At 40.0% G+C, this 72,089-nt stretch overlaps 3 protein-coding genes and 1 long non-coding RNA gene across 8 annotated transcripts; 2 read left to right on the plus strand and 2 right to left on the minus strand.

The window, feature by feature from the left end:
* The first annotated feature begins 10,368 nt into the window (after window positions 1–10,368).
* On the plus strand, window positions 10,369–17,903 carry LOC131245140 (endoglucanase 6-like). The gene is made up of 9 exons (XM_058244391.1): window positions 10,369–10,800; window positions 11,251–11,463; window positions 12,410–12,610; window positions 14,401–14,490; window positions 14,599–14,763; window positions 14,933–15,217; window positions 15,673–16,021; window positions 16,150–16,224; window positions 17,166–17,903. The coding sequence occupies exons 1-9, from the start codon at window positions 10,606–10,608 to the stop codon at window positions 17,462–17,464; spliced, it is 1,872 nt and encodes a 623-aa protein (XP_058100374.1). The 5' UTR covers window positions 10,369–10,605; the 3' UTR covers window positions 17,465–17,903.
* LOC131245141 (small ribosomal subunit protein mL104 (rPPR9)) lies at window positions 16,638–35,376 on the minus strand. Of its 3 annotated transcripts, none has more exons than XR_009170794.1 (3): window positions 33,433–35,376; window positions 23,506–23,576; window positions 16,638–16,837 (listed from the first exon to the last, which is right to left on the minus strand). XR_009170794.1 is itself a non-coding variant. In XM_058244392.1 (2 exons), the coding sequence occupies exon 1, from the start codon at window positions 35,009–35,011 to the stop codon at window positions 33,482–33,484; it is 1,530 nt and encodes a 509-aa protein (XP_058100375.1). In that variant the 5' UTR covers window positions 35,012–35,376; the 3' UTR covers window positions 23,358–23,576; window positions 33,433–33,481. The 3 variants fall into 3 exon arrangements, 1 of the variants encoding a protein (XP_058100375.1); XR_009170795.1 differs by lacking the exon at window positions 16,638–16,837 and adding an exon at window positions 17,717–18,014; XM_058244392.1 differs by lacking the exon at window positions 16,638–16,837 and having other exon boundaries at window positions 23,358–23,576.
* Window positions 35,377–51,561: 16,185 nt separating this feature from the next.
* LOC131245142 (protein phosphatase 2C 51-like) lies at window positions 51,562–59,128 on the plus strand. 3 transcript variants are annotated; one of them, XM_058244394.1, is made up of 3 exons: window positions 51,562–52,457; window positions 56,159–56,264; window positions 58,622–59,128. In XM_058244394.1, the coding sequence occupies exons 1-3, from the start codon at window positions 51,636–51,638 to the stop codon at window positions 58,951–58,953; spliced, it is 1,260 nt and encodes a 419-aa protein (XP_058100377.1). In that variant the 5' UTR covers window positions 51,562–51,635; the 3' UTR covers window positions 58,954–59,128. The 3 variants fall into 3 exon arrangements, with proteins under 3 accessions (XP_058100377.1, XP_058100379.1, XP_058100378.1); XM_058244396.1 differs by lacking the exon at window positions 58,622–59,128 and adding an exon at window positions 57,149–57,363; XM_058244395.1 differs by having other exon boundaries at window positions 51,564–52,457; window positions 58,631–59,128.
* A 6,896-nt stretch (window positions 59,129–66,024) lies between these two features.
* Window positions 66,025–67,126, minus strand: LOC131247185 (uncharacterized). The gene is made up of 3 exons (XR_009171561.1): window positions 66,488–67,126; window positions 66,217–66,333; window positions 66,025–66,115 (listed from the first exon to the last, which is right to left on the minus strand). It is a non-coding gene; the product is annotated as an uncharacterized LOC131247185 (long non-coding RNA).
* Between the last annotated feature and the right edge of the window lie 4,963 nt (window positions 67,127–72,089).

Genomic DNA, 72,089 nt, shown 5'->3' on the forward strand with positions numbered 1-72,089 from the left:
CACCCGCCGTTGAAACCTTACTGGACCAGATAAGTTTTTGATGCGGCTGATAGCTTATTTATCCTTTCATTGTCCGGTTGCATATATATAAACATTATATTAAGTGTACTTGGGTTTTAGATTTACTCTTTTTTTTTTTATATAGATTTTCAGACATGAGCTGAAAAAAAATGATGAAATGCAATGGACCCATTGATCTTTAGGTCAAAAGGTAAATTCTCATCCCCATAAACCTATGACACCATTCAGACCGTCTTGGCCATTGAGTTAATTAACTTTTTCTAATGTGAATCCGACCCAACGAATAATTGGTTAGGTATTGTGCCAGAGCTATGACTCTGCTCTGCTCAGGTCTTTTGGGACCCTTTTGGTGGGTGTTTGTTTTTTTCATTTACACATAATTATTAATAAATAGATAATGATTATTTACCCTTTAATTACGACATTGGTTATGAGGTTGACATGGATGGTGAGCTTGTCTGCAAAGATTTCCATTTCATAATATTGAATTTGTATAATTTTCATATATAAAAATTATGGGGCCCACCATAATAAGGTTGATATGAAGCTCAAGTGGACCACACATGTGAAAATTAAATGCCTAGCTCCAAAAACTTCTCAGGGACTACCAAGGTTTTGGATCAAGTAGATATTTATTTATATCCTTCGTATTTGTTAGTATGATCTCATGAATGGGTTGAAAAATAAATACATATTCTTCTTAACCCTAAGAAGATTTTAATTTTGAATGGTAAATGTCATTGACACCCTTATTTTCTATGGTGTGGTCTACTTAAGCTTCCAATTTGCCTCATTTTTGAGCTCACGCCGTATAATGAGATGATAAAATGGATAATAGACAGATCACATACATACATTAGTATGGGACCCACAAATTTTGAAAGTATGTAAGCCATATTCCATTTCATAGTTTGTAGCTCTTTTTTTCCTTTTAAACAAATATTCTTTGAAAGTAACTATTAACACACATACACACACACACTCTCTCTCTCTCTTTATATATATATATATAAAGAGAGAGATGCTCACACACAACTAGTTGGACCATTCAAATTGGTCCAATTAGTTGTGCATTAAATTATAAAAATTATTATTTTTTATTTATATATAATGTCCACTTAAGATAGAGTATGTAACATCAAGTCTTGTATATGTACAACAAAAATATATGCTAAAGGTCTACATTGTTTATCAAATATGAAAAACTAGTCAAATTTTATTTGCAGAAAATTAATAAATAAAACTCATCATTGAACATATATATGAAAGTTGAATTTGAATGGCTAGAATGGATTTTTAACAACTTGCTTTTCTAGTATAAAAATATCATACTATTGATCATACAAAAAATATTTTATGTCATTCACATGATTAAAAATAACCTCACCTAATTATCAGACTAGATGTTTTACACATGTGGTGCATTACTTAAATACATCACACATGTACTGCATGTCTCCTCATCCTATTTACCAGGGGGAAAAAGACTATTCGTCCTCTCCATCTCTCTTCATTTAATGCTATCTCTTCTTAATTAATGCCATCTCTACCCCTATATTATGGTAAGCTAGGTGAAGCCCGCTATGGCGTTTGTGATAAATCTATCCCGATCCATCAGTTTTTTTAGATTATGTTAGGACATACGTTCGAAAAGAAGGCATATCGAAGGATCAAGTGGACCACACCACATGAGTAGTGGGGATTTATAGCCTACCGTTGAAAACCTGTTTGGGGCCACAAAATTTTTAGATCAAGCTGATATTTTTGTTTTCCTTTCTTACGAGTCTATGTGACCTTGTGAACAGGTTGGATGGCAAATAAACGTAGCGGTGGGTCTTTGGAAGTTTTCAACAGCTAGAGTTCAATCCCCTCTGCTTTATGTGATGTGGTCCAATTGACCATCTAATCTACCTTCTTCTCTATTTTCTTTTTCTTTTTTTAAAAATAATCTGTCAAAATAGATAAACGGTGTTGATAAAATATATAGAACACGTTGGCCCAAAGAGCCTCCAACATGACCGTTCATCTTAGATAGGTCCGGTGGGATAATACCCAATGTGCACCCTCTTTTATGCTACTTTTCAAATGAGAGTGGACTATGTGTCACCGAGTAATATGTGAGTGGGTGTTACCTTGACCGTATGGGGCCCACCTTGATGAATGTATTGTATATCCATGTTGTCCATCCATTCTTTCATCACATTTTATGCCTTGATGCCGAAACTTAAGAAGATCCGGACCTAAAGTGGACTACACCGCTAGAAACAATGGTGATTGACCATTAAAAACTTACTGTGGCCATAAAGTTTTAGATTAAGTTGATCTTTGTATTTTTCCTTCATCCAGGTCTATCTGACCTTATCAAAAGGTTAGATGGTAAATAAACATTGCAGTGGGCCATAGGTGGTCCCTAAGTAGTTTTTTATGATGAGCATTAAATAAACACAGTTTCCAAATATGTGGTCCACCTGAGAATTGGATATGCTTAAGTGTTGAGAACAAGTCCTAAAATGATCTATAAAAACTGATGGACAGGGTGGATGTATAACACGTTCATCAAGGTGGGCCCATGGTCAAGGTAACATCTAATCCACCCCCCTTTGAAAACACATGGAAGAGTACCAATGCAATGGAGACTATCAAATGTTATACCAGATCATGGTAGGATGGGCCACAAAAGTTTCGGATCACGCTAATATTTTTGTATTTTCAATTCAATCTGCAATTTTTCCTATTATGTGGCTACTAGAGTTTTGGATTTGTCTTATTTTTGGGCCCCTATCTAGACACGATCTAAAAAAACTGATAGACAGATTATATTTATCACAAATATCATAGTGGGCCTACCAGCTTCCTAAGGCGGGAAGTGGCGGAAGGCCAAGAGGCATTTTGCGTCCGGAACGTTTCAAGTGGTAGAAAGGGGGAGAGAGCACTAAATGTGGAGAGAGGAAGGAGGAAGAGGTTTGTTTCCCGGGAAAAGGTAACATGACCATGGAAGGGGTGCCCCTGTAATGGTTTTGGATGTTGTATCATATGGATAAGAAATCCAATCAGTTAATCAAATAGAGTTTTTTTTTTTTTTTTTTTTTTAAATTTATTTTACTTAAATGATATAGGTATATATATATATATATATATATATATATATATATATATATATATATATATATATATATATATATATATAGAAAAGTAATTATTAATTTTCCAATAATTTAGTTTTAACTTACATGTGTAGATTCAACTATAAAGTCCATTTAAAAATTTTTGACAATTAAAATTTAATTAATGGGCCATGTTTGATAAACGAACCAGATCTTGACATGTGTTCCCAACATGTCCATGTAATACTTGATGTTGCGTGGCCATTCATAGTTAGGCATTACATATAGATAAAAGGAGATATTTCAGTAATTTAATGCCCCCCTAGTTAGGCTAATTTGAATGGTCCAACTTGTGAGCATATATATATATATATATATATATATATATATATATATATATATATATTTTGAAAAAACAAAAAACAAACTTAACCCATTTGCATCCTAGAAATACCTTACATGGCCCGTGTCTGCCTGATAAAAACCAACGTGCCTAATAAATGAAATACACCGACCCTTCCAACTCACAAGCTTTAGTAGATTGTGCTGGTCCACGTGCATTCACATTCCAAACCATTAGTTTGATGGCCCCACTTTAGATAGGCCACGGACCTTTAATCAGACTGCTTCATTGATCGAATCTTCTAACTAGAAGGTGTTGAAAATCAGTGGTTTTTTAAATAATAAAAATGAAAATTTGAATTTTTCAAAATTTCAGGATTTTCCTGCCAAAATGTTTTTTGAATTTTTTGAATTAAAAAGTACAGTATGTGTGCTTTGTCCCACATTGGAAATGTGAAGAAAACCTTTGTGGTCTATATGTAAACTTGTGAAGAGTATTCTTACTTGGAGTTTTTGGAGGAGATGAAACACGGGTTGCGTACGCATTGGAATGCACACACGTGCGCTCGGGCACGGGCGTGGGCAATGAGCCAGTGTGGCTATAGTGGCGCTAGATGACGCATTTTGCACTGTGCGATCGCGGTGCAATAGGTCTGGTCAGAACCTTAGGGCGGTGGATTTGAAAATCCGAAATAAGTCTGGGTTTTATAGGTGACTGAGAATGGTTGGATCTTAAATCTGAAACGTACAGCTGTTCTAAAAACAGATAGCCACCTTAAAAGCCACAACGATCTGAAAATGAACCGACCAAGATGATCCAACGGTCAGATCTTCTGATTTGACGACCAGAAATGTCTGAGATTAATGGACAACGGTCAGAAACGTTTTTCAAACGTTATAGACCATTGAATACCACACAACAACGGTACTATACCTGTTGCATATATAAATTGGACCATTCCAGTCCGATTTCATCATCTCAATACACCATCTCTCTCATCAAATCAGATACGATCCGTAGCTCCATTCTAAAATACTTAAAATATCTCCACCGTCTGAGTCTGCCAAAAAAAATTTGCTGCGTTAAAATTGTTCCATAGTGGACCTATCATGATTGTTGCACGTTGGATCCAGATAAGGCTTATCTTATCCTGGAAGCAATTTGCCTGTAACCCATTAGCAGTTGATAATGGGGCAAATCACACTTTAAAAATGGCGTATTTTATACGTAATTTAGCCTAGTGAAATATTTTTTCGATTTATTTTTTTATATTTTCGGTGTATCCAAACGTAAATTCCCACCAGAAGGCCCTACCCTCCAATTAATAGATTATTGATCATCAAATGTGGACAACTCACAATTTCTCAAACTAATTACCATCAATTTGACTACCACAAACTAGAAAATTGTTGCACCATGTTCATTGCAATTTTCTGTTAATCTAACATCCAAACTACAATCCGTTTGGAGGGTTCAGATTGAAGTGTGTGGGTACTACCTGTGTGATGTCCGTGTGCATAGATACACGTTGCCATGCTCCGCTAATGTATCAAATAACGTACTCGACATAGAGATGTGAACGTATAAGGGCGTGTCGGGTACCCACCGTAAAACGTATCACCAATGCGATTTATACAGAGATTGGACGTTGCATGCGACTTGCAAAACGTGCATGCATGTATGTGCACATATATCATGTGTCAAAAAAATGAATACAGTGTATCGTGTGTTACCCGTTTAAAAAATGCATATAATATGTCATTTCTCAAGCCTCACTCATGCACGTCGAGGCACGTAATGCTTAATCTAGGACTTTCAAACAAAACCCTATTTATCTTTCAGAACTAATCATATACAGTGGGCCCCCCAAAGTGTAACCTGTTTAGAACGTCCTAGTCATGTGAATGGATGGACAAGACCATAAAGATAGACGGTCTCAAAAATCATAGTCATCCGCTCATCCGGTGGACCACAGTTTTTTTTTGGGAGTCAGATTGACGGTCATCCATTGATTTCAGTGGCACGGCCAGACTGATAGTTGTTTGGCCTTGTTTTCACACCCCGCAATCGGATCTCTGTAGTGCCCAGTTTGCATTGATTAGATGGAGGTGGATTGCCGGTTGACAAGCCCTAAGCCACTGCTACTGGACAGTGCTCTGTCAGCCCCATCATGATGTGTGTTCTATCCATGCTGTCCATCTATTTTTCCATGCCATTCTAGAGCTTAGCCTAAAAACGAGATAGATTAAAAATTTTGGTGGACCACAACCCAAGAAATAATAATGATTGAAGGCCCAACATTAAAGATTTTTGGGTGCATAAAAGTTTTGGATCCAACTGATATTTGTGTTTTCACTTCATTTCAACCAGATGTAAAATATTATAGCTGGCCCTAAGAAGTTTTTAACGTGGGCATTCATTCACCAATGTTTTTCTATGATGTGGTCCACATGTGATTTGGATCTACTTCATTTTTGGACTCCTGCCTTAAAATAATATCCAAAATGGTTGGACGGCATTAATAAAATGTAGTGGTCCCGAGACCACCTTCCACTAGCGGCCTCACCACTAGCCGTGTCAGTATGCAATCGGCGTCGTCCCGACCAGATATTAATTATAGACAAATGACCCATTAGTGGGATTGACAGGGCTGCATGGCAAGAAAGCCTACAACCGGCTGTATAAAAGTTCAGATTTCACGGACTTTCTACTCGTCCGTACAATTTTCTACTGCTTGTAGTGCCATGTCCGTATTTTGTAGGAAATCGTTTCAATGGCCACAGTATGCACCAGGCGTCCGTGCGCACGTTTTCTCCCACACTCAGAGAAAGGTGGGCAGGAACGTTGACAAAACGTTTCAGAAATGGAATTCAGAACAATTAAATTCTGAGATTGGTATTCAGATTCTACCAACCATGTCCAAGTGGTGAGATATAATGGGGCACTGAGTCTCGAATACAAACGGTACGTCTTGAAGTCGTGGCTTACTTTCCTTCAAAACTATGGGCAGGTGTAGTGGATGGTTTGGCCCAACTGGTCAACACTAATGGAATAATATTAACCGTCCGATTGGGGTCCATCAAACAGGGGAATGATCACATAGATTGGAACATTTAGGCTTGAGTTGTGTGGGGCTAAAGGTAATGTGTGGGGATCATCCAAACCATCCATCAGATGCATCAATGTTGTGCTGCCAGGCTCAAAAATCAGCCTAATAAGAAACTCAAGTGCGGCGTGACTAGAGGTGGGCATCGAGTCGAGTCGAACCGGATTGGGTCCAACTCGACTCGATGCGAATTTTTCTATAATTGATCCAAACTCGATCTGATCAGGAACGAGTCCGGTCAGCTGACTCGATCCGATCTGATGCATTACTGGCCTGAGCCGAACCGAGTCTGCCTCGGTTAGAGAAACCGAGTTGGGTATAGTTTGGATCGAGTTTTCTGTTATTTATTTAATTTTAATTTTAAAAAATTAAAAAATATGAACGGTATGGAAGGAGTAGCCAATTCATTTCTAACCTACTTGGTAGGGACTCTAGGTAGTGGCAAGATTTGGGCAAAGGAGAGGGAAGTGGATTGCGTGTGTACTAAGTAAACTATGTGGGGCCCAACATGATGTGTTTATTTTATCTACTCCGTCCATACATTTTATAATTTAATTTTAATAAGTGGGACCAAAAATAAAGAATATCCAAAGCTCAAGTGGACCATACCACAGGGAATAGTATGAATTGAACATCTACCGTTTTAAAATTCTTTAGGTGGGTAGACTTTTTGTATCATGCTGATATTTCTTCTTTCCCTTCATTCTTGTTCTTGTAATCTTATGAACAGGTCGGATGACAAATAAACATTAACGTGGACCCTAGAAAGGTTCCAACGGTGGAAATAATTATTCCCACTGCTTTATGTGGTATGGCCCACTTGAGCTTTGGATATGTCTTAATTTTTGGCCCAACAGCCAAAATGAGATAAAAAAAAACGGATGGGCAACGTGGATAAACCACATGAATTCAAGGTGGGCCAATAGAGTTTACTCGGTATAATAAAAGGATACTGAGTGACTTAGTATGCAGTCAGATTTCAGAGGAGAGAGAAGTGCAGTACTCACCCACCACAGCTTGTTGCCTGCTTACCCAACCTAGGCCTCATTAATGCGTCACCCACTACCCTCACGTCATCTTTTTTAAGGAAATGGTTTAACCCCATCCCTTTATTTCTCGTATAGGACCCTACCGAGTCGGATCGGATCGAATCGGATCGGATCCCGGATCAGATCGGTTCAGATTGACCACGATTTAAACTCGATTTGAAAAACAGTTGGATCTGAATGACCCTACTCGATCTGCATCGATCCAGGCCGTCGGATCGGTTCGGATCGGATCCATCGGATCGGGTCAAACATGTCTAGTTCTAAGCTTGACATAGAGAAACAGCCTCCGTAGAACCTGCTCTGACGTGTGTGTAGGGGACATAAAAGTGTTGTGTATGCGCCATTCAATCCTTTCATAGGATATGCTCTCATGGATCAAGGGACATCGTAAAAATCAAGCCATTCCATAATCCAAGTGGGCCACACCTCGGGAATTTAGAAAATTTTAGGCGTAATTTTACATTTTCACCTTTGGCCCACCTGACTTTTAAATTAGGCCTTCTTTTGGGCATGTGTGGTCGAAGTGGCGCCGCACTTCTGATGATCAGTTTGGATTCAGCACAAACGTTCGAATGGGCCCATAGAATGTCTGCGGTCATTCTCTTTGACCCGTCTATTACGGCCCCACTTCAAATAGCGGGGTGAACGAGCACGGGTGTGCCACGTGTTTAGTTGATTTGTACCGAATATGGATGGTCATGATCTGGGTGTGGTCGCACTCCATTTCTGACCACCAGCAAGGACCGGTGGAGATGGGATACCAACCATAGGTTTGTACGTGTGGCTATCACGGTCTCTATATTTCATCCGTGAAAATACAGAAATCTGTATGGTTTTGATGATTGTTCTCACTTCTCACCAAGTAGACGGAGTGAATTTATTTATAAAATCTTGTGCACGGCGGAACTGGGCGCAGACAAGGTGTTACCCTTATTGTGGGGCCTAACTTGATGATGTATAGTATATCCACACCGTCCATCTATTTTTTCATCCCATTTTTGAACGTGGAATCAAACGTTAAGTAGGTTCAGGACTCAAATGGACCACACAGCAGGAAACAGTGATGATTGAACACTTATCATTAAAAATATATCAGGGCAAACTATATGCAGATCCTTAATGTTTATTTTCCATACAACCTTCCGATAAGGTCAACCAGACCGGGATGAAGGGAAACTACAAAGATCAGCTTGATCCAAAACATTTTTGGCCTAAAAAAAGCTTTTAATAGTATTTCACCACTTTTTTCAGTGGTGTGGTCCACCATAGATTTGTATGTGCTTAATTTTTGGTATAACATCTTTAAAGGATCTGAAAAAACGGATGGGAGGCGTGGATATAAATAAAAAATCATCAATATGGGCCTACACGGTAAGTGTAGCACCCACTAAGGTGTTACCCGGATAACAGCCAATCCACTCCCAACAGAACTGGTGGAACACCTGCACTTCGTACTCTGACAAAATCACGCCTTTTTCGTCGCAGTTAAATACTCCGTTTACATACTCTAGCAGACAATGACCATCCATGCACAGGTACACAACCATAAAATTATAGAGCAATTATTATAATACATGTCCGTTTAGTGGACAACAGTTCATCGGTTGTGATGGAACATCCAAAATATAATTGGTGAGTAAGAGGTACGAATTCCACTTTTGGACGGTTCAGATTGTTACATGGTTATCTCACCTATAAAGTGCAGTGTGTATGAGTATGAACGATCAGACTCTGCCAGTGTCCCATTAACTCCAAAACCAATAAAAAAAAGTAAAAAAGTGTCCCACTAACTCCTCATCACTAAAGACCCTACCGACCGTTCACATTGAGAATAGCAGGTACCAACGCATCAAGGTTTGGTAGAATACACCAACGTAATGCAATATGATCCGTCGGGGTTTTAGTCGTTAGGTCGGGACCTTTCTAATGATCCAACTGGTTTATTTCTTTTAACCTATTTACTATGTAAATGCTAATGAGGCTGTCCATATTCAAAATAAAAGAGTGAAATTTTTTAATAGATTATTTATATTTTCATATATATCCCATCTATTGTGTGGACCATCAAATAGATGGTTTAGATCATTTAAATATTATCCCATATCTACTGGATAAAGTCGCGATGTATCCTGCTCAGTGCATTGGGATATGCATTGTGGCAAACCTCTCTCCACACATGACCGCGTCTTTCCCCTTTTCTCACCGTTTTCAGACTGTGCTAGATGGCTGGCTACAGTTATTTACGGAGGTTTCCAAGTACGGTTCTCCACTAGAGGCTCGCCCAACGTGCTCGCTTCATCTGGCCCGCCATACGATGATCCGGGCCGTTCATCTGTAATCCCCTACGGGGAAAAAAAAATCCATTTGTAAAATTGGTCAACAGAACAGAAGAGCAGATTGGGGAAGCCTCTCGGGAGACTCGCCGGTGATCTAGATCGTTCATCTAAAGGCCCACATTACAGATAGGCCACGTGTCGAAAATCCCTGATAATAAATCCTAAATGCACGTATAAAGTCGAGTTAAAAACAACGGTCCATATTTGACATAGAAGATTTGGATCTCTAATCAGTGGGACTTTGACATTCAGTCAATCTTCCATGGGACCCACTACATGAACGGCAGAGAACACCACCCCACCGCTGACTGACGGAATTACCTAGCATTCATCTCCTCTTTATTTATTTATATTCATTTCTTTCCAGAGGCCTAACCTTCTCTATAAATAGACGATTCAGTTCCTCAGCTCCTTCCAACCTCTTTCTCTCTCTGGTCTGTTTTTCAGAACCCACATTGTCATTTTCATCCTCCTCAGATCCTCTGCTGTATCTGGAGGCTCTTTGCAGAGGATCAATGGCCTTTTCATCTGAGTTCTAGAGCCTTTTTTTTTCCCATTTGAACCTTTTTCTGCAGCAGAAGTTATCTGGGTTTCCTTCCATCTTCTCTGTCTTGAGTGTTTTGTTGGGTTCTTGTTGGATCCTTCAATGGCTTCTTTTTTGCTGATGCTACTGCATTCTCTGCTGCTTTTGCTGCCATTGGCTTCTGCTGGCCATGACTATGGCCAAGCTCTGAGCAAGAGCATTCTCTTCTTTGAAGCTCAGAGATCTGGATTTCTCCCCCGCAATCAAAGAGTCACTTGGAGAGCTGATTCTGGCCTGTATGATGGGAAGGCTAGTGGGGTAATTTTCTATTTTTCTTATTGACCATCTATTCCCCCTTGTTTCTCATTTTTGCTCTTTTTTACCTTTTCAATCTTTCCCTTCTGCTTTCATTCTCTGTCTTTCCATGCTAGTTTCTGAAATAGTGTGGCAGGAAAAATACCAATTGTATGAATTTCCTTAATCATATGAAATTTCCATTTGATATATGCATCCATTTCTCTAGTCTAAACCAATTTTTCAATTTTCATTTCTCGAAATTCTGTTTTCTGAAACTTATCTGGTAATGAAGATTTTACAGTCCAATTTCAACTTTCAATTACTACATTCTGGATTCTCAGATCCATTTTTCTTTTTCTTTTTTCCTTGGAAAATTTTCTTAGTTTGTTTTTATTTTCATTTTACCAAAATTTCTTAATATGGATTATTTTTCGTTTTAATTTCTAATTTTTGATTTGTTGTTTATTGCAGGTTAATCTTATAGGAGGATACTATGATGCAGGGGACAATGTGAAATTTGGGCTGCCCATGGCATTCACCGTAACCATGATGTCATGGAGCATTGTGGAATATGGGAAGCAGATGGCTGCCAGTGGGGAGCTGGGCCATGCCATGGATGCTGTGAAATGGGGCACAGATTATCTCATCAAAGCTCATCCAGAGCCTAATGTCTTGTATGGAGAGGTAGGATTTCTCTGGTTTGGTTTTTGCTCTGTTATCATGGTACAACATATATGGAATGTTTGGTGTATGTTCTTTTAGACGGCTTCATATTCAGTCCCCTCTGCCAAAAGCATATACATGGAGAGTTCGGTGTAGGATTCTTTTGAAGCATACATGAAATATCAGTTTAAGATTTTGAAGAATTTTAAGTGCAAATGGGTCGGGTCGGGTGACCCATTTAATAATCGGGTCCTAATTTGGCACTATATCAAATCCATTAAAATTCTGGTCGGGTCTGGGTGGGGTTTAATGGGCTCATTTTAGGGTGGTCCAAACCAGACCCATTAAAAAAAAACGGGTCCATGTTGTGTTTGGGAGGTTTCAGGACTCGATCCGTAATATTTCAGTTGGAACTTTTGGACCCAGGCCTGCTTGATGGGTCTCACTTGTTGTCTCGTGGCATGCCTTGATCCTTCCAGCCTACCCGGACCCGACAGTTTGCACCTTTTGTATACGTTTGCAAAAGAGGCGTGATCGGGTTATCTGCGGACTACCAAAGTGAAATTGCGTGCGGTCCTTGGGCAACGTGTAAGCAGATCGGAACCCTTCAAAAGGTAGACCCTATCATGGTCCATGCAAAAATTATGATTTCGATGGGTTTGGGTCATTTTTACAGACTCCATGGTCCGCCCTTATTCCAAAAATAGACTTATTGAGATACACGTGGCCTAGTTGGCAGATTATGATTTCTCTTTAGTCCGCGGACCACCTGCGTTGTAGACTTGCAAAATTTACGAAATCAACGGTTAAGACTCAATATCTTATTATTTGAAGTGATTTGTATTTTATAGTTATTTATTTGTCCTTTTGTGTCTGTTTGGATTGCAATTCAGTTCAATTAAATTCCAATTCACGTCAGTTTCACAATCAAAACGGTTCTAAATTGTATTTTTGGTTTTTGGAGCAGGTGGGTGATGGAACTAACGATCATAACTGCTGGCAACGGCCCGAAGACATGACGACAGACCGTCGAGCTTACCGCGTCGATGCCAGCAATCCCGGGTCCGATCTCGCCGGAGAAACTGCAGCGGCAATGGCTGCCGCTTCGCTCGTCTTCCGGCAGTCGAATCCGGCTTATGCTAACGAGCTGCTCACCCACGCCAAGCAGGTATTGATCTCTGCGTGGTAATTTAAGCACCGTGCTCTATTGGCGCATTTTAGCACGAACCGGTGCATTTTAGCATGATGCTCTAACGAAAGCTAGCATGTGGATGGGGATTGGGACTTTAGTCCCTCGATCGTTTTGGGTGGGGCCCGTGATTCCGTTGCTCCCCATCACGCGTGTTGAGGCGCTGGGTAGCAACGTGATCGTGGCCGTACGAACCCGGGGGTCGATGCGATGGCCCAAAGAGCGAATTCTACAGCGCATGTTAGAAAATTTCAAGTCCATTTCTTAACTTGCACCGTGGGTTCCGAAGAATAACCTCAGCAGCCTTTGATTACCTTATTCCAAGCTTTGAAACTTTCAATTTTTTTCTTCTTTCAGTGTCTGTAAATCACGACCGTTCAGTCCTGAAGACCCTGAACTCCTTTAGATCCTGATCGTCCGTTCCGATCCCTTGGACACGTTGCATAGGCACGTGACTGAGTGTGTGTTGGTGGATCGGAAACCGGACCCTCCAGGACCCGGAGATAATGTACATTTACTCAATTTTACAAAACTACCCTCGTTGATAACCGAGGAATGCAAGTTTACCCTCTCCTTCATTACTAAATTACTTCTAATGCCCTCATTCCCTCCCCTACAGAGCTTTGTTAGGTTAAGCTTCACCTACAAAACAATATATGGGGCGCACTGTGATATGTGTAAATGACATCAAATCCATTCATCTTGTGTTCTCCCTAACGTTCTCCTTGTTGCCCAAAAATCAGGTTGAGCCAAAAGTCAGGTGGGCCACACCACAGGGAACAGTTGGGATGTGGGCTCCTACCACTAAAACTTTCTAGATGATGTGTGGGGCCCACTATGTTTCGTAAATGCCATCTAATCCATTCAGAAAATACGTTCAATAAGGACGAATGGCCACCCCAAAAATTTGGCCATTCCAAAACGCAGATGAGCCATAACACATGACTTTAGAACTTCTAATCATTATTTTACATGGTGTTGCCCGCCTCAGTTTCGGATCAATCTGGTTTTAGAAAGCTAAAGAGAATATGATGTGGCACACATGATGTACGAATTGGATGTCATGTAAATATCAGTGGGCCCCACATGCTGCTTTGTAGATTAAGCTTATACTACAAAGCTCTGTAGTGGATCCGGCCTCATGTGCAAAACTACCCCATGCAGGCTGATTCTACTTGTCGGGTCAATCCAGTAACTTATCGGGTCCAGAACCCGAAGAACGCTATTAATGGGCCTGGTCAGCCCATCCAGCTCCGTAGTGAAGCCTTCCACACCTTCAGTACATATGCCAGGCTTGTGCTTACCTTTCATGTCAACAGGCCAGGGCAGTATAGGCCCAAAATTTTACTGGGCCTGGCTAGTGTATTGACAGTCCTGTCCGAGAAGCAACTCTAGTATTTACACAATTCATAACATGTTAAATACTGTATTAGGAATGCATCAATGTAAAAATTCGCCAGCTGACTGATTTACAGTACTACATTTCATGGTGCACACAACCCTAATGTATCATCAATACATTTGAATATAAGAATCACCGTATCTGAATAGATTACACGTCTGGAATTTAATTTATTTGTAATGGGTTTGCTTTTTTCCTGTAATTCTAAAAACCATTTTTCATTCTCCTTCAAATCTTTTGGATTAATGGATAAAAGAATTCAAACAAAAACAAAGGCGGAGATATCAAGCTTAGTAGTGAAGCGATCATGTCGTCCATGGTCTTGATACAATATGCTCACACAATATCTTTTTTGTTTTATTTTCAGCTTTTCGAATTTGCAGACAAGTACCGTGGGAAATATGATCGTAGCATTTCAGTAGCGCAGAAATACTACGCATCCTATAGTGGATACGCTGTAAGTTCCAAATCCTAATTGATGCATGCTCCATGCCAATTGAATACATGTGTATTTATGATACATTGATATATGATATGTAATTTCTTGGCTATTTTTCTATTGTAGGATGAATTGTTGTGGGCCGCCACATGGCTTTATCAGGCAACCAATGATGAGTATTATTTGAACTATCTTGCCAACAATGGCGATTCATTGGGTGGGACAGGTTGGGCCATGACAGAGTTCGGTTGGGATGTTAAATACGCTGGGGCCCAAGTTCTCGTCTCCAAGGTAAACTACGCATTTGGTGATTATTTATTTATTTATTTTTCATACTATGAAATGTGTGTAATTTGCAGTCCAAATCTCTATTGAAATTTGAAATTGAGAAAAGCTGTTATTGCTTTTGGCTATCCAAAAATGATTGATTGTTTTTTCTTTTCACTTCCTCGCAATGCAGTTTCTAATGCAAGGGAAGGGGGCTCAGTACTCATCAGTCTTCCAAAGATATGAGCAAAAGGCAGAGTTCTTCATGTGTTCATGCCTCGGAAAAGGCAGCCGGAATGTGCAGAGAACGCCTGGAGGACTACTCTACCGCCAGAGGTGGAACAACTTGCAGTTTGTAACAAGCGCTTCCTTCTTACTGTCTGTCTATTCCGACTATCTCTCATCTGCTGGTAAAAGTATAAGCTGCCCTGCTGGAACTGTTGCACCCTCTGAGCTCCTGGCATTCGCCAAATCTCAGGTAATTTTATCATTTATAGTTGTAGTTGTCATATATTTAACCCAAATTGCCTTATACACGTGCTTGTTTGTGTTGATTACATTTTCATGTTGTGATATAGTTTTTATTATGTGTCTTTATAAGCTAATATGGATGCAAGAAATTTTTAATTTTCTTTCAAAATCATAAAACATCTTTACAGACATTTTGTGGCAGTCGGTTTTTTTTTTTTTTGGGTTGTCTGTATAAGCTAGTATGGATGTAAGAAATTTTGAATTTTCCTTCAAAATCATTAACTTCTTTACAGACGTTTTGTCGCGGTTGGTTTTTTTTTTTTTTCGTATCTTGTTTATCTCATGTCCACCACCATTTCTAAATAACATAAAAATGAATTAAATATCAGAAATTTCTTATGTGTAAGTTTTCATCTCGAATGTCTCATTTAAAATGATCTGTTCAATTGAATGCTCTCTCAGGCAGACTACATACTCGGAGACAACCCGAGAGCTACAAGCTACATGGTGGGATATGGAAGCAATTTCCCCCGACAAGTTCATCATCGCGGTTCTTCCATTGTTTCCATCAAGGTCGATCCTTCGTTCGTGAGTTGCAGAGAAGGTTACAACACTTGGTATTCTAGGAAGGCCAGCGATCCAAATCTTCTTGTGGGTGCAATCGTTGGTGGACCTGATGCCTACGACAACTTCGCCGATGAGAGGGACAATTATGAACAGACAGAACCTGCAACTTACAACAACGCACCACTTCTTGGTGTATTGGCTCGTCTTAATGGTGGAAATAGCGGACTTAACCAACTCCTTCCAGGTATAGTTTCTCTTTGTTCTCTTTTCTTTTGCCAATTCATGAATAACTTCTTTGATTCTTGTTCTTTAAAAGATTGTATTACTGGCTAAGCTTTATATTGAGATTTCTATGGTTGGTCTGTTTTTCAGTGGCTGTTCCAAGCCCTAGACCAGTGAGCCATCGATCAAATCCCACGAATCAACCCAAACCATCTCCTACTCCAGGTATTTTCTACCTATCTCCTGTAATTTTGTTCTTCTAGACTTGTTCCCATTGAGATTGGGTTTGCAAAATCTATTTATATTCGAAAAACATTGCCTAGTCGACCTCATAAATGTCTGGTTCAGTTAGTTTATCATATATCATTTTTACAAAGATCAGAAGCTACAGTGGCTTGCTCATATCCAGAATCTCCGTACTATAACATTGCTCTTTTTATACTCGATTTTGTTTTAAACATCCAGATAGAGATTACTAATACAATTGTGAAGATACTCATCTAATAGTTATTTTTACCTTTAGGGCCCCATTTGGACACACCCTTTGCCTAAAAGCCATTTTGATTGAAACCATTGTTTATGTCCCATCTCATCTTCCATTGGACAAAATAGATGCTAAAATGTTGATTCGGAAAAAAAAACAAAAACCAATGTGATTGCTTGTTACTGTTTCAACCAAAAAAGCACGCTTCCCCCATTTTCGGAAACACCCTTTTGAGGAAGTGCGTCCAAACAGGCCGTTAACCCCTTCTCATGGTGGGCAATCACATCAGCATCACCCATCATCCAAAACGCATCCAACATGCACAGCGGAGATGCTTGGGACTAGCTGTCCTCCCTGGCAAATTCGTTTTAGTGAACTTGAGAAAATGAATACTAAAACATACAGGAAAGAAAAACTTAAGTTGTAGTCTGATTTTCTTATCCATGGCCAAGGAGGTTTGGGACAACGTACATAAACTCTTTTCAAAAGGTAATCATGCATGTGTCTACCAACTTAAACCACAGATTGCCATCATGAAGCAGGCAAATAGCCATGTATCTGCTTTCAAAACCAAAGCTTTTCAATCTCAACACCTTCATGGAAATCAATGCCGAATGCCACAATTAGTTCCCTATAAAACAGTCTCGTAGAGTCCACTAATCAAGCGACTTATCTCATGCAGATCAATCTTACTCTCCGGTCGTTATCGAGCAAAAGATGACATCATCATGGAATGCCAAGGGAAGAACTTACTATAGATATTCCACAGTGGTCACGAACAAATCTGCAAAAACAGTCAGGGACATCAAGCTCTCGATCGGAAAGCTATACGGCCCACTGTGGGGCCTTTCAAGGTCAGGCGGTGCCTACATGTTCCCAGCATGGCTAGACTCTCTGTCTGCCGGAAAGAGCCTAGAGTTTGTCTACATTCATGCCGCTCCTCCAGCTGACATTAGAGTATCCAGCTACACTGTTGCTTGAAGAAGAGAAGATTGCTCAAATAGGGCCATCGCAATGTAAGAGATGTGCAGATATACAGTACATGATTTTCTTTTTTCGCTTTTCGCTGAGTGGGTTTGATTATAATTTTAGTTTGGGTGGGTTTTGATTTTAATAAAATTAGAGAACTGGGGAGAAAGGAGTGAAGAGACAACAGGAGTGCTCATCCTCTTTCACATCCCTCATTCATTACTTTTCTTTCTTTTCTAATAGAGAGAGAGAGAGAGAGAGAGATTGGAAGTTGGGAGGGCGAATTAAGGGGCCTCCCCCAACTGATTTTGCAAGTTTTGTATTGATATTTGTAAGGTTGTTGCATTTTTCTATTCCCCCCTTTGCTCTCTTACAAGTATACATTGTGTAATGGAACTACATGTACTTTCTTTCAAGGAAAATTGGGATGGAATCTCTCTTCTTATACAAACCATGGACAGCTTGTCTGCCTTGGATCGCCTGTGTCGGACAACTTTTCTTGCATCCAAACTGCGGCTCAGTAATCATGTCCTCATGCAACGTCTATGAGATTGGACCTTACCTTGAATGTGCCATGTGGTGAAATGCACACGATCAGATGATGTTGCCAGGACACTGGTGGGCTGTAACTCATTGGATTTATTTGACAGTTTGGTGGACTTTTACCATTTAAAGTCTTCCAACCAATGGCTAGGATGAGCCAACCAGTATGAGTCTTTGGTTATGCCCCTGCCCTGGAATGTGGTCTGAACTATTGATTCTAGTAATTGAAAGTAAAGTTGTTGCAGTGAAACTCATTTTAATTCTAGAATCAACATGGTGTTTCCAGCACGCGTGAGGTCTGATTCCCGCATCACACCAGTTTATATATAACTTGGATTTAGAATTATAAATCAAATTGTGCAATTACACAAAACTGTGTAATTACATTGATAGGACCTTCGATAGGATCGACAGTCATCCATGACCTTTCGATAGGATGAAAGCACCAACAGCAGATAGGCTTAGAGCCGGTAGTTGCCCTTGGATTATTCAAATGTCATTGCAGATGATCTTCTCGGGCAGTGATATCCCCCAAAGCAAGGGTCCGAAGAATAGAATGCTTATTCTAATTCGTATCACGATATAATCGAATATGACCAAAACTATCTAACGAATAAACTTGAATTTTCAGGAGTTTCTCGATGAAATTGAGCCAAGGCTCGAGAGTATCAAACAAATTTGCTCAACATAGATTAAAGGCACCCATTTTCAACAATACTAATCCTCCAAATCAGTGGCTGGAAAGTGGATGACTTGCATTGATTGTACCAAAAAAGTCCGACAGCTATTGTGGACCATTTGGATCGTAAGTTACTTAAGCTACTCATGGCTCATATAGCACTTCTTGATTTCTACTTATTAAATTGAAGTAATTAACTTTAAATAAAAAAGTAATTTATAATTCATCATAAACCAAACTTACTTATTTCAAATAAGTAATTTATCTACTATTGTAATTAGAAAAAGTAACTTATTTGGTGGTATCCAAACGGGCCTAAGCATTCAATCAATGCATAGGAAAATGGAAGATTCATATTACTTATACTGGCTTTCAACTGTTCATCACGTGAGTACCATCTTCAATTGCCTATCCCCATCGGGAGGGGATTAGGTGCGGGTCCGGCCTTGCCCAACATGATGCAGCCCTGACCTTAGGGTCTACCTTGATTTATTATTTTATATCCACACCATCCATCTGCTTTTTCCAGGTCATTTCATGGCATGAGCCCAAAAATGAAACAGATCCAAATCTCAGGTGGACCACACCAAAGGGACTTGTGGTGATTGAAGGCTCACCATTAAAAACTTCCTAGGCCCAACCTTAATGCCCACTGCAATGTTTATTTTCCATCCAACCCGTTGATAAGGTCAAACAGATCTGGATGAAGGGGGAAAAATCAGCTTCATCCAAAACTTTTGCAACCCACAATAGGTTTTTAATGGTCAATCACCACTGTTTCGTGTGGTGTGGTCCACATGAGATTTTTTATCTGTATCATTTTTAGGCTCATGCCTAAAATGAACTGGAAAAATGGATAGATGGCATAGATTTACAATACACACATTAAGGTTGGCCCCACGGTCAGGGCCACAACATGTTGTGAATATGCTCCAATCCCTATCACCAAATCATGGATTCCGACAGGAGCGGACTAGGTGAGACCTTGATCCACCGAGGTGGGTGAGACCCTTGACTGTGGGCGCACTGTGATTTATGTAACTACATCTATGCCGTCCATCCGTATTGAAAGTTCGTTTTAGGGCATGATCCAAAAAATGAAGTAGTTCCATATCCTAGATGGACTATAGTACAGGAAACTGTGGTGATTGACTCTTAAAAACTTATTATGGGCCACAAAAGCTTTGGATCAAGATGATATTTGTGTGGTCTCTTCATCTAGGTGTTTATGACCTTATCAACAGGTTGGATGGCAAATAAACATTCCGGTGGAATCCATGAAGTTTTTAATGGTGGGGATTCAATCACGACTATTTCATGGGGGTGTTGTCCACTTGAGATTTGAGTCAGCTTCTTTTTTGAGATCTTGCCCTAAAATGAGCTTTCAAAATTGTCAGATTTAAAGCGCATACATAACTGTGAGCCCCACAGTCAGGGTCCCACCCACCTCGGTGGATGCCGGGTCTCACCTAATCCGCTCCAACCGTCTAACCACTCACATGTGGGCTGCAATGTGTTGAGACAGATGTTGGATTCTGAGTCGTGACATAGGCCAAATAAAGACACAGATGCCTGGAACCCAGGTTTACACGAAACCGCTGGAGCCCCAAATTATGAGGGGCCACCGTGATGTTTATGTCTTGTCCACTCAGTCCCTCTGTTTCTTTAGCTTATTTTAGGAAATGAGACCAAACACGGGGAATATCAAAAACTCAAGTGGGCAACAGAATAGAAATGACCACCGTTGAAAACTTTTTAAGGCCAACCATAATATTTATATGCCATCTGACGCATTTATAAGGTCATTCCCACCTGGATGAAAGGAAAACGCCAATATTGGCTCAATCCAAAACTTCTAAGGCCCCACTAAGGTTTAATACTGCTAGTGATCAATTTCCATTCTTGATTTTTCGATCTCCCTCATGTATAGCTCAAATGATTTGGCCAAAGGGATGAATGGAGTGGATATAACACAAACAGCAGATGGGCCACGGTTCTTAGGATCACGAGGATTTTCATTTGCGTGCACAGGGTGGCTTACTGAGGGTAAGGCACCACGATCAGAGATGGGACCATATAAAGCATGTTTGTAAGTTGTTCAGAGCATAGTATTCCAACCATGGTCATCATATCTCTAACAGCAGCAGCATGTGGCCAATCAAATCCCCTGGACTGTTCCCAGGTCCAGAGAATCCTCCTGGATTACAGGCGAATGGTGTACCCCTCTAAACACTCCTCATGGGCGGACCTGCACTCCTTGAAAATTTTGTGGGCCCCACTGCTACATCCATGGTACATGCACTCAATTCAACGGTTACATAAGTGCAGGAGCCAAACAGTCAAGTGAACCACGTGATAGGAGATGGTGAAGATGAAAACACCTACCATTTGTTATGTTTATATGCTGTCCAAAACCTTCATAAGGTTATTTAAATGTATTAGCACGATCCAAAACTTCCATTGCCCCCACAGAGATTTCAACTGTAGCCACTCTAAACTTGAGTTTTGTATAAGCTTCTTTTTTAGACTTGTGTTCTACCATGAGGTGGTGAAACTGATAGACAGAGTGCCAGAGTGGATATCACATGAACGTTGCAGTGGATCCCATAGACCCTGGGCCGGATACAAGCAGTTAACGCCCATCTCATCATTTGCCATTTTGATTGTCCAACCACTCATGACTTTGCCACCTTATATAATGCCAGAAATGGTGAACATTTTATCCCTGCAATTAGTCAGGTGGAGTTCATAACTTAAAAAGAGTACATTTATCTTTTCTGTGTGTGTAGCCTGCACGGAAGCATTTTACAAGGAGACTCCTTGAGGCCCACTGTGATGACTGCCTAGGATCCATGCCACATATCTACTGAGCATCTCATGATAGGACATCTCTGCCCAAAAAAAAGGGGGTAGATCAAAAGGTCGAGTGGGCCACAACATCAAGAAAAGTTGGCATGGATCACCTAACATCAGAACCCTTCTTTCTCCTCATGTAGCCTGCTATTCATTGATCGGCATCTATTCATTTATTCGCACTTTGTCTATACTCTCCTCATGGGGCCCACACAATGGACAGTCCACGTTGAAGGTGGGCTTCACAGGATGGATGAATCACATGAAGGTGGACCAAACATAATGGACGGTCCACATCAAAGGTCGGACCTAGCTATGAGTAGCCCTGGACAATAACCTTGATGGTAGGCCTCACATGATGGATGATGTGGGGACCAATATCAAAGTTGGCCCTACATAATAGACGGTACAAATTAAAAGTTGGCCCCTAATGGTGAATGGCTCACATCCAAGGTGGACCCTGCTTGATGGATGGTAACATCAAAGGAGGAGCCCACACAATGAACAGTCCACATTAAAGGATGGCCCCACATGATGGAGAATGAATATGAGGGTGGACCAAACAAACCTGAGGGATAAATATTCATATGATGTTAGAAACAAAACATGCTTTTCTACTTTTTACCTAACAAGTATGTCAAACAAGCTTATTTACTCAAGTAGAAACCAAGATAAGCGACTTAAAGGTATAACTATCTTATCTAAAGTAACTTACAATCCAAACACCCCTTAACTTCTTTCCATCTTGCATTGTTTTTGCCTTTTTCATTCATTAGACTTCTCTTTCTGTTTTTCTTTACATCTCAGCCCACAAGTTCTTGTGGTATGACAGGACCATGCTACGAAGGCTCTATGGGGCCCACTGTGATGCCTATGCAACATCTATGTTGTACATCTATTATGCCGGTTCATGTTAGGATGTAACACCAAAAGGCAGATATAAAGTTTAGATGGTCCATATACTGGAAAAGGTAGGTAATGGACCGTCCATCGTCGAAATCTTGTCCTTTTTCTCTCTTCATGTAGCTCGAATTGCATGAAGCTGCATCCTTAATCTCTCTTTGTCTCTCCTCTACCCTTCCACGTGTTGCATGTGCAATCTCTGCTATTATGGGTGTAGATGCCCTATCTACAGCAGATCGACCAAACTAGACCAGAACATGACTGCCACTACTAAAAAGGAAATCAATTCAAACCAACTTATCCCAGTTGTTCAAATCCTAATTCTAATTGCACAAAACCTTTAACTTTTAGGATTCCTAAACTCCCAGCTAATCAAACCTTAGCTCCTTATAAATAGATCATATACTAAAGGAAGAGGAACCTTACAGAGAAAGAGAAAAGGAGAGAGAATCTCATCTCTCTCCCTCTCCCTCCCTTTCATCACATGTTCTGCACATGTGGGTCCACCTGTGTAAACAGGTCTTGGGTCCCTTGGTTCTACTCTAATGGCTGACATGTTTGGCTGGTATCTCTCTTCCATGAGGGATAGATTTGGGATATGCTTCATGTGTTGGAAGATTGACAATGGTAAAACAACATATCATCAAGCGGAAGTGATGAAAACCCTCTTTAGGTCGGCACTTCCTATTCCAACTTTATAAAAAAAGACCAGAATAGTTGGTCATTGACCCAGCCTGTCAACGCAATGAATGCATAGATTTCAGTGAGTTTTCCACTGATTCAATTGACCAAACTTCAAAATCAAAACACCAAACCAGATTGGATGTTTTCAAATTTGGCCCTGAAATCTCATAAAGAAAAGGCAGAGGCTCTTTTAGAGACTGGACATCTAAAGAGAGAAAAATTATGAATTATGCACGCATTTTGAAACTATCATGACAGTATTAAATTATCAACCAAACTATAAGTACATATGAATTAACTATCCATGGAACTAAATTAGCAAGAAACCAGTAAGATAATCTGAGAGGAAAAACATATAGGAAGGCAGTAAAAGAAATGGTGAAAGACGTACTTTATGGTGTGATCTTTCGCCCCTGATATCAGTACAGTTGTTTGAGGATGGAAATCCAAATCATTGATTGGCTGCAGTTGTATCAGTAAAGTTTAGACAGAGGGAGAAACCCATACATAGTTATGGAGTCATTGACATGTTATCATCGTGTCTACACAGATGGCATATCAAATAAAACAGGTCCAGCATGGCTGGTCTAACTGGCATAAGATGAACAAAATCAAGTACGATGTGCTAAATTGAAAGTTTCAAAAGAGATTAAAAAGTCTCCCTTCTCAGAGAACAGAGACTGCATGAGGGCAGAGACGGTGTGTGAAATACTTATAGATAATGCCAGAATGTTAACCCCTCAATAAATAAATTAAAAACTACAAAACGATCCATTAATCTGTGATTACAACCAATAATAGCATTCAATAATCGAAGTTTAAACATAGCATTCAATAATCGAAGCTTAAACAGCAACTGCTGGTCATGTTTAACAGCTTCTGTTAGGATAGCCCAAAGAAAGAACATAGTACTTTTCTTTTCTTTTTTTCTGGAAAGATAGGAACAAAATTATGCTACTTTTTTGTCTGAAAGACAACTGAAATTTTTTAAAACAAAATTAGACCACTGTAGACAAGGAGATGCCTGGTAGTGTCAGATAAAGCATCACACTGTCACCTTATACAAAGGCATCTATCATGATATAAATGATAGGAAATGAAAATGTGGGAAATTTGAAACTCAAATTTTGATTGGAAATAATTGGAACCATGTTACGAAGATATTGAGCAACAACCAATGTTCATTACTCTTCTTTCTTTCTTTCTTTCTTTTTTTTTTTTTTTTTTTTTTTTTTGAGAGAGAGAGAGAGAGAGAGAGAGAGAGATAACAAAGAATTTAATTAGAAGGCTCACAAAAGGAGCAAAGAGTACAACACCAATTTCATTACTTCGCTAATTAAATAAAACTGTGTTTCTATAACAACAAAGGAGATGTTACAGTACAAGAGTATCAGAAGAACTCCAATTAGCAGGCAAAAACAATCCATATCATCAAAGCAAAAGCTTAACATTCAAGTGAAACCGGAAATCCATATATTTAAAACCAAAATCACAATAGATTTTAAAAACCATTCACTGTTTACAAGCCAATAGAAGATGCTCTTATTTATTTCCCTGCCAATAAGGAAACCGGAATTGATCTAAAAGGATGTCTAGAATTTCATTTTCATTAGGAGAGCTTTCCAATGATTATTAACTACAAAAGCAGCTCATAGGAATTAGTGAAGTGTAAGATTTGAATTAGCCATAAAATGGCCATCATTGCTGAATAACCTAATTAAACCCAGCAAAGACACAATTATCAAAAAATGCAGTTCCAATAGATTAAAACAAAAACTTTATTAGGACTAAAACTACTTGGCAGGTACAAAATTGCCAACCACAGGAGATAGTTGTCCCTCTGAAATCCAATTGCCTCTGAAACCCATGATTAAACCCGATCCTCATAGAGGGAAAAACATCCCAAGTTTCATCGGTAGATGTAGTTATGGCCCAAGCTTTTCTTCGACACCGAATCGGTAGCTATTCCTTACACCTCCACAACTAGGCCCTCAAACCAAAGAACCCTTGAATAGTTTCAATCCTCAGTAATGACTTAGCCCACTATGTTAGAGCAATGTTTTCAAAAACAGTTACATAACAGCCGTTACGCAACGGTTATGGTGGGGACTGGGGAAGAGTTACATGTTACAGGACCATAAAGGCCATTAAAATGGCTTGTAACAGTTGTGACGGGACCCCGATACTAGTTTTTCCCCCAAAAAAGGCCATAACAGCCATTACGGCCCATATCGCAACGTTAACTGTAATGCCCCTGAACTTTTCAATACCGAGTATTGAAAGTCCTCGAGTGTTACTGTGGAAAGTAACATAATATTTACATGTGTGTGACACCAACCTAGCTATCCTAACCTTACATCCATTCCCCAACAAGAATCTAACTGTTGGAAATGATCTCCATTCATAGATCCAGCAATCTGACCATTGATTTTGAGACAAGACTATCCATCATGTGATTTGATGTATGTACCTTCCCTTGAAGGAATTGACGAATAACTCCTTATCCGTAATGATTTACAACTAAGTTCTTTTGTAAGAATTGTTTGGAAAGGTGTATATAACCATGTAGAAACATTAGATTTCACAAAACTCTTAGATCAGCAATAATTACGAAAATGTCACTAACCTAGACCCATGAATTCTAGATCATGTGATTCCCACGATCCGTTCTATGTGAAATCTTATACCAGGCCTAATTATCATAAATTAACCATACATGTCGAATTTCAGCCCTTATATCATAGTAAATTAGTCACTTGACCTCTACATTCGTTCGTACACTTATCAAATCAAGATTTTGATCCGTCCATCTTGTTCACCCCATATGAATATGCTTCATCCATCATTAGAATTATAATCTGAGAAACTTACACATGTGAAAAAGTCACTCGAATCTAACGATATACATGTCCTACCCCTAATCACTCCAGAAACCCACTTTATGACCATCTATCTACGAAACTGACCGTACATGCACCTACATACATGGTCAGAGTGCTAACCATCAAAGTCCCTTATTTTTAGCTAGTCATCTGACCGTCCGTCATATTTATATCCACCAAACAGGCCACACGAATATCGTGGTGAATTGACCATTAGGAAGATCTTAGGGCATGGGTCGAAACTACCTGGTAACTTGTTAATCAGAGGTGTACAAATACTGTTTCGAAGTGTGGAGTGTGTTAGCCACAAAAAGAGCATCTCGGCCATCCTTGACAGATCAGGGCGCAAATTTAACCAGTTGATAGATGTCGAGAAATAAGGATGGTTGGTAAAGTTTCACTTCTTTTGGATAGTGCGGTAAGGAGGAACGGATGACAGAAGATACGGTAAGGAGAAGAGCAAATTCATAAATATCAAGTGCATGACAACCACGTACTAAGGAGGATTGGGTTGAGCGGTGAATGCCACCCCACGCATCGGAGGATCGTGTGGCCCACCCGGAGATCGGATCTGACTCAAACTTGACGTGTAGAAAGTGGTGAATGGCATGGATTCCCCGGAAGATCATCACAAGTGGACCCCACCTATTTTGAACAAAAATCTAGAAAAGAAACTCGTCCACATGTTGTAACAGCGGACAGCGAAACCGGAAGTGAGGGTGAATATCATCCCCACGTTGACTAATGATGTGGCCCACCCTAAGATCAGACTCACTCCATGTTTTAGTATATGGCCTAATGTGACCCAAGGGTTTCAGTGAAGGGCACGATCCCCCTAAAAACTATTGTAAATGGACCACACTAGATCAGCAACCGAACCACGATACTCTCTGCCGTTGTAAAAGGATCCGAACGAAACACGGATTCGAGAGTGTTTCCTCACCAAAACTTCCGGCTCGATCTTCTAATGAGATCTGAACCGTTCAATCCCCACTGAAAGGAAAACCGACTCCAACCGAAACGCAAGGAAACCGGAAGAACCTCCACAATGCCGAGATATCTAAGAACTTGGAACCAAACCACTATCAACGTGAGGAAAACTGTCGCTACGCCGGCCCCACCAGGGAGAGATCCAAACCTTCAATCTTGTAATATCCCAAGTATTCTGCACCCAATCCATTGTGTTCAGAGAAAACAACTCGGAGAAAGATGGGAGGAAGAGTGATACGCCGTTAAAGCAGGGACCGTTTCTCTCAATCAAAACGAACATAAGCCATGCAATCCTACATTTATACAAATCCAAATGCTCAAACCAATGGCTCACCCAATCTTGTTATATCCTTCTAAAAGACAAGAAAGAAAAAGAAGAAGATCTCCTTACGCAACTCACTCCGTAGGAAACTCTGCGTAAGTCCGTTCGCGCAAAGCAATCCGCATCCAAGATATGCAAGGAACCATCTGGAGACTCCCCACACCAATATAAAATCCCAGCTCACCCCAACGGAACAGGGAAAAAGAAAGAAAAGAGAAAAGGGAGGGAGGTCTGTTCGTCCAGACCTGCAGCATCCGAGCCGGAAGGAAAGAAAGAACAGAGAGAAGGTGTGGGAAGAAGCTTTCGACAGTGCAATTCCGAATCCACACCAGTAGCACGATTTAGATCCAATCATCTTTCCTTTCTTGCTTTTCTTTTCTTTCTTTTCTTGTTCTTTCCTAAAAGCCCCATGCAATAGGAGCCATCACACCCGACCCAGTCGACTCGATGGTGGGATGGACCTAAACATAGTAAAAAAAAAAGAAAAAAATTTTGAAAGATAACTTTGAATTAAAGGGGAAAACGAAAACAAAAGAAAGGAACTGCTAAGGTAGCAAAACCAATTAAACCTCAAGAAAAGCGAGATCTACATTACACCCATCCATATGGAAAACCCATTCAGCAATCGAACACTTAACAAAGGACGCCACTAAGTGAGAGGGCTTCGATTCGTTCTGAAAACACTGGTTGTTTCTTTCTAACCAAACAGCCCACCAAGTCGCCAAAATCGCCATCCGCCAAACCCGAGATTTTGGTTTGCCTAGTTTGACACCATGCCAGGCTTTGAGAAGCGTATCCACGTCTCTAGGAAAGCACCAATTGACCTTGAAGCAGGAGAGAATGACTAAATCTAACACCTTTTGATGTATTAAACCTAATTAAAGTTTAACTTAAAACAGGTAAATTAGATTAAGATATGACCATAAAGAACATCTCTGAAGATCAATAAGCTAAGGTGAGGGTTTTATTCTTTAAGCTTACAGTAATTTAAGTTGATTTATTTATCCTGCCTTCTACTTGCATTCCTGTTATTTCGTCTGACCTTTTTATGCCTTTAATGATATGAATTATCTTGCCTTTCATGATTACGTGTTTTTCTAGGAATTATCCTATCAATTGATTTAGTTAATATCATTACAACTATTGGCCCTTTTGGGATTATGACATGATGTAAAATACAAGTGAATTCTCTGAATTTATGTAAGGCCATGGATACAAGCCTTGCCCCTGCCTTATCAAATTTATTGAGTTGGCTCTGCCACTCGTCTCTATATTTGAGTTGGCCCTGCCACTCGTCTCTTTATTTAAGTTGGCCATTGCCACTCTCCGTATTATAGAGTTGACCATTGTCACTCTTCTATTATTATGATTGGCCATTGCCACTTGTGTTGAGTTGACCTTTGTCGCTCTTCTCTTTATTATTTTGGCCTTGTGCTGTCTATCTTTAAGGCCTGGGCATATGTCTTGATATTTCAGAACCTTCATAATTCAACTTATATTCTTCATGATTCAATTATATTCTTCATGATTCAGTTTATATTTTCTATAAGTGCAAGTGATGTGTTAAGAGGTATCACAACTAATGACTCAAATATTTATCATAGACGTAATGCGTTGCGGGTAGCGGCCCTCTTGGTCGGCACGTAATTCCGTTGGTTGGTTGACGTGGTGCATAATCGATGTATGTAAATCAACATACGTGTTACATCAACTTTTCAGGATTGGATGTCGCAAATAGTCGCTCCATGAACACATCGTGTTATGTAAATCTTTCAACCGCGTGTTGTGTTGCCTTGAAATGTTCACGTAAATCCACATTAAAATTGGTCATGCCGGCGAATATATGTAGTTATGGGATGCAGGTCAAGCCGGGTTTCCTATGAATTATATTCCACATTGTGATGATCACTACGTATGATGAGCCGCACACACTATGCTAGGCATACATCTCATGTAGGTTGTTTGCACATACTGATACCTCATGTATTAGTGGAGTATGAGACGTATCAATACCCTTACTTTACCTTTTATGAATCTCTTGAATTATTGTTAATCTTAGAGGATAACCATCACTATGAGTAGGGCACTGACCCTTTCCCAACTGTACAGATTATGCAAATTGAAGACTTAGAGGACTGCTTCCCTATAGAAGATTACACTGAAAGAATGAAAAAGTTTTATGAATTAGTTTTATACTTCCGCTGCGAACTCTGATAATTGTAATAAACTCCTATTGAGAGGGCACTTGATTATTATGATGACATATAATCAATACAGTTGATTTTATTCTTGTGAATGTTACCTTCATAAATAGATCTGGATGTGATCTAAATGGAAAACAAGTATATGGTACGATTTTTAAAGCATCCAAGTTTATACATTATTAACACCCGGTTTTTCTCGGGCATGAGTATAAACTCTGGCCGTGAAAATTCGGGATATTACAGTAACGACAATGGTCATTACAGCCACCTTTACCATTATTGAATACCTTGTCTTAAGAGTCTTTTACCTCAGTGAACAAGAGAATATGAGCTTAACAACCCTTTTATCTCTAAGCACACCAACTAGGCCAAACAATCCCAGGTTAGGCCCTCAACAAACTACCATCAAAATTCAATGACACTGACCCGCAGGTCAACCCTCTTCATAGGAGCTTTATTCTTCCATTAATATCCATCAATTAATGCCACCTAATCAACTTGAACTCCAGAAAATTCACACCCACAAGTCTCCTCTACAAAGAGCCTAACGGATGGTTGTCCTCAAAAACCCTCTCCACCGCTTTCCAAATGAGCAGAACTTACATCTATGAAGTTTTATTTCTCTCCTGTCATCCAAAATGTCCCATCATATAGTCTATGGAAACAGTCTCCAAAAGATTCTCACCCTTCATCGAGTTAAATAAGGACCCGATCAAGTCTTTGAGTTGCCCCTACTTGGCTAGTTATTGACTCAAGTCAAGTATTTAAACTAAATTATGATGTGAGTACTGAAAAAATTGCCCATTGCTTTTGGAAAAGAAAATGGTATTATATCATTGTTTATTTTAGGATTGTAACTAGGGTTCAGGTCAACTCAAAGACAATTGATCAAAACCTAGTTCGGATTGGGTTGTCAAGGTCCTCGGGTTGGGTTCTAGGTTGGAAAAAAGCAACCCAATTAGAATTCAAGTTGGGTCCAGGTTAAGCAAATTCGGGCCAGGTTAGGTCAGTTGGGAATAATCACAAGTATTTGGGTTGGATTGAGGTCCAGTCCGGTCTGATTGGGTTAAGTATATAGGAATTCAAGTTAGATGACTCATGTTGGAATTGGGGTCAGGTCAGGTCGGGTAGCAAGTTGGGTCCTTTTGAGGTTGGGTTGGGCTTGGGTTGAAACTCAACCCAACATGACTCATTGTTGGAGCTACAACATATACAACGGGTAAAGAAAGATTATGAGTGGATTATTACTGTGACGGAAGAAATGACAGCCTCATTATATGATAATGAGGTATGCAATTAAACACAACAAAAATGTTTGGTTTGCTCATTAAGATGGCTACTGATAGGCTCGTATTCCGACACCTCACTTCAATGACATAACCTCAAAATTTCGAGAACAAACTATTTTACTTTCAAGCATCCATATGGGAAGACACCACTTTTGCAGCCTAAAATGGAACCATGTCCTGCACCATTCTTTGGGGAATTTCCATGCCCACCATCAAGCTCTTTCCCAAGTTCAAATTAAGCATTGAGACAGCCTCAAACACCTGATGACGGATTTTAGGTACATCACCCGCTTGGCTTTAGCCCCACACTTCACTTATGTGTCATCTGAAAACTGAAGGTGGGAGATGGAAAAGGAGGGAGATGAGCTGGAAACTCTTTATGCAAATCACCTCTTCAGCTCTAGATAGCAGATGACTTGAACCTTCAGCAACAATCTGAAATAAGGGATGCAGATGATTACCCTGCATTAAGTTTTTAGAGCTGTTGAAAAGCCTACAGGAAAGCCATTGGAGGCCAAGTCAACACACACTTTGATTCAATTGTCCGCTCATTGAAACCCATGCATTTCAGCATCTGCATGAGAAAAAACCAGTCCACGTGATCAAAGTCCTTGTCCAAATTGATTTTACAAACTAGCCCTTTCTTCTTATCTCTCTTCCTCAAATGGATGCATTCATTCAATATCAGCTGTTCAGTGAGGTGCCTTTGCAAAAATCTTATAGATGCTCCCTGGGAGACTGATAGGCTTGAAATCAGGTAAGGACTCTATTCCCGATTTTTTGGGGATAGGGCAGATGCAAGAAGCTCCCATACTCTTTTTCAATCCTAGCTCTAGTGTTTGATTCTTTGAATACTTCTAGAAAGTGGCCCTTGCTTGTTTCCAATACTGCAGGAAGAATTCCATAGAGAATTCATCCAGCCCTGGAGTTTTATCAGAGTCCATATTCGAGACCACTTTCCTCATATCCTCTTCACTGAAATTTGCTTCTACTATAGCTTTGGCTTTGGAGCTAGAGATCAACTGAAGGCTTAACCCATCCAGCCAAGGTCTTGAATGTTTCTCACTGGCATAAAGACGACTGAAGAAGTACACCACCACCCTCTTGATCTCTTCCCTGTTGATGATCATACCATTGATACAGAGCTTGGTAAGGGAATTTAATCCTTTTTTACTGTTGGATAATCCAGTGTAGCTTGGGCCACAGGGTTTGGAACATTGACGCCAAGCAATTTCATCGTGCAACAGCAAATCCCTGAGCTCACATTGCATCTCAAATCTACTGCCTCTCTTCAGCAGTCAACCCAGATTCCATTTCCTTATCCATAAGCTTGATCAATTCTTCAATTGCCTCCTGTCTACCACATTCAGCAGCCTTCATAGCTGCACTCCAATCTTTCAATAGATGCTACGCCCACCTATCTACATTTTCTCATATTCTGCAATCGATGCTCACCCACTTCCGCACCCAAACTGCTATGACTTCCCTACGCTTCGTGCAACTATAGTCAAGAAATCCCCATTTCAGTCAAAGAAAGGGGTGGGTCCGCGATGGCATTTTCAGCCCCGATCACAACAAATTCTAGAATTATGGCCCTCTGTTTAGCAGTGAGGGAGGCAGTGCATATTATCCATAACCATTTTCACCAGTTGCCTATCGCAATAGAAATCCCGCACATAGGAGTGTGCTCTTGGGCATGAGGGGCTAAGAAATGTCATTGGGAAATGGATTGCATTTCTAAAGAGAATAGATTTCCGGCAGAAGGGTTAAACATTTCATTTACAACTCCCACTGGTCATCCTAATCCCATGGTTGTTGATCTAGTAAGATCAGGAAAAAAATAACAAATGTTCTCCAATACATAGTGTGAAATGTTTTTAAAAAAAAATCACAAATGCTTGGTTCTGTAATTCATAGTGCAAAATGAATAACAGAAACTTCCATTTAACTGTGTCGGTGCCTAATGTCCACAAAAATCATCAATAAACCAACATGCTCAAACACATGACTTAAAGAGTCCAGAAGAAGACTTCGACCCTTGATCTCTCTACAATTGCCTAGCATCCTACAAATATCCAACTAGTAGTAAATACGAGACGGGAAGCCAGTGAAATTGTCTTCGGCAGCAGTTTCTTATGTAAATGAAAGAGCTTATCAGGTTCCAAGCTCAGATAGAAGTAATCTGCTTATCCAAAGAACTGCTCACATGCAATTGTAAGGCAGTTGAAAGCCGATGCTAGAATTAGCAATAATGAATCATAAACAATGAATTTTCGGACCAAAAATCCAAAGTCCAAACTAAAACATTTATGTCTATGAACAGTAAAGAGCCATCGGCCCATAGGCAAGACTCACATGCCCCAACTCCAATCAGAATTTTTTGTTCTATAATACTATAAGCTTAGTGAGAAACGTTTTTAGTGCCAGACACATGAAACACATTCATTGCTAAAATAAAGTAGCAATTTATTCGCAACACTCAAATGGCAGAAGAACAGGTAATGCAAATAGAACAGAAAAATTCGAAAATGGTAGATGGAACAAAATCTGAACTAAACTGTATCTCAAAACTTCTGATTGCAAAAACCACGGTAAAGAGACAAATTAAAAACTGCAACAACAAACCAATACCCAGAAAAACTTCTGCTCCATTGCATTCACATGCGACTGATCTTGTCAATCAATAACGCATCCTCATCCCTCGCTTCGGCTTCTTCACGAAACTCAACCGAAGCTTTCTAAGTTTTCTCCTCTTTCTTGCCATCTTCATTGGCAATGTTTCCCTCTGCGGCTTCTCCTTCTTGACCTTAGGCTTCTTGGCAAATCTAGGATCAACCTTATACGGTTTTGGCGTAACAGGCACCCCTTTCTTCTCTGCCTCATGGAATAGTGCATTTGCTCGGTCAACCCTCCCATGAGCACACAGCTTCCCCATCAACAGATCATAAGTCTTGATCCCTGGAGTGCATCCATCTTTCTTCATTTTCACAAACACCTTCAACGCATGATCAATCCGCTCAATCCCACACAAAATTTTGACAAACCCATAGTATATTTTCTTATCAAGAGCCTTCCCGAACCCAGCGGACTTCATCCGATCAATCATTTCATCCCCCTCAGCAATTCTCGCCGCCTGATAAAGACTCCTCGTGAGCAAAATGAACGTTTCAGCATCCGGCGAGCAACCCCACTCACCCATTCTGTCAAACAGCTTCACTGCATCCTCCGTCTTCCGAATCTTGCACAGATTGGAGATGAGAACATTGAATGTCCCAACATCACGTGGGACACCCACGGTTTCCATTTCAACAAGCACCTTCTCTGCCTCAAACATGACCCGAAAAGGGTCCTTTTTGCGACATAGCTTACAGACACAATCAAGCAGTGCATTGTATGCTGACGTCCCGAGCTCAAACCCACCACGGGTGATCTCACCCACCAGCCGCCTTGCCTCATCATACTTCTCATCCACGCACCACCCTCTAACGAGGGCATCACAGATAGCCTCATCAGGGAAAATCTCGTCTGCCACCTGTTTGACAAACCGCTCGGCATGGGAAGCAAACCCATGTTCGCAGAGCGCAGAAACAACAACAAACAGTGACTCGCGGTTGCGGACAAAGCCATAGTCCTTCTCCATTCTATCAAAAAAGGCGATCACTTGTGTGGGCCGTCCAGCACGCACAAGGCGATTAACAGCAGCTCTAAAGCATTCGGGCCCAGCGACGCCACGATTTTCAGTAAGGAACTCATCAATGGCCTTAAAATCCTTGTTGCGGCCAAGGTGTTCGACGAAATACCTAAGAGATGAGTCATCGAGTTTGACATCAGGACGGTCTTGGGAAAGGTAGCGGTGGAGGGAGAGAACGTTACGGCCGGCGTCAGAGGAGAGATTGAGGGTTTGGAGGATTAAGAGGGGATTGAAATCGACGTGGGAGAAATGGAGAGAGAGGCGCTGTTGGAGGGGGAGAGAGGGGTTTTCGGGTTCGGGTTTGAGGAGTTGAGTGGCGATGGATTGGGCTATTTCGGAGGGTGGGGTTTGGGGGAGAGAAGAGAAGTTTCTAAGGAAGGAGAGATGGTGATGGAGAGATATGGGGTTGGAGAGAGGAGAGAGAGGAGAAGTAGAAGGAGAAGAAGAAGAAGAGAAGTAGCGGAGGAGCCTTTGGAGGTGGTAATGAGAGATCGAAGGTGGGATTTTGCAGAGTTTCATATTCAGTTGAGGAGGAACGATGGACTGATTTGAGGAAAGAGGAGAGAAATACAAAGGGGGCTGTTTGGATGCCAGTAACTTCTCTAAAAAATGTATTTAACAGCTTGTGTTTGGGAGAGAAATGTTACAGGTAACAATGTCTCAACCTGTAACTTTGTCTCAGGTAAGATTGCAAGAAATGTAACAGAGGAATTGGGTGTTATTTCACTCACAGGTTACTTTGTTATAGGCAACGGCTATCTGTTTCGAATTTGGAAAAGGGAGGTGGAAAAGCAGATCCACCTACCTGGTCTGACGCAGCGTCTCCTTCTCCATAATACTCTCTCAGCAGTCTCTCTCTCTCTCTCTTCCAGCTCCGATAAGGTAAGCCCTAATCCTTTTGTCTCTTTTCCTTTGTCTTTCTTCCCTTCATCCTTTTTTATAATTCTTTTGCGTCAGGGCAAAATGGGGCAATCGTGATGTACTTGCCTTACATCCACGCCGTCCATCCGTATCGAAAGATCATTTTAGGCATGATTCAAAAAATGAAGAAGATTCAACTCCCAGTTGGACCACACCACACGAAACAATATTGACTTAATCCTGCCATTAAAAACTTGATGGGTCTACCTGCGCGTTTATTTGCTACACAACCTGATGACAAGGTCACAAATACCTGCACGAAGAGACCACGCAAATATACTCTTGATCCAAAACTTTTGTGGCCCTTGTTAATTTTTTAATTTACCTATTATGTTCTTACGATATGGTTCACTTTAGATTTGAATCTTCTTCATTTTTATTTTTTCTAATCATGGTCTAAAATGAGCTTTTAATGTGGATGGACGACTTGGATGCAAGAAAAAAACATCACAGGGAGATGCAGATTGTGTCCTATCCCAAGCCAACTCCTACAACAAATGGGCAATTCTGGTGTGAACATATCTTTAAAAGATACATTACAATAGGCTTACCCTTCTCTCACATTGCAAGTGACTCAAACCGGTGCAGAATAAGCACACCGCTGGAGCCAATCATAATCGTCGTATCCTAGAAGTCAATTACCTTCCAAACTTGTTACACCTTGGATGTTGTCCAAGAGAAGTAAATTCAATTTTAAGCCAAGTAACATGTGTCACACATCAACATAAGCCTATAACCTTATTTTTTTAAATTTCTTTTTTGATTTTCTATTTCATAGTCAATTTGTTTTCAACCAATTATTCTAATTCATTTTATTTTTTTCCTTATTCTTTTAATTTATTTATTTTTATTTTATGTTCTGTAGTTTATTTATTTTCGACCAATTATTCTAATACATTTTTTACATTGATTTGTCTCACCTCACTTTTGGATTTCTTGGAATGTGTGGGTCTAATGAGGAGTCTCACCCAATGAACGTTTTGGACGCTACATAACCACACATGGACCCCATACGCTCAAACTTATGATATGTAATCATCCCCCACGACCATCACTTCGTAAGATCATATGATAATTAAATATTCCAAAATTGTTGCCAATTATTTACTTACAGGGGTTTGAGTTCGCTATTTTGGGATGAATAGGGAATGTCCTGTTGTGCACGAGTTTGTACATGTGAGGGGCCATGGTTGTTTATTGAAGCCATTGATCCACAGCCTCCATTGTGGATGGGCCATGCCTCTCAAACCTCCTATGTTAGATGATCCTAACCATCAAACCTCTGGTCTTTCCTTCATTGTAAGTGAGGTAAATGTCTCTTTAACCATGCATTTGCGTCTGAACAATGAAAATGTTAAAGTCGACCAAATGAGGATGTTTTTTTTTTTTAAATGGTCCATCCATGATAATGGACCATCAAATCGATGGCTTGGATAAACCAACCATGGTCTCCCTTTTACAAACTGTATTCACGACAATGAAGTTCCTTGTCGGTGACAAGCAAAGACTCTGCCTCACTGTGTAATTTTTTTTCCAAAATACACACGCACTCGGACGGAAACGCTCACCTGCGAACCAGTTCGTACCCGTTACATACTAACTTTTTTGAGAACCCATCATACGTGATGTGGATCCAAAATCCGAACTGTTCATGTGAAGCAGCGCCTCGTGAAACCCCCTAGGACCAAGTTTTACTTTGATCTAAAACTTTGATGGGCCATGAAAAATTAAAACATTTTTCTCCTTTAATTTTCATTTCTCTTTGCTATGGCCCACCAGAATTTTAGATGAGGGTGAAAATTTTTCACATGAAATTTCATGGGATTCCGCATCATATGGACCGTTCAGATTAGACACCCATGATACGTGTGCAAAGGTGTGCACATGCCTAGGTGCGAGATATATATATATATATATATAAGGATAAAATACCACACTTATTAATTTGCATGCAACCGTTTTACATTTTAGGACCATGGAAGAGTGCATGAACAATCGGATGACTACCTGCACATGGGTCACATGTTTACACAATATCTGTTGTCGCTTCAATGTTGCTAGGAAGAGCATGACATAATGAGAGAAAGATCACCATTTTCTTCAAAAATTTTAAAACTTTGAATTCACAAGGTACTTGCTTGACTCCTTAAGAAAAAAGAGATAAAATTCAAATGTTTTTATTGAATAATGTATAATGTCTATTTTTTTCAATTACACCATTAATAATGAAAAAATAAACCATAATTCGTAATTAACAAAAATAACAAAATTTTAACCCTAATAAAATTTACCTAAAATAATAATTCAATTTTCTAAAATATTTTTTTAGCCAAAGAATGTGTTTTTTAGTAAGAAGAACAGAGGTGGGTCAGTTCACCCAAAATGGGCAGTTACAGTAAAGATTGATAGAATGTGCATCCCATAACGACAATCGTATCAAAAGTTAGGGCTGATTTACATTCACCTTCTTTTAGTCCAGCCATGCAAAGAAAGCATATCAGTCACGTATTAGGTAAATCAAAATCTTAGATGAATCCCACCAAAGGAAACAAAGATAATTTATAATTAAAAAATTCTCCATAATCACAAAAGATTTGGATAAGCTGATAGATGTTTGTGTGACCTTATTACCAGTTTGAACAACAATTAAATATTGTAGTGAGCAGTATAATGGGCCCCATGAGGTTTTTAAGGGTGGGCATTCAATCATGCATTGTTTCTTGTGTTGTGCTCCACCTGAGATTTATATATGCTTCATTTTTTATATCATGTTTTAAAATAAGCTGCCAAAATGGATGGGAGGTGTGGATATATAGTGCATACATCAAGGCAGGAGGCAATTTACATCATGGCATACAACAAGACTAGTGTCCCCATATCATTTGCATAGAACATACATTACTGACTTACTGTCCCTTTACCAATAAACATGCATTAGTATCCATCTACCAATTGAGTAGAATATCACATGGGCAGCAGGCAAGCTACGTCATGGCATACGATATCTTTTGTTTGCCCTTGGTACAAAAATTCTAGCGGACTAATTCAACATTTGATAGGCCATCCCATAAAAGCATACTTGAAACCACTAAATTTATGAGGCATGGGCCACCTGAAATATTCTAGGATAGTGTGATTTTTGCGTAATCATTTGACATCTGTGCAACACATCAAATGAGTGGATTCAACAGCTTATAAACTCGATAGTAGGTCCTAGACAAAATTAACAGAGGGCATCCCATCTCAACATTTTCCACTGATGTGGTCTGGAGGATCATCGCAGTTTTTCTATCCCATATTAAATATAAGGAAGCGTGTGATGGATGAGATGGATTTTATGAAAGTTTCACCTTCATGGTTCTCAATCAACAAAAGAAACCTAACGTGGCATATGCCCGCCTAGTTCTTATAAAACGGGGATGATAACGTAGAGCCATAAGAACCGGAAGATAGGAAACCCATATTGCTACATACCTCACATGGCACAGATGGATAACGTAGAGCAGAAAATTGATTGAAGATAAGCATAGCTCGGATGGATAGATAAGCATAGCTTGCATGATCTATCCATTTAAACAATGACTTTCAAATCGAATGTGAAAAAGAAACAAACGTTATGGCCAGGGAGATCCACTAGTTAGATGGTTCAGATTGATGGGTAATCCGCCACATGTGACACATAGAGAGATGAATTGACCATGTTGTCATTGTTCTTTGGGTGTTTGTGAAAAATGTTATTGGATTCAAATCAAACAGGCCCAAACCGGCCGGCTAAATATGTACTAACATTCACTAGAAACTGTTCATTTATACCTTAAGTTAGCCATTAGCTCTAATCTATGTCGTATACCACACATGTGTGTGCGTGCGAAACCGAGCCATGTCGTGTCATGCCCAGCTAAGCTAAGTCCGAGTCCGAGTCAATATGCGCGTGTGTGTGTGTCATGACGGAACATGACGGGACAGGTTAGGCCATGGTCATGGGTGTGTGTGCGAGTAGGGGTGCACACAGTTCGGTTTGGTTCGGTTCTGGGGTGATACCGGAAGCGAACCGTTCCTAATGGTCCTAGAAAATTCAGAACCGGAACCGGACCATTGGCACCCTAGAACCGAATCGGAACTGAACCGTTAAACCGGTTTGGTTCCGGATCGGTTCCACGGTTTTGGGCTTTTTATAATCCAGCCCAATTGCAAACTCATGTCCATCCATGTTATGGTCCATTTGATGAATGGTTTAGATATTGTATAAGGTGTGCAAAAATACATTTATGAAAATTATTATTATAGAGAAAATAATTATAAGGTGTACAAAAATACATCGATTCAGTTCCACGGTTCGGTTCTACGGATCGGATCCACGGTTTGGTTCTATGGATCGGTTCATGGTTCGGTTCGATTTTACATACCCCCAAACCGAGAACCGAACTGATGTCACCGGTTCTTTGATTTTTGGAACCGGAACCAGAATCGGTGCACTCCAGAACTGGACCAAACCGGACTGTTTGGTCGGTTCCGGTCCGGTTCCACGGTTCTACAGTTAAATGTGCACCCCTATGTGCGAGTGTACTTGCACATATATGGATGACTACTTGCAGGACTTTATTTTGTGTGAGAGGATACTCGCACTTGTGTCATTTTATTTTTGAAAGAAAAGGATGCCTAATTAATGGGTCGCATCTATTGGGTTTAAACCCAACGGACCAAAGCTTTTCAAAAGGGTGCTTAAGGCACCACTTTAAAGTTTATATAAGGACTCCTTGTTTCGTTTTGCAAATTACGAAAATAATTTTTGCTCTCATTTGAAAAATTTTCATTGTTCTTTTTGTTTTAAAGAAGTTTTGGTTGTAGAATTCGTCGCTAAGTTAACTAAGCACTTTTGAGTTAAAACTGAAAGCGATTTGAGCTCGCGTATAATGAGTGTACTGCTGGAATCGGGTTATAATCGTTGTATTTTAGATGTCGATTGCTCTGAAAACTTGTTACACTTTGAACACTGTCTAAGGGGAGCAAATTTGATATGAAGGCGAGTGACTCGCATCATGCTTCATAGTTTATTTGTTTTCAACCAATGATTCCAATACATTTTGTTTTTCTACCTTATTCTTTCAAATTTCTTTTTCAACGTACGGTTTCATTGTTTATTTATTTTCAACCAATTATTCCAATACATTTTTCCTGTGGTTTGTCCCACCTAAGTTTTGGATTTCTTGGGATGTATGTGTCTAGTAAGGAATCTCACCCAATGAACATTTCGTACGCTACATAACCGCATATAGACCCCACAAGCTCGAACTTGTGGTATGTAATCATCCCCTGCAAGCATCACTCATATGATCATATGAGAATTAAATATTCCAAAATTGTTGCCAATTATTTATAGGGGATGAGTTCACCATTTGCGACGAATATGGAGTATTTTATTATGTACGAGTTTTTCTTGGGATGTATGTGTCTAGTGAGGAATCTCACCCAATGAATGTTTTGGTCTCTACATAACCGCACATCAGCCCCACAAGCTTGAACTTATGGTATGTAATAATCCCCTGCAAGCATCACTCATACAATCATATGAGAATTAAATATTCCAAAATTGTTGCCGATTATTTATAGGGGATGAGTTCACCATTTGTAACGAATATGGACTATCTTATTGTGCACGAGTTTTTCTTGGGATGTAAGTGTCTAGCGAGGAATCTCACCCAATGAACATTTTGGACTCTACATTACCGCACATGGACCCCACAAGCTCGAACTTATGATATGTAATCATCCCCTGCAAGCATCACTCATGCGATCACATGAGAATTACTTATTCCAAAATTGTTGCCAATTATTTATGGGGGATGAGTTCACCATTTGCCAAGAATATGGAGTATCTTATTGTGCACGAGTTTGTGTAATGTGGAGGCCATGGCTATTTATTGAAGCGACTTATATGAGAGCCTCTCAAATCTCCCACATTGGTTGATGCTAGCCATCAAACCTTCGATCTTTCCTTTATTGGACAAGTTTGTGTAATGTGGAGGCCATGGTTGTTTATTGAAGCCATTGTTATGAGAGCTTTTCAAATCTCCCACCACATAATTGATTGATGCTAGCCATCAAAACCTTCGGTCTTTCCTTTATTGTACGAGTTTGTGTAATGAGGCCATGGTTGTGTTATTGAAGCCACTGATATGAGAGCTTCTCAAATCTCCTACATTGGTTGATGCTAGCCATCAAACCTTGGATCTTTCCTTTATTGTACGTGTGGCGAATGTCTCTTTAACCATGCATTTGCGTCCGAACAATGAAAATGTTAAAGTTGACCAAATGACGATGTTTTCTTTTACCATGGTCCATCTATGATGGTAGACCATCAAATCAATGGCTTGGATGAACCAACCATGGTCTCCCTTGTACAAACTCAATTCACGACAGTGAAGTTCCTTGTCGGTGACAAACAAAGACTCGACCTTGCTGTGTAAATAAAAAAAATTATTTTAGATTTTTTTTTTTTTTTTTGTTTAAAGAAAAGAAAAGATAAGAGACCACACTCATTAATTTGCGCATGAACAGTCAGATAACTACCTACACATGAATCGTGTGCTCATACAATATCCGTTGTTGCTTCAATGTCGCAGGGAAAGCGTGAAATAATGAGGAAAAGATCATCGTCTTCCTCAAAATGATTAAAACTTTGAAGTTAGTTTCTTGTATCCATAAACTCAAAAAAAAGAGAGATATAAAACTTAAATATTTTTCAATTACACCATTAATAAACAAAAAATAAATCATAATTTATAATTATCAAAAATAGTAAAATTCTAACTCTAATAAAAGTTACCTAAAATTGTAAAACTCATTTTTCTAATTTTTTATTTTTGAGTTGGAAGTATACATTTTCTTATAAAAAAAGGAGAGAGGTGAGTCAATTCACCCCACGTGGCTGTTATAATAAAGATTTATAGGTTGTGCATTCTATAATGACACTCGAATACAAAGTTATGGCCAATTCACGGTTTGCTTGGTCCAACCATGCAAAGAATGCATCTTTGCCATATCCTACATCAATCAAAATCTTAAGTGAATCTCACTAAAGGCAATAAGGATAATTTATTAGTCAAAATTTATTTGTAAACACAAATAATTTGGATAAGCTGATATATGCTTCTTCCTTTATCCAAGTTTGTGTGACCTTATTAACAATTTGAACAATAAATAAATATTATAGTGAGCAATATGATAGGCGTTAAGAGGCTTTTAAGGGTGGGCATTCAATCATGCACTGTTTCCCATGTTGTGCTGCACTTGAGATTTATATTTTGATGTAGAGCGGGTCGCAGACAGTTTCATGGCCAAGATGGATCAGAAAAGGCCCGGTCGACGACAAAAGTGATCCGGACCATCGGACCTTAGATCGGGCGTATCTCGCAATCTGGAATGAGTTATCTGACGCAAAATATATGATTTTGGGGTAGAACGAGCTACTTTAGCCAACCAACCCGGCTATGCCGGGTTGCGCAGCCCGGAATTGCGAAAAACCCCTTGATCGATGGTCGTTTCCCTGTTTTAATTTCGTTTTTACTATAAATAGTAAGTTTTAGTTTGATTATAACTCTTCATCCGTCGGGCTTTAGGAGTTGCGCCCAACGTGAAAAGAGCTTAGAATAATTAGGGGAACGGTTTGGTGAAGCTAAATAGGACACTTACTATTTTTGGCCGAAAACCTTGCGCACTAGTAGACATCACGACCGTTTATAAATAGTAAGTTTACTATTTATAGTAAGTCGCGAATTCTAGGAGTTTGAGTTGTAGTTTGATTATGATTTCTTTCCCATTGCTTGATACCCTTATTTAAAGGGTTGTGAACTCGTTTTTAATTATTCATCAATCAATTTCGAATTTATTAGAATTTATTTTTATTTTCTACTTTCTTTCCTCGTGGATTCGAGAAGTCTCTGTGAGGAGTCCAGAGAAGTTCCATGGATTCGGAATAGTTATCCTCTTGAGGAAGACTGTGCTCGACCTCACGTCCTCCCCTGCGTCAGTTTGGTATCAGAGCGAGGTTTCTCCTCGGATTGATGGCTTCTAACGACGGGTCGGGCAACAATCCCATGGGCGGTGCTCCAGGGAATTTACCTTTAACGGCGACAGCTTTCGAAGTAACGCAACGAGAGAATCAGCAAGCCATGCAAGGGCTGCAGGCTTCCATCGACCGCATAGCAGATCTCTTGGCGAAAAACCTAAGGCAACTCCGTGTTCCTGGTGGCAATCCTCCACGCCTAATTAATCGCCCTGATCGCAGAATAGTACCGATAGTGCATCCAAGGGTCATTCCTGAGGAAGGGGGCTCCAGTGAGGAGGAAATCGACGACATACTCTTCCAACACCTCAGACATGGCGGCGATTGAGTAGATCGAACGGATTGAGAATTCAAGATGAGGGTTGATATTCCTAGCTTCAATGGCCAACTACACATTGAGGATTTCCTCGATTGACTTTCTGAAGTTGAGCGATTTTTTGACTATATGGACATCCCTGAAGCAAAGAAGGTCAAGCTTGTGGCCTACAAGTTGAAAGGAGGAGCTTCAGCTTGGTGGGAACAACTGCAACTCGCGCGAACCAGGCAGACGAAAGCACCAATCCGCACCTGGCAGCGGATGAAGCAGCTACTACGTGCCCGATTCCTCCCTAGCGATTACGATTAGGTATTATTCCAACAATACCAAAATTGTCGACAGGGTAGTCGGTCGGTGAGAGAATACGCAGAAGAATTTTACCGCCTGGCGGCGCGTAACGATTTGGTCGAGACTGAATCGTAGCAAGTCGCCCGATTCAACGGTGGATTGCGTATGGCTATCCAGGACGAGTCCAGATGCAGTCCGTCTGGACGATGAATGATGCGATCAAGTTGGCTACTCGTGCAGAAGTGCAACTTGAACGTCCTAACACACGGACCTATCCTACTGCAAGGATTCTTGTGGCGGGTCTGCCCCAAGGAACTGCACAACCTAAGGGGAAGGATCCCGTAGGAGCACGTACTCAACCTCCTACGTTTGAGAACCGAGATCAGGGAAGTGGACAAGCTAGACCCCAAAGGGGCGTATCGACTGCTGCTGGTCCAAGTAGAATCCCGAACCCCTATGCTCGGCCAAGGCCCGATAACTGCTATCGTTGTGGCCAACCGGGCCACCTATCAAATACTTGTCCCCAGCGAAAAGTGGCAAACCTCGCCATCAATGATGGTAGTGCTGATAACGCTTATGAAGATCCAGATATTGAAGAACAGGAGCATACCACCGAGGACGAGGCAGATGATTCAGGTTGGGTTCAGCAAGATCACGGCGAGTCGCTTGTCGTGAGGCGACTATTATATGCGCCAAGAAAAGAAGTGCATCCACAGCGGCATAACATCTTCCGCACTAGGTGTACGGTGAATCGAAAGGTTTGTGACGTGATCATTGATAGTGGGAGAAGCGAGAACATCGTCTCCAAGGTCATGGTGGAAAAATTGCAATTGAAAACGGAGCGTCATCCCTCTCCATATACAATCGGTTGGATCAAGAAGGTCAATGAAAAGTAACTGAACGGTGCACCATATCTTTTTCAATTGGCAAACATTATAAGGATGAAGTAGTATGCGATGTGGTCGACATGAAAGCATGTCACATACTACTCGGTCGGCCCTGGCAATCTGACCGTGATGCCACTCATAAAGGGCGAGATAATATATATATCTTCGTCAAGGACGGCCGGAAGACCATATTGGCCCCTATGGATCCAGAGGGACCACCTGAAACTTCTAAAGTGGAGGGCCGTTTTCTCTTAACCATACGGGACTTCGTGGAAGAATCAAAGGAAACAGGACAGACTTATGCATTAATTGTAAAAGGGGAAGAACTCGAGCCTACCAACATCCCTGAAAATACTAAGGCCCCACCTACATGAATTCAAAGAAATCTGGCCCGATGACCTTCCCGATGGGTTACCCCCCATGCGGGATATCCAACACCATATCGACTTTGTCCCTGGGTCCAATTTACCGAATCGTCCCCATTATCGAATGAGTCCGAATGAGTGTGAGATTCTGCAGGGACAAGTAGAGGGGTTGATCCGTAAGGGTCTTATTCGAGAGAGCATGAGTCCATGTGTTGTACCAGATCTATTAACTCCAAAGAAAGATGGGAGTTGGCGCATGTGTGTCGACAGCCGAGCCATCAACAAAATCACCATAAAATACAAGTTTCCTATACCACGGTTGGACGATATGCTGGACATGCTAGAGGGTGCAAAAATATTCTCTAAATTGGACTTAAGGAGCGGTTACCATCAGATTCGAATACGGTCGGGTGATGAGTGGAAAACAGCCTTTAAGACCAAGGAAGGGTTATATGAATGGATGGTCATGCCCTTCGGTCTTTCGAATGCGCCTAGCACATTTATGAGATTGATGAACCAAGTTCTGAAACCTTTCATTGGGCGGTTCGTTGTGGTTTACTTCGATGATATTTTGATATACAGTCAAGACGAAACCACCCATATGGAACACCTCAAGAAGGTCCTTCAAGTGCTCACTAAAAATAAACTGTACCTCAATTTAAAAAAGTGCAGCTTCATGACTGATAGCCTATTGTTCCTGGGTTTTGTCGTCACATCCACGGGCATTCGGGTGGATGAGGAAAAGGTGAAGGCAATCAGAGAATGGCCGGTTCCTACAAATATTCACGAAGTGCGAAGTTTTCATGGACTGGCGACATTCTATCGTCGGTTCGTAAAAAATTTCAGTACCATTGTGTCACCAATCACAGATTGCATGAAGAAAGGGCAGTTTCAGTGGACTGACGAAGCCGACAGGAGCTTTGCCGAAATCAAGCGCAGATTATCCACGACCCCGGTTCTTGTACTTCCCAACTTCGACAAACTATTTGAAGTCGAATGTGATGCCTCATATGTCGAAATTGGGGGAGTTTTGTCTCAAGAAGGTAGGCCGATAGTCTTCTATAACGAGAAACTTAGCGATGCACGTAAGAAGTGGTCTACATATGAGATCGAGTTATACGCGGTGGTCCAGGCACTGCGACACTGGCGATATTATTTGATTCAAAGGGAATTCATACTTTACACGGACCATCAAGCTCTCAAATTCATTAATAGTCAAGCTAATATTAACCGTGTGCATGCTAGATGGATCTCGTTTTTGCAGGAATTTACATTCGTACTAAAACATAAGTTAGGGCAACAGAACAAAGTAGTTGATGCATTGAGTCGCCGTGCAACTTTATTAGTCACTATGAGCAATGAGGTTGTCGGGTTCGAGCGCCTTAAAGACATATATGCCGATGACGACGACTTCAAGGACGCATGGGTTAGATCCCAAGAAGGTCACCCCGGTGACTTACATATTCAAGACGGGTTCCTTTTCAAGGGAAATCGATTGTGCATCCCGAACAGTTCGCGAAGGGAACAGATAATCCAAAAGCTACATGGAGGTGGCCTTAGTGGATACCTTAGGCGATACAAGACGCGAGCTCTTGTGGAGGAACGGTATTACTGGCCGGAATTGGTACGTGATGTAGGAAAGGCAGTCCAACGTTGTTATATTTGTCAAACCTCTAAGGGGCAATCTCATAATACGGGCCTCTACACCTCATTACCCGTGCCTGACGGCCCTTGGGAGGATTTATTTATGGACTTCGTGCTTAGTCTCCCACAAATAGCGGCATGGATTCGGTGTTTATGGTAGTAGATCGTTTCTCCAAGATGGCGCACTTTATTCCATGTAAGAAGACTCTCGATGCAACACACGTGGCGAATCTATTCTTCAAAAAAATTGTGTAGCTACACGGGGTTCCTGAGACTATTACTTCTGACCGTGACACGAAGTTCATAAGCCATTTTAGCGGACTTTGTGGACTCGATTCGATACACGACTTTAGTTTAGTAGCGCCTACCACCCACAGACTGACGGTCAAACTGAGGTTGTGAATCGCACGTTGGGAAACCTCCTTCGATGTATTTCAGGAGAAAAACCGAAGCAGTGGGATTTAGCTTTGTTTGCGGAGTTTGCATTCAACAATATGGTGAACCGCTCGACAGAAAATCCGTTTCAGATTATTTATGGTCGAGTGCTTGCCACACACTTGACTTGGTCCCTCCGCCCAAGCTCCCAGGCAAGAGCATTGCAACAGAACATATGGCTGACAAGATCATGGGCATTCATGCGGAAGTACAAACCAAGCTACATGCCTCGAACGAAATGTACAAGGAGCAAGCAGACAAGCATTGGCGACAAAAACTGTTCGATGTGGGCGACCAAGTAATGGTCCATCTGCGCAAAGAACGATTTCCGACTGGAACGTATAACAAGTTAAAGAATAAAAAGATTGGACCGGTACCAATCATCCGAAAGATTAATGACAATGCTTATGTTGTTGATCTTCTAGATGACATGACGATCTCACGGACTTTCAATGTCGCGGACCTGACCGAGTATCATGAATCAGCGCAGGATAAGAACTCGAGGACGAGTTCTTTTGAAGTAGAGGGGACTGATGTAGAGCGGGTCGCAGACAGTTTCATGGCCAGGATGGATCAGAAAAGGCCCGGTCGATAAGAGAAGTGATCCGGACCGTCGAACCTTAGATCGGGCGTATCTCACAATCCGGAATGAGCTATCTGACATAAAATATATGATTTTGGGGTAGAACGAGCTACTTTAGCCAACCAACCGCACTATGCTGGGTTGCGCAGCCCGGAATTGCGAAAAACCCCTTGATCGATGGTCGTTTCCCTATTTTAATTTCGTTTTTACTATAAATAGTAAGTTTTAGTTTGATTATAACTCTTCATCCGTCGGGCTTTAGGAGTTGCGCCCAACGTGAAAAGAGCTTAGAATAATTAGGGGAACGGTTTGGTGAAGCCAAATAGGACACTTACTATTTTTGGCCAAAAACCTTGCGCACTAGTAGACATCACGACCGTCTATAAATAGTAAGTTTACTATTTATAGTAAGTCGCGGATTCTAGGAGTTTGAGTTGTAGTTTGATTATGATTTCTTTCCCATTGCTTGATACCCTTATTTAAAGGGTTGTGAACTCGTTTTTAATTATTCATCAATCAATTTCAAATTTATTAGAATTTATTTTTATTTTCTGCTTTCTTTCCTCGTGGATTCGAGAAGTCTCTGTGAGGAGTTCAGAGAAGTTCCGTGAATTCGGAATAGTTATCCTCTTGAGGAAGACGGTGCTCGACCTCACGTCCTCCCCTGCGTCATATTTGCTTCATTTTTTTACTTATATTTTAAAATAAGCTACCAAAATGGATAGGCAGTGTGAATATACAATGCATGCATTAAGGCATGAGGTAATACCAAAATAGATGGACAGCGTGGATATACATTGCATACATCAATGCATGAGGCAACCTACGATATTGACACTTTACCAATTGCATGGTACCTGGCAATCTATCTAAATGGCGTAAAATAAGATTAAATTTATCAGGCTTTTTTTTTTCGTTAGCTTGTTAGTACACAACGCTACAGTGTTAGCCACCCCCACTAGATACTGATACCAAGACCTCGCTGTTGAATATCTTTCACTTAGTCTATCACTTAAGCTATGCACGAGCCACCTAAAATATTAGGGAAGTGTGATTTTTGGGTAATCATTTCACCTATGTGCAGCACATTTGATGAGTGTATTTGACAGCTTATAAACTCAATAGTGGGTCCTAAACAAAACTAATAGTGGGCATCCTATCTCAACATTTTCTTATAATGTGGCTCATCTAATTGTTTGATCATCACGGTTTGTTGTCCCACCTTAAATATAAGGAAGCATGCACGATGGATGGGATGAGTTTTTTTTTTTTTATGAAAGTTCAAATTCACATGGCTCTCAATCAAAAAAAAAAAAAAAGAAGAAAAAAACCTAACGATGGTGTATGTTCGCCCACTTATAAATCAGGGATGATAACGTAAAGCGAGATGAACCAAAAGATGAAAAACCCATATTGCTGCATATCTCACATGGCTTAGATGGACAACTTTGTGAGAAAATTGATACAGATGGGATGAATAAATAAGCATAGCTTATATAATCCATTCATCTAAACAGTGACTTTCAAATCGACGGTGAGAAAAAAAAACACACATGTAACGACTATTGGGATTCACTACTTGGATGGTTCACATTGATAGATAACTCACCATGTGTGTCATGCAAGAGATGACTTGTCATGTCGTTCTTTTTGGCTCTTCCAGTATTTATGAAAAAATGTTCTTGACTTTTAATCAAAAAAGCTCACATCAGCCGACTGAACATTTCACAGCATTGGCCACGTATTGTTCATCTATAGCCTACCTAACGTGCTACCTGTAAGGTGGTGATCACGTTTTATGGAGTTAGTTAGCAGTGGCACGGTGGCAGCCGTATCCACTCATACTATAATATAACAATAATCCAAATGGCTAGTCTGGTACCAGTGGTCCATCAGACATAATACGAGAAATTATCAATGATCGTAGCCGTCCGACTAGCATCCGTAAATGGACTGTTATAATTAATGGTCCAGATTTAGTGAAAAGATGTTCTTCAGCATTCCATATGTCCCATCTTTACTAACAGCTGAACAGTTTCGATTGAAATAATAAATGCAAGCCGTACGTTACACGCTTCGCATGCGTATGGACTTTATTATTCGAGGAAAAGTATAAAATGTTTTCTGTAGCACGATTTTCGTATGATGCGTTAGAGCCTAAAAAAAAGGAACAAGGAAGACATCTCTCCATGCGACACATGGCAGGATGAAGTGCAATTCAGGTTGACACATACACGGTTATAAGGACTGATGGCTTACGTCTTCAAAAATAGGACGCGTGTAATCTTTCTTGATGTATATTGTACCGTAAAATTCTTTTGGTTTTGACCGTCATGATAGTGGAGAGAGATGAACGAATAGGATTGATTTTTGAGATATAAATCATCCAAGATAGGACCCTACATACGGACGGACCCGATCTGCAGATCGAACTGCTACGTGTACTTTGAAGAGATATGGCTGTACCATATCCCGGCTCTTCTGGTTCCACCGTCCCTCGTGGAAAACATATCGACATCCAGCGTACGAGGTCGAGCCAGCGATACGCAATTTTCCTATATGACTGACACGTGTGATGCAAGCACCTTTAGAATCCCCACGAGTCAACATTCTCTGTCTGGGAAAAAGAGAGGAGAGAGAGAGAGAGGGAGCTGAGATAGCTGCCCACGCCACTCCCCATCCGAATCGCCACGTATCCCATCTCTAAGTCGAGGTGGGCCCCACACTCCCGCCAAAAAACCGAAGCGGATCGCTGGTGTACCTCACACCAGCTATATAACTGCTGTAGGTACGACACTGCTGTAGGTACGTGTCGTGCAAAGAAGGCTCCTCGAGCTCCCAGTTGTACGAACGGTTCAAAGGAGATCAAAGTTTCATGCCCCACAGTGATGTATTTATTATATCTACACCGTTCATCTATTCTTAGATATCATTTTACAGCATTATTCAAAAGATGAATCATATTCAAATATTATCTGGACCACACTACAAATAGCAGCGGAGATAATGATTTTCACCGTTAAAAAATTTGTAGGGCCTACCATAACGCTTATTCTACATCAAATCTGTTCATAAGGTCACAAATACATGAATGTAAAGGAAAAACAAATTTCATATTGATCCAAAACTTCCGTGACCCCAAAAATGGTTTCAATGGTAGACGTTCAATCCCCCACTAGTTTTTAAATTGTGGTCCATTTGATACTTAGATCTGCCTTATTTTTGGTCTCAAGCGTTAATACGAGCTCGCAAAATGGATGGACGGTTTGGATATAACACATACCTGGTAAGCAGATACACAGAACTTATTGACGTCAACACAGCAGCTATGTAGGTGTGAGGTACACCAGCCAATCCGCTTTTCAGAAAACAGTAAAATATACGCTCCCGAGCTTCAACAAAATATCTGGCAGCGAACCAAATCACGAGCAGGTGAGACGGCACTCCACGTGTCCCAGGACTGCATCACCAGCCGTCCACGTCTCCCATGGAAAGTAGCGTTCACAGTACACGACTGCCGTTTGCAGTTATAAGTTGGCGACCATCCAACGGCTCGAGAGATCCAACGGCTCATAATCCTCCCCGTATTTCCTGCATGTAAGAAAGAAAGAGAGGAGCTTTCGAAAGCAAGAGCACTCAATGCTCTCTCATGGAAGAAGAGAGGGCGAAGCTGTGGCCCTAGATACGGCAAAAATGGAGCTTCCTTTCTGCAAGAAGGCCAGAGCCGCTCGCCGTAAGAGGCTGGAGATCCGACGTCTAAGATCCGCGGATTCGATTCAAGATCTTGAAGCCGATGGTCAGGATAGCACCAAATCTTCAAAGAAGAGGCGGGGAGAGATAATTCCCTCGGGTTGTAGAAGGAAAGTTGAAGATCGTAAAAGCAGTAGTTCGGATAGCGGTTCTTCTTCGGATTTGGACGGAATATTATCAGAAGGGAGTATTTCGATCGGAATATTGGCGACCGGCGGTGAAGTCGTCGGAGAGGATCTCAGGAACACCCCGTGTCGATCGCACGGGTCGGTGTCGATATGTGGCCGAAGGCGGGAGATGGAGGACGCTGTCACGGTGGCGCCAGCGTTCGCCTTCGCCGGCGACGCCGTGCGGTTCGATTTCTTTGGGGTGTATGATGGCCACGGCGGGAGCCCGGTGGCCTACGCCTGCCGGGATCGGCTCCACCGGATCGTCGCGAGGGAGATCGAGAGGTGGGCCCCCGCCGTGGCAGCGGGGGAGTTTGATTGGAAGGAGCTGATGGAGGCTTGCTTTGCGGAGATGGACAACGAGGTCGGGCCAGATGTTGCTGCGGCCAGGGAAGAAGCGGCTACCGCTGCGTCGAAGACCGTGGGGTCCACTGCAGTGGTGGCGTTGGTGGGAACGGAATGCATCGTCGTGGCTAATTGCGGGGATTCAAGGGCTGTGATTTCACGTGGTGGGGTGGCGGTCCCGCTTTCGAGAGATCATAAGGTAATAGTCTTTTATTTTATTTTTTTCAAAAATAATATTTTAATTTTATTCCAGACCTTAGTTCTGCTTATGTTGTGAAGTTTAAGCTTGCTTAAAACTAAAATGTGGCATTTGTAGGGGTAGGTACCTTTCGGGAAAACATGGTATACGGTTGTAAACTTGAAGAAGAATGTGGTGTTTTTAGGGTAGGGGTATTTCGGGAAACTTGAAGAAAAAAATGTGGCGTTTTTTAGGGGTAGGGCCATTTCGGGAAAATGGTATAAATGGTGTGGCAGACTTGAAGAAATATTAAAGACGGTATAAATTGCATTGCAAGCTTGAAGTTTGGTGTGGGGCCGGCATCATCAAAATAGGTGGTATTAATGTTACATTTGAATGGCAGTGAGTGCAAATTTACAATTTGGTGAGGGTATTTTGGGAAGTAAAGTAGATCTGAAACTTGCTGTTGGCGTTTGGAATGTGGGGGTAATTTGGGAATAATGATACAAATTTAAATGCTACGCAGTCGATTCTGGTTGATGTGTAGAGTCTGTAGACTGCTCTGTGTATGTGCGTATTTGTGGATCCTTTCTCATATTTTAATGACTTCACTGAATAATATGATATTTGACCCATGTCTGTGGACAGTGTAGGCTGGTTTTCAGGTCTGGTAAGTAGGCCCATGGTTTGGGAATCTGGACCACTGGTATGTCAGTCCCAGTGTGGATTGACCAGATGCCCCAAAAATATCTGATATTTGGAAGGTGTTAATTTCTAATTTGGGAGTTTTCCAGATATCAACTGTCTATTTTCATGCCACAAATTTGGAAGGGTGAGATTGTCTTTGGAAGTGTTGTTGATGCACTGTTCATCGACGGTGGGATCTGGCCTATGCCTCTGCTTCAAAAATTCAAGATTTCTGGTTGTTCCAGGTTGTGAAATGTCTTCTATTTTCATTTCCAGTTTTACTACCAATCGTGATTATCCAGTGAGAGCTTGCTTTTCCGTGCTGAAGCCAGCCAAAGTAGATTGAGGTCAACTGGTCTTTTGCCTGATGAGGCCCCCGCAGGATTATTATTATTTTTTTCACACACGCCCCCGCAGGATTGTGTCTTGAGTAGTGCTGTGACTGGGGTCTTGTTGGGTCTGGGCTTCGTTCTTAAAATTGGGACCCTAATCTCCGAATGGGCTACCCATCGGTCTTTAAATCTAGGTTTCCAGTTGGGTTCAGGTCACATAACAACATTTACATGGTTGGCCCAGCCAGTGGATGGATGGCTTAGATCACACACATGTGCCACTTTGATACACGCGTGGTGTGTGAGTGGTCTCACTTACATGCATGTGGCTTGGGAATCCTTTTTGTGAGAGAGAGAGTAATGCTCACCTTCACCTTTTCACATGAGCACCTTTGTACACGTGTCTTAGGCACAGCCCGATACAAAACTCTGGTGGGCCATGGCAAAAAGGAAACAATTTCCTCCCTTGATTTGCATTTCTCTTTGCTATGGCCCACTAGAGTTTTGGATTGGGCTGGAAATTAGGCCCATAGAGTTTCAAGGGGTGCCACATCATATGGGCCATTCAGATTCCATGCCTAAGACACGTGTGCAAAGGTGCACAGGTGAGCATTCCTCTCTCTCTCTATATATATATACGTGCATGCGTGTGTGTGGCTGATCCTCATGGTAGGGCCAACCTATTAGGAGGATTGGATGTCACAAGCACATAACAGTTCCAAAGTTATCCAGTGGGTGGACTGTATACTGTGGTCCGACTAGTCGGACTTGACACCTGCTCATATGTATTAGCGTGCACACACACACGTTATCCTTCAAAAAAAAAAAAAAAAACCTACTAAAATAATTGGACCCTACATGACTCAATCTGAACCGATTTAACCCATGTCCAAGTTGATGGACCTGACCTGACTAGACCTGAATTTAACCGGGTCCCAAAATAGGAGACCTGGACCCAACCTGATTTCTTGATGAGCCAAAAAATTGGGGTCACCCAGACCCATTAAAATTGTGTTGGGTCCATGTCGTACCTGTGGATCTGGGGACCCTTTTTCAGCATGTTGGTAATTTTCTTTTTTGCCAGATGTGGGTCTCTGCAAGCACTTGCAGCGTGCTGTTCTGTGACTTGAATGGAAAAAAAAAGTTGTCTTATGCTGAAAAATGGTAGATTGAAATCAAGCAGACTGGAAATGACAGTGGCACAAGGGTATAATGATTTCAATGATTACGATGATGAATTGCTGATTAAAATAACCAAATCAACCAATGGAAGATCATGAAGAAAGGAGAATAAGAAAAAGTCTTGACATGACGATCACGTTGTGTACTTTCTTTCTTTAATGGAAAAGAAATGTCCTTAGGTTTGAAGTTTCTATTCCAGTAACGGCAATTGCAACTTGTGATTAAAAAATTCGAAGTTTCTATTCTAAGTGAAAAGATTTTTGGCAATCCCCCACGTGTACAATGCAGCCCATCTAGGTATGGCACTTAGGTGCGAGGTCCAATCCATCCATCAGGTCGGTCCAAGTCCAAACATGTAGATGCCCTGGTCCAAAATGAGGGTGGTTGAGTGGACCACAATTTTGGAAACAAATGGATGGCTAGGATCTTGCACCAGTGCACCTTGCTGGCACATGCGGTGTCATCCGATAACTGTGTTATACACCTATGCTGGGTTAGCAAACCTCACTATAAAAATGTCAAAAGCATTAATAAAAATCGAATGCTGGTGATAGAAGGCCAATTGGCAAGCAGTGATTTTCTACATGTTATTCTTGATGATGCAATCATGCAAAACGCATGGATTGTGTCACCACCTTTGCATGCTTTACTTTCTTACACTACATATCGATCTTGCTATCACTGCTTGCTAGTGCTGCTTATGTCCACATTACTACCTTTTTCTGCATCTTGCATCTCGCCCGGAAACTCCCAAGAACATTCGCATGCTTGAGTTTTTTAAATGTTTTTTTTTTTTTTGAAAGATGAATTCATTAAAAAGAAAAAAAGGAAACACAAGGGAGAACAGCCTGCTGAGAGGGCAGGCAGCAACCAGGTTGAACTTAGAACTCTTTTGTTAATTTTCTGTTATCTTCAGGTGTGACTGCATGCCATACCATTCATTTGTATGGCTGAAACTATATATCCCTCAAATCTATTTCTTTACTATAACATGTACATGCTATATTCTTTTCCTGGTTTGTTTTTCTTTGGAGTTTACTATTGCAGTATGGTTTTATTAGAGGCATCGTATGATACATGGCCATCTTTCAGTGCATGTGGGTTCCAGTTTCTACAAGTGGGGCCTATGGTTTGGTAATCCTGACTGTTAGTCTGTTGACTTCCACAGTAGATGGAGAATGCCTCAAAGTTATTCCAGATTGGAAGTGTTAATGTTAGTACCGTTTTCTGTTGAATGTGACCATTGCTGGGGTTTCTCTCCTTCAACCGTCTCACCGGTGGACCACATAGAAAAGGTAAGCTGGCCTATTAAGGAGATTTATGAGGTATATTCCATCCATGGTGGGAGACAACTAATCAGTGGTCTGGATTACCCAACGATGGCCCCCACTTGTCTGAACTGAGAACCTGCATATACCATGCAAGTGTGCATGACGAGCCACATATCACATGAGTCCTCTTCATTAGATTAGATTGTTACATGTGCGGTTGGAATTTGACAAGGGTCTATTTCTTGCATAGCCTGACAGGGCAGATGAGATGGAGAGAGTGGAAGCAGCTGGTGGGAGGGTCATCAACTGGGACGGTTACCGTGTCTTGGGAGTTCTTGCTACTTCTAGATCTATAGGTACATTTGATACTCCAATCATATAAACAACTATAATAAGTAGAGGTTTGCTAGCGCCACAATGTACCCCTCCATGCGTCTCTACATGTGGATGTGCTTGCCAACCTGGTGTTTATGTACCATGTTGGACATCCCACCCGTGTTTCAGGTAGGACCCACATTGTAGATCAGCAGCCCAACAACTTGCCAGCCCTTTTTTCTTGACCATCCCCACTTTTCTACCAGTTTAGCCTACTTGGCAATTGCCTACCTGATAATTGACCTGTGCGAGATTTTGGCTACACAATCTATGCTGTCTGCCCCACTTTGGTGCGTGCACGGTTCTGATGTCTTGCTGGCGTGCCTTCACATGTAGAGGTGCAGGTGGGGGCAAGCAAACTTCTTATAAGCATATGATACCACTATCAACCAGAAAGCATGCTAGTAACATTCTTTTTTGAGTTGTTCATCATCAGTCGATTACGTTCAGATCCATCATGGCATGGGCCTGCCAACTGCTCAAGGTCTTGTTCTGCTCGCACTCAAGCAGCTGGTGGGATGCACAGGGGAGAATACACGGTGTGCACTATATATGGTAGCACGAGGTTGTTTTGAATGAGTGCTGACCAAGGCTCCCCAGCATGTGTGGCTGCATGGGGGACCACACTAGGAGATGGTTGGAAGATCCGGACCTGTTGGTCTCTTGGGTGGGCTGCAGTTCAATAATTGCTCTCCTGGGTGGGCTGCAGTTCAATAATAGCATTGAAAAGATGGTCCTGCTAGGGGTTTGTGGACGTGAATGCATTCCACTGGAAATTTTATTTTCAACAGTATATGCCAAGCCATGGATATCAATGGTTGCATTCTTCCTTTGAATGCTGAGTTCCGGATTGTGGCGCATTCAGGGTAATGCCAATCACAAGGGTGCAGATTGCGCCAATGACCAGAACAACGGTCCCTAGCATTCCTTCAATGTAAGGTTTGGATGGTGTCCTATCCACCGTAGCCAGAATGTAGATTGCTTCGGTCACCACTCACCAGACATCTCTGTGGGCTCAAATGGGACTGGTGTGCCTTTTAACATGCAACTTTGGTTAATGGAACTCTAGCAGAGTATTCATTCCACAATAAGGATAATAATAAAAAAATATTAACAACAACAATAATAATAATGATGATTTAATATATGGGTAATAATAATAGCTATTATTATTATTATTATTATTGTACAATTCCAATTTCCACATCAGTGGCCCCGCTGTTCAACAATCCAGATCATTGATATGATGAAAGCTATTGTGGATGTGGATGCATTAAAAGCTTCCAGATGGGAAGATCCTAACCTTCAATTCTTGGTGTACAAGGTATAGGAGACTAATGTGGCAATAAAGGCCAACGATTGGATGGCTAGGAATCTTCTATGATCTGGCAAGATTGGATGGCTAGGAATCTGCAGTCTACAGTGGTCGATCAGATCAATGGTTTGGAATGGACTGGGGGCCCATTTGTACCAACCGGCAGTGCTGTGCATAGAAGTGGGCATCGAGTCGGACCGGACCGGATTGGGTCCAACTCAACCGGATCCGATTTTCCAAGAACTTGACTTGAACTCGATCTGATCCGGGATGGAGTCCAGCAGAGCTGACTTGATCCGATTTGAATCCTTGCTGGCTTGACCCAAACCGAGTCTAACTCGGTTTAGGAAACCGAATCGAGTTGGATCGAGTTGACTCTAAGGAGAGAGATGGAGAGAAAGAAGGAGATGTGGGAAACTAGGAGAGAGAAGGAAAGAAAGGAGGAGAGGAGGGAAATCGGGAGAAAGAGGGAGAGAGAGGACGAGAGATGGGTGGGTGCGGCGCCTCCTTCGAGTAGAGAGAGGGATTAGGGTTCGTTTGGATTTTGGATTGGATCGGTCTGGATTGACCATGATCCGAACTTGATCCGATTTACGATCGGATCTGAGTGGTCCTACTCGATTTGCACCGATCCAGGTCTTCGGATCGGGTCGGATTCTGCCCAGCTCTACCTTGTGCAGGACCTGGTAGAATTTCAGTTAAAAAGATTCGGAAGATGATTCTTCTGAACAAGGCTACGAAGGCTAAAGAAAGCATCCAACCCTTAAATTTTAGTCTGCATCCGTAGGCAAAGTTTGAACTAAGCACACGAAGTTGCGCATGATTTGGAGCGCCCATTATGTGGGCCCCACTGGAGATCAATGAGGTGAAAGATAGTAGTCACCTGATGACTCTAATCATCCAACTGATGGGCAAGAACATTGAACAATTGCACAGCCTTGTTTAATGGGAATTTTGTGCTTTTCTTCCCCAACTTTTTTTATTTTTTATTTTTTTATTGTTGTCCTTTCCATCCTAACAAAGAGCCTGCAGGGGATCATTACTTGAAGCCTTTTGTGATATCTGAACCAGAGGTCGTCGTCAGCAAACGGACGGACAAGGATGACTTCCTGATACTGGCAAGTGATGGTCTGTGGGACGTGGTGTCGAATGAAATGGCTTGCGAGGTCACGAGGCGGTGTCTTGCTGGGCGATCAACAATGACGATGACAGCCAAGGGTTACAACAAGAGTATAGGCGGAGGGAAGGCTGCAGAGGCAGCCGCTTTGTTGGTGGAGATCGCTATGGGTCGAGGGAGTAAAGACAACATTAGCGTTGTGGTGGTTGAACTAAGGAAATCACGAAGACAACATTAGCGTTGTGGTGGTTGAGCTAAGGAAATCATGCGGCAACGACCACCTTTGATATGTATATCATACTGCATGCATAGGTTTCTTTCATTTCGATCATTTTCTCTTTTCTCCCCCCTTCATTTCCTTTCCTTTCTAGTGAGGCTGTAATTTGAAATGAATGTAGAGAGAATTGCCGATAGTCCGTGCTGACTCATTGGGCCATGGGTTCAAGTGACTGGTCAAGGGTTTGTCATAGTTCGACTCATTGACTTCTTGGGTCATTGGCTCGAGTCACTTGGCAAGCTGGGTGTGGTCAAGGGTATGTCACGGTTTGACTCACTGGGTGATGGGTTCAAGTCTCCCAAGTCATTCGACCCACTGGGTTCGGGTCAATAGACAAGCAGGCGTTCTTTGTCACAGTTCGACTCACTGGGTCACGGTTTGATTCATCGGGTCATGAGTTCAAGTCACTAGGCAATTGTGGGCGTTGGGGCCAGCGTCGTGACCCACTGGCTGATGGCTTCATATAGTGGTTGTATTTTCTTGGATGGCCTATCTGATACATCATCGTAGCCATGTTCTCTGTTTTCCCAATCAATCTGATCACCATTCAGTGGGCCTTTTGTCAAGTGAGCTGTGTCTACTATGAATATTTGTTGTCATTTAGGGCCGTTTGGATCTTAAATCGTCGTTTTGCTTAAGCTATTTATGTCTTAAGTAATTTATCATGGTTTCTACCTATCCTGGTGATAAGTATGTTTGATAAACAACATCTTATCAGTTAAGAAGTATGTTTGATTTAAAAAAAAATGCTTATTATCTAAGAAGTAAAATGGTTTGTTTATTTTCAAACATTACGTAAGTAATTTGTAAATCTCTTTTTATTAATTTCCTTTTTATCCACTCCTCTCTCAATTATTATTATTATTATTTTTTCATAAATATTTTAAAATCTCTTTCAATTTTTATTATTTACATAAGGTTGATCTTTAATATGCGCCATTTATAATGAGGGCTAACCTTTGATGTGGACGGTTCATTATGTTGGGTTCACCTTCGCCTCGTCTTCAATGTGAACCGTCCCTCATATGCGGCTTAACTTTAATATGGACTCTCCAACTTGTAAGGCCCAGTGTGATGTGGGCTGTATCAATCATGCGGGGCTACTATGCATGTGGGGCCCACCTTAGATTTAGGCCATTCATCAAAAGGGGTCAAGCTTTGATGTGGGTCATCTATCATGCAGGGCCCACCATTTATTTCAATTTTCCAATAATGTAGGGCTCATCTTCAGTATTCACCACACATCATGTGGAGCCCATCTTTGATGTGGACCACATATCATTTGAGCCCAGCTTTCATGTGGATCGTCCATCATGTGGGCCTGCCTTGGAGCTGACCTTAGATAAGGAACATCCATTGCGTGGGGCATACCTTGATATGGGTCATCCATCATGTGGGGTCCACCATCAATGCCCGTTGGACCATCCATTGTGGGCCCCACCTTTGAAGTGGGTCGTACATCATATGGGGCTGCTTTGGATGTAGGCCATATGTCATTAGGGGTTGATCATTGATGTGGACCATTCATTATGTGGGGCTCATCTTTGATGTGGGCCGTACATTTGTGTGGGTCAGTCCTTTGATTTGGGCCATCCATCATGCGACGCCACCATTGATATGGACCAAACATGAGGCAGACAGATGAGAAAGAGGCGAGGGTTCAGAAAATAAAAAGTTAAATAAGCTACTTATAGGGTGTATCCAAATAGGCCCTAGTTATCTGTGATCGCTTCCTCGTGTACGGCCCTGCCCTCTCTTTTTATTCTTTGGCATGTGTGTTTGTTGTGGGGCCATCTGATGAATGGCTCAGATCTTGACTTTCATGTATGCTTGGAATTGGCTTCTTTCCTGTTGCGAGGGATCCCCTTATTAGCATTTCTCACCTTCATTTCCTTTCAATGCGCGTCAGCCTCTTTTTTTTTTATCACAAGTAAAATGTGTGTTCGCTGCACGTGGGAACTCATGGATAACTTAAAACTACTTCATTCATAGATGGGATGAGGTGGAATCAAAACCACTTATCAATGTTTGATAAAGGATTTTCACCTTGTGTGCCCCACTATAGATTGAGCTATTAGGAAAGTTCATTTTCCTTGTGTTTATGTATATTAGGAAGACATTTCATTCATTTGTAATTTTTTTTTTCCCTATTTTATCAAGTTTTGTATTTATTGTATTATTTTATATTGGACCATTTCTCATGTATAAATTCAGGACCCTCACCCAATGAATAACAACCATTATTCAATATTTGAAATTTTAAATTTTCATTTTAAATTTTTATCACAAACATCTAAAGTCTCAAAATTAAATGTGTGATCCGTAAGGGAAATTTATGGGCCTGAGCATCTAACGAGGGATGTGTCACATGTAAGCCCCAGTATGGTGTGCATATCGTGGAGTGAAATATCATACAACTCCTTTGGGATGTGGCCCACCTCACTTGTGGATGGGGATTGGTTATGGGCTTATGGCCTGCACTAGTGGAGTGCAACACGTGTTTAGTTTGAGTCATCTTGGCACTAAAAAGGTAAGACTGAGGATTGGGCGATCCAATCAAAATGTTAATACTGATCCAATTCTAATGTTAGTCCCAACTGTTGAAAGTCTTTCCTGGTACCAGTGCATCAGTAGAATTACCTTTTTCACAGTTATTCATACTCCACTGTTTTAACGGAAGAGATGGGATAATGGTATTAAGGTCTAAGGTATTTTTACCATGACATAGACTATCCACCATATATTGGTACAAGTTTGAAAGAGACGTCCACAAAAATAGGATTTTGTCTTATTCATCGATATTCACATTTACACTTATTGGTTTATAAATCAATTTATTAAAGGTGTTGATATGTTTAGAGAGATTGGACCATTTCGTCATTTTAAAATTGTACAACTATTTCTTTAGACATAGATGATTAGAGATTGGACCGTTATAAAGGATTTTGTTGGCCAAAGTATAATTGGATTGCACTAATTGTTTTATGATAAAGTTCATCCCACTCTTCTTTTTTCATTAGTTCATGACAATTTTCTCTGTCAAAAAGTGCTTGCTATAATCTTTGTTGAATTATAAGGATTTTCATCTTCAACCTCAATAATTTAAAATTACTTTTACCTAATAATTTTTCTATCTCAAACTTTGCATTTGATCCCCTCGATGTAATGTTTCAAATTCTATTTGAATACTCAACATTTACTCTAATACCACTTGTTGGGGATGCAACAAGCCCTAACATGACTTTCTGACGTGAAAGCAACTTCATACGGAATCAAACAACGTGACAAGAGAAAAAAAATTCAAGAAACCACAAATAATATGAATTCTACGTGAAAAACTATTTAAAGAAAAAACTACGGCAAGTTGACAAATAATTCACTATAATTAGAAAGTTGCAAAAGATTGGACAACTTACATGGAATTGGATTGTGTATTGAGTAACTCATAACCGTAAGGGCTACTGAGCTGAGGTGGCGGCATTCTATTGGCCCTCACATGTGGGGCCAGTTTCACTCCTCCAAACGGCAAAGCAAACTGCATTAGCCCGTTTCTCTCACCAGTTGCGTAGCGAGATTCTCTCCCGCGTCTCTCCCTCCGTGAAGAAAAATAAAAATTAAAAAATCTCTCTAGCCGTACAGGAAATAAAAAAGAAAAAAAGAAAAAGAAGAAGCAGAGAAAGAGAGCTTTGCCAGTCTCTCCTGTCCACCTCACCGTCTCCCTCTCGAGTTCAACCTCTTTCTCTTTCTCGGATCGGCATCAACTCGTTTTTCTGCATGGTGATGTTGATCTAGGATTAGGAATTTTGCTATTCTTTCTCTTCTCTCTTTACATGGTGACGTCGATTTAGGATTATGGATTTTGCTCCCTTTGGTTGACAGTTTGATGAGAGATTAGAGATTAGGGTTTGAAATTGAAAATCTGTAGTAGGGAAATTTTCAAATTTCTAATTCATAACTTGAGATTCTTCAAATTCCTAATTAGTATTTTCATATTAGAAATTGAAAATTCAAATTAGGGGATTTTTCAAATCTCTAATCCATAACTCGAGATTCTCCAACTTCCTAATTAGCATTTCAATCCCTAATCCATAGTAGGGGATTTCATATTTGTTTTTTTTTAAAATTTTTTTTTAAAATTTTAATTTTTTATATTTATTTAAGAGATAACATTCCTAATTAAATGTGCATTCTTTTTTTCGATTTTCAATCCCTAATTAGGATTTTGCATTTGTAAATTTAATTGGGGACTTTTTTTTTAAAAAAATAAAAATAAAAAATCCAGTTATGGTTTTCAATTTTTAATCCCTAATTAGAGATTACAGATTAATTAGAGATTGTAAATTGAAAATCTTAAATTAGGTTTTTTTCAAACATTTGATTAAGGTTTTGATTAGGATCTCCATTACAATTTTGATTAAGATTTTTTTACGATTTTGATTAGGGTTCTTCGTTTGATCAGCGCTATGATTATCTTAGTAAGTTACCTTCGCCTTAAATGTTATCTCTAAAAATTTTTAAAAAAAAATCGGCTAAAGTTTGATTGTGGGGAGGAAAGTTGTTACATTTTCTTATTCCAACAATAATATGCACATTTTTTTTAAAAGTATATGCAATTGTATTCAACCATTTGGAATTGTTTTTTTTTTTTTTTTTTAAAATAAAATTGTACGCATGCGCTTATGACTACATTCATCTACTATTTTTTGAATAATTGCTAACTTCGGTGATTAGTGTTGTTTGGAATTGTAGATTTTAAGAACTATATGGTCAAAGTGATTTTTGAGTTATGATGAGCGGGTCCCTAGTTGTGAGTTGCAAATGCTGAATATAACGGTAATCTTCACAGTATCTACTCTCCAATGTGTTGGAGATAGCTGTTTACTAAATCCGCAAATGCTTGTCAAGGATGCTGGCTTCACACATATATTTTGTAGTATCTGTGAATTGTGTAAATTGAGTTGTATTGGAAAGACGCTTCTATTATGCATTGCACCCTATCTTTTGGCCGTAAATTTTTTTTATTAGTGAAATTAAGGTGGTTGTAATTAGGAGAATACATTACTGTTGTTAGATTTGAATATCTATCAATGTGTGATCACAAAAGAATGAGTGTGATGTGAATTTTATGTTGTGAATGAAATATGGCTTTAACATGGAATTGAATTAGATTTTGTTTGTATACATCGCCCTTAAAATTGACAGATGATGCTCACGAGGTAGTCGTGTGTCTAGTGTTGCTAGCAAACACTTTCATATCAAAGGCAAAGCACCTTTTGATTTAGTTGATTGGTGCCTGCCTCAATTGGGTGGCTCTATTGGACCAGTGGTGACAGTAGATAGCATGGATGTCGCCCACTTGGCCTTGAACTGTAGGTTCCAATGCTCTAGTTGTAAGAGGATGTTTGGGCCATGAGTGTGGCATTTGTCCAAGGAACCCTAGAGAATGGGAACCCTTCATCCAACCTTGCTTTAGATCTAAGGTTGGGGATCCGAGGGCATTTTGAAATTTGGATGCTAACATTGTTTTGGATATTAGGTTGTATATCTGAGGGCATTCTGAAATTTGGATGCTCATGGGCTCTTTTGGGTTTTTCACACGGGGGTATGTGTGAATTACTTTAGGCCGCATTTAGATGTAGAAGTGAATTGAATTGCATAGCAATGGCATAGTTTAAGGTTTTCCATATGGAGGTATGTGGGACATTGCTTTAGGCTGTATTTGGATGCAGAAGTAAATTGAATTGCGTAGCAATGGCATAGTAATCCTCAAATCATGAGCACATTCCTTTCAGGTGCAGCCCGAAATAAAATCAATAATGATTTGGAGCGTAATCTCTCAATGATCACATTCCTTTCAAGTGCAATCTGAAATAAAATCAATAATGATTTGGAACTCAATCTTTCAATGATTACATTCCTTTCAAGTCCAATCTGAAATAAAATCAATTATGATTTGAAGCTCAATCTCTCAATGATCGCATTCCTTTCAAGTCTAATCTGAAGTAAATTCAATTATGATTTGAAGATCAATCTCTTAATGATCACATTCCTTTCAAGTCCAACCTGAAATAAACTCAATTATGATTTGGAGATCAATCTCTCAATGATCATATCTTTTTCATTGGGAAAAGCGAGGCTTCAAACATTTCAATGATTATAGTGACCAGAAGCATTCAAACTTTTCCATTCCCTACCCATTGAAAATCATCTCAACATAAACTGGAAACAAAAATACATTCAATGATTTTGTTTCACCTTACTTTTTTTCAATAATTATCGTGCAAAAGTATAAATGCGAGTATAGATGGAAAGTTGAGTCCTCTCAAACAAATTCAATTTTAGTATTTGTATTAACATTCTAAAACATTGAATTTTAAATGCTTTTTGATGTCCTTATCTATGCCTGCTGAACAAAGATAGAAACCTTACAACTCACCACTTACTAAAGATGGAAACCTTGCAACAACCCCTATTTATGCTTTTTAATAAATCTTTCTTCACAAAGACTTTGCAAAATTCAAATAATAATAATAATAATAATAATAATAAAATCTTTCTTCACTTTGCACTCCCTGTCATTTGATTTGAATGATGAGCTTGGAAATCCTGACCTTTAAAACAATGGGTAGAAAAAAACTGCTAGATGGTTGTTCTACTCCCTTTCTTGTATAGCTGTACAATCATTCGGGCAAGTGACCTTTAAAACAATGGGTAGAAAAAAACTGCTAGATGGTTGTTCTACTCCCTTTCTTGTATAGCTGTACAATCATTCGGGCAAGTGCCCCAAAAAGAAATGGGCCTCACTTATCGTATAAGACAATCACTATTTTTTAAGACTCAATCAGGTGGGCTTGACAAAAAGAGCTGGCCCACCCCTAACAGCAATTGCATCTCCACCTGCATCTAAGATAAAATAATGATAAAAATTAAGTGCAAGATAAGTAATGATTTAAAAAAAATACATTTTAGACAAATTGGGTTATACCAAAATTTGCATTATCAACATAGAACACTACTTAGAACACATGCTTACCTTTGAAAAAAAGAAATACTAATTACTCGAACATGGGTGACAATCTTCACACCGCAATAATTGATTGTTATCATATGATGGTAATGATGGCTGCATATGAAAATTCACATATTAGTTAATATGATTTTTTACCATGTATAAATTCGAAAGGTATATTCAATAATATGTCAAATACAAATAATCCTTTTTACTTGGATAAGCAAGACGCTTCCCGTAGATGAATTATGTGGGGTGCTTGAGGGATTTTGCTAGTAGAAGTTAATACTTGGTTGGGATCCAGAACAACTCACTCCGGTAATATTTGAATTCTAAAAAAGCAACAACACAATAATAAAAACTCCAATAAGCAGAAATGATATAAATATTATATGTAATATTATAAGTTCTTTCTTTTTTTCTTTTTTCTTTTTAAGATGATAATATAGAATATTACAAGTTTACTAAATTAACCTTCACTTATACCTGATATCCGACGTTGAAAAGGTTTTGTTGGAACATGCTAGCATCATGTAGTTGGTACCTACACTGAGCCACTGATGCATTGATAGATCCACTAGGGTTAGGAAGCATCACCATATAATGTGAAGGTTGAAATGACACATGGTGCATGATTGTTTTCCTTCACCATTAATATTTGACTTGCTTGTGGTTAAACGGTTTCAGATAAGGATCTTTTCTTCCTCACTTGATCTAGTGGATTTTTAAATGTACAATGGTTGCCTCGAACTTTGGGCTTTACTTTAATCCCTCTTACAATTTGTGTACCCATACTATCAACAAAAGTAACTTGTTTTTCGGTTAGCCCAGGGTGTACGTTTTCAGTGTTTTCAATTTCAATTGGCTCAGGGCGTGTGCTTTCAGTATGTACACTTGCGGTTGAATTGGAAGGTGCACCTTCAGTATGTAAACTTTCTGTAGGTTCAGAGTGTGCATGTTTGGTATCTAAACTTTTGGTCATCAAATGGCATGTAGGTTCATCATCTTCACTTTCTTTAACAACATCAGACATTAATGGAAGTTTTTTGATTCTTTTCATACATTCCATCACTTGATCATGATATATATCTGCATATTTATCAGCTAATTTGACGACCTCTTCATGTCCCCAGCAATTGCCGCAACTTTTAGAAACTTGCGACACAAGTAATTGTACCATTTACATGAAGTAACATTGCGGTCAGCTTGTATTGTTAACCCATTATAATCTTTAACATAACATACCTTTACATCTTTTTGCCATCTCTTCAGAATATAACGAGGATGAAGCACATCTATATTATAATAATTTAAAACTTTTAATACGTGACTACATAAGATCTCCACAAATTCAAATTTCTTACAGCTATACCTCACTATACTATGTAATGAGTCAAATCTAATGGTACGCCCTTCCATTTTACTTTTAGAAACAACTCGAAACTCGATAACCATTCCAGACTCACCACATTTAAACATTGCATGACTTAGCCACTTCTTATACTCATCTTGGAATATTTCAAATATTTATAGAGTATATGATTTTGTTGCTTCCTTTAACATTGTGATGTCAGCAAACAATATTGGGATACTTTGCCTCATATTGAAATCAGCTTTAGATTCCTTGTATCGTCGTTCGGCCACTACTTGTCTGTATTGAGTGAAGACACGTAAAAGATTATATTTGGTGCTTAAATATTTTTTCAATACGCCATTCATGCTCTCACTCCGTTGCGTGCTCTTCATGTCAGCACCATAACCCTTTTCTCTCTTTCTTTAAACAAATTCTGTAACCACTTGTTCTGTACTAAATCATATTTCTCGAGCAAGTTATTTCATGTAGCTAAAAACTCTTCCTCTTCCTCATAATCATATACACACTTACTAAAATCAGAACTAAAACTTTTTGAATCATTAAATACATTACTAAGGTGTTTTGCAGCATTTTGGTATATATGCCAGATACATAGACGATGATATGCTTTTGGCATCACTGAAGCTATTGCATTGGCCATTGCAGCATCTTAGTCTGTTAGTATTGTCATTGGTTGTTTTCTAGACATCGCACTTAAAAATGTTTGAAACAACTATTTTAAAGATTCAATCGTTTCATGATATAGTAAGGGCGCACCAAATATTAAAGTCTTGTTATGATGATTTGCCCCAATAAATGGAGCAAAAAGCCGTCCATAACTATTTATCCTATATATAGTATCAAAGAAAATGACATTCCCAAAAACACTGTAGTCCACTATTGACATTCCATCTGCCCAGAACATGTTCGTCATTTAATCATCTTTATCTACTTGTATAGCATAAAAGAAAGATGGATAATCAATTTACTTTTGTTGAAAATACTCCAATACAACTCTTGCATCACTCTTTTCCATTGCTTCCATTCGTTTCTCTGTAAGTAGTCCTTGTAATCAACTGGCGTGAAACCCATATTCTCTCGACCTCCAGCTTGTCTACTAAAATATTCGATACCTGCTCGTGGTATTATTCCCAAATCATTTATGATATCTATGTTAGCTTTTTGATCATCAGTCAAGCTTCTGTGTGACCTTAACATGTGCACCTTCGTTGGTGTAACAACCTCATGGTTATGCTTTGCCATAAGCTTATTTACACTGTATTTTCCATTCTTCTGAAGCTTAATCATCATGCTTGCTTTATAATTCGTTCTTGTAATCGGACGGGTAGACCTTACGAGATCGGTTTGTTTCTTTTCACGTTTTTAACCTTCTTTAGAATAACAAAATTCTCTGAAAACTATGACATATTCATCTGATTTTTGTATCCATCCCTTTCGAGCACTGAACCCTAACCTTTTAGCATAGCTATTATAAAAATTATATGCACTTTCATCAGAAGAAAACTCCATTCCTAGTTTTGGTTCTTCATCTAATACATCACCTGGTTGAATAGTACATCTTGCCTTACATTTTCATTGCACTGGCTTGCATCTTGAACGTTTATTTCAGTATCAAATTGTAACCTTCAATATGTTTGAGAACATGCTTGCCTTTACAAGATTTTATCATCCATTTCAATAATTGACCTTCAAAAGTAAAAGACATACAAACCATGCAAACAATTTAGTTCATAATGTAAAATATGCACGTGGGATGTAACAGTAATGGTTATGGTTATGCACAAAAACATAGGCAATACGACTAGATAAACAAAACTCAAATGTGTCTTTAAAGTTAACTCCTAGCGAAATACAAAAAAGTCATGGAATTGTACTGCATGGCTAAGGAAGAGGTCTTTCCAATTGAACAAAAAAAGAAACATATTTTTATATATTTTGAAAATTCTACCAAAGCTCTATTTGGAATAATGGATAGCTAGGTATCCACTTACATCAAGCTAATAATTCCATAATATACTTGAATAGTTATGGCTACGACATACTTAATATAAAACAAAACTATCCCAACACCAACACTCTCCAAATTCCTAAAATGCAAATACTAAAATTAAAATAAATCCAGTAGAGTTTCTATATTGCTTGGAGTCATTCACGTAAAAATTTATCTATTTTCTATCTACAGTAGGGTGCCAAATATGAACAATAAAAAATCAATCTAAAAAAAAAAAGCCTAATAAAAAGTCTAGTCCAAATGAAATCACCAATTGCTTTCAAGGTCTAAGAATTGAGAAATTTTTTCACATAGAATTTATATTTGGTGCCTTAAAATTCATTTCTAAATATCCATAAAGATTAATAGCTTATATAAAAAAAATCTGAATTAGTAGAGAAATGACTCAATATCTCATACGCATCTATGCACACATGTACTAAATTTAAATCTTCCATCTATTAGGAAAATTAGGGATTAGGGTTTATGAAAATTAGGGCAGACATTCAAAATATGAAAATTAATTTCTCATATAAAAATGCTAATTAGGAATTTGAAGAATCTCAAGTTATGTATTAGGGATTAAGAACATATTATTGTTGGAATAAGAAAATGTAACAACTTTCCTCCCCACAATCAAACTTGAGCTGATTTTTATTTTTTATTTTTAGAGATAACATTTAAGGCGAAGGTAACTTACTAAATTAATCATATCAAACGAAGAACCCTAATCAAAATCGCAAAAAAATCTTAATCAAAATTATAATGAAGATCTTTATTAAAACCATAATCAAATGTTAAAAAAAACCTAATTTAAGATTTTCAGTCTATAATCTCTAATTAATCTGTAATCCCTAATTAGGGATTAAAAATTGAAAACCGTAACTGTATTAAAAAAAAAGTCCCTAATTAAATTTACAAATGCAAAATCCTAATTAGGGATTGAAAATCGAAAAAAAATGTACATTTGATTAGTAATGTTATCTTTATAAAATAAAAAAAAACAAAAAAAAAAAAACAAATAAGGAATCCCCTACTATGGATTAGGGATTGAAAAATGCTAATTAGGAATTTGAAGAATCTCGAGTTATAGATTAGGAATTTGAAAAATCCCCTAATATAAATTTTCAATTTCTAATATGAAAATGCTAATTAGGAATTAGAAATTTGAAGAATCTCAAGTTATGGATTAGGGATTTGAAAAATTCCCTACTACAGATTTTCAATTTCAAACCCTAATCTCTAATCTCTCATCAAACTGTTAACCGAAGGGAGCAAAATCCCTAATCCTAAATCAACGTCACCATGTAAGAGAGAAGAGAAAGAAGAGCAAAATTCCTAATCCTAAATCAACATCACCATGCACAGAAACGAGGTGATGCCGATCCGAGAAAGAGAGGGAGATTGAACTCGAGAGGGAGACGATGAGGTGGACAAGAGAGACCGGCGAAGATCTCTCTCTGCTTCTTCTTCTTCTTCTTTTTTTCCGGCACGACTGGAGAGATTTTTTTTTTTTTGGTTCTTCACGGCGGGAGAGACGCGGGAGAGAATCTCTCTACGCAAATAGAGAGAAAAACAGGCTAACGCCGTTTGCTTTGCCGTTCGGAGGAGCGAAACCGGCCCCACATATGAGGGCCAATAGAATGCCGCCACCTCAGCTCAGTAGCCCTTATGGTACTGAGTTACTCAGTACACAATCCAATTCCAAGTTACATATAAGAAATCCTACGTTTTCCCTCAAAACAAAAATGTGTTAAGCTCCTTTTGTTTTATTCTAATTATGCAATTAGAAGCCTATTTATATACTTCTGTACAAAATTAGAAAAAAAAACCCACACTTATGCATTCTGCTCGGTCGCACCTTCAGTCGACTAAGATATCAATTATGCATTCTGCTCGGTCGCACCTTCAGTCGACTAAGATATCAACAGAGTTTCTTGGTTAATTGAAACATATTTCAATTGATTGGAAACAGCACAGCGTAATTTGGTTGACTCAAGAATTCCTCGATCAACCGTATAACAGTCTATCTGCACATCTTTGGTGCTATATTATCAACATTTACTATGATTTTTTTTTTTTTTTAAAAAAATACCATAGCCCATCTATAAGATAGCCATCTGGATCACGGTGGTGTGGTGGTATACGGTGTTCCATATGGGGATGCTTGGGTATCCATTCCATTGATGAAATGGCCTTCTTTCTATAGCCATTTATTTTAAAAGCAATGAATGGGATGGTGAGCATGGCCCGATAAAAGAGATGCTCTTGCACCATAAGAGGGTCGTAATTAATGGACATGGCTTTCCTGTAACTCGGCCTTAGTGAAATCTCCTGCAACACCAAGCTTTGTGAGGGCCGTGATGTTGTTCGTCTTTTATCTGTTCTATTCATCCGTTTCTTTAGTTTATTTTTGGATATGAGCCTAAACATGAGGGAAATCCACGACTCAAGTGGGACACACTAGTGGGATTGAATTACCACCATTGAAACCTTTTGGAAGCCAAAGAAGTTCTGAATCAGGCTGGTATTTTTTGTTTTCCTATCATTCTCGTGGGAATCACCTAATGAACAGGTTCAATGGCATATAAAGATCATGACCCCTGGTGTGGTCCACTTGAATTTTGGATCTCATAATCCTAGAATGATCTAGTGAAGTGGATGGACAAAGCAGATATAACACAAACATCACAGTACTGGACCACAACAGAGATTGGGGTTAT

This window comes from Magnolia sinica, chromosome 5, assembly GCF_029962835.1.
Source record: "Magnolia sinica isolate HGM2019 chromosome 5, MsV1, whole genome shotgun sequence".
Taxonomy (NCBI): Eukaryota; Viridiplantae; Streptophyta; class Magnoliopsida; order Magnoliales; family Magnoliaceae; genus Magnolia; species Magnolia sinica.

Bases quoted from the DNA above. Each gene is read 5' to 3' on its own strand.
- LOC131245140 (XM_058244391.1), top strand. From the start codon at position 10,606: ATGGCTTCTTTTTTGCTGATGCTACTGCATTCTCTGCTGCTTTTGCTG. The intron at 11,464-12,409 runs GTAGGATTTCTC...TTTTTGGAGCAG, and splicing joins CTAATGTCTTGTATGGAGAG to GTGGGTGATGGAACTAACGA. The intron at 16,225-17,165 runs GTATTTTCTACC...TATCTCATGCAG, and splicing joins CAAACCATCTCCTACTCCAG to ATCAATCTTACTCTCCGGTC.
- LOC131245141 (XM_058244392.1), bottom strand. From the start codon at position 35,011: ATGAAACTCTGCAAAATCCCACCTTCGATCTCTCATTACCACCTCCAA.
- LOC131245142 (XM_058244394.1), top strand. From the start codon at position 51,636: ATGCTCTCTCATGGAAGAAGAGAGGGCGAAGCTGTGGCCCTAGATACG. The intron at 52,458-56,158 runs GTAATAGTCTTT...TTTCTTGCATAG, and splicing joins CGCTTTCGAGAGATCATAAG to CCTGACAGGGCAGATGAGAT. The intron at 56,265-58,621 runs GTACATTTGATA...ATCCTAACAAAG, and splicing joins TGCTACTTCTAGATCTATAG to AGCCTGCAGGGGATCATTAC.